The following is a 72,089-nucleotide window of genomic DNA, read 5'->3' as shown; positions in this document are numbered from 1 at the left end:
TAGTTGAATCTTGCATGTGTTACATTAGCCATCTTAACATGAACTAGGATCATGCATATGATTACTAACTAGTTTTTGTTTTGGCTCGGAGTACTCGGTAAGCATTTATGCTTTAGCATACCGCATGAGTGTGAGTGTTGCCATAACAGCATGATTACCATGAGGCTAGCTGCTTATCTGATATAACTGCTTGAATGCCTGTGGATGGAGGTTAAATTACCTAAATTGGAAAAATGCATTAAAACTGTGAGTTTTAAGCCCACCAGATAGTGGCAAAACCATCTTTTCTAAGAGCCCACTTGAGGGTGGCAAAATCTGTATTTTAGCCTACTTGTGAGTAGCAAACCATTTCCGAAACAAACATGAAATATTTTGTTCCAATTTAGGCGATTTGGTCTATTCTTGTCTGCTGTGCGCATAACATAGTAAATTTAGGCTAATAACCAGAATAAGAACGCATAACATTTTCAAAAAATGGATATCATGGTTAGTAGAGGCCGATCTTCGGATCGGACGACAGGGGGTGCTCATAGTTGACCTTCCCCAATCGTACCCAAGTTCTCGAGCCGAGGCAACTTTGGTGATGACGGACACGTGGCCTTTGGCACCGAATCAGGGTTTCCTAAATTCTCCCAAAATAAAATATTTAGGTGGCGACTTTGTATCTGGCAAAGCAGTCCATGTTTGGCACTTCTTTCAAAAACCTGTTTTCTCAAAATGATTTGCCAGATTTGGACTCTTTGGTTCAGATTAAGAACCGTGACACAAATTGAGTCCGAACTGCCGCACGAGGGCCTCACGCGGGCGCGTCTACAGTTTCTAGCGACTCTGCTGGGGAGTTTAGAGAGCTTAACTTGAACTCATGATATCCTGTTTTGATTTCATTTATGTGTCTTTTTGCATTACATGTGCATTGGTGCGCCTAGGACACCGTGTTTACCATCTGCCATTCCTGAACGGTTTGCCCGAGGCTTGACTTTGTCAAAGCATGCCATAAGACTGACCGGTTGTGGGCTATGACAGTATGGGAACACAAACCCTGGTTTTACCGGGGCACCCTTTTCGACCATTCGACCTAGTGCATATCGAAATCCATAGTGACCATTCCAAATTAGGGCAGGTTGCTTACCCGATGTTAGGTTGTTCGAAAACTGCTGCGTGCATAGTGAAAACGTAGCTCCTGACAAAATAGGACAGGGAAACCCTACCCCAACATAGGGGTGTTTTGGCTCTCACTTATCTGCTATGTGCTTCAGAGTGTATCTCTATAGGAACGTACATATCAGTTTGCAAGATTAAGTATTAGGCCTGAGGGCACCAGTATCAGTGTTGTTGAGAAATCAGTTATCTGCGGGTATAAAGTTCAGTTTTGGGAACGGTGATTTGAGAACAATGATCGGTATCGAGGAACAGTGTGTTCGGCTTACCAACTGTGTGTTATAAATACCCAATTGTGCGTTGCGTGTGTTTATTTTATGCCGTTATGCTGTCCGATTATCTGGTTATTTATTGCTTTATTTATCTTTTTGCTAGGTAGTTTAGCACAATTGCTTCCAACCCAGTAGATATTCCCCAAGCACTCTGGACTAGAGGTCGTCGACTCCATCGATCTGAGGATCTGTTAGGCGGACAACCAGTGTACCATTCTTTACCCCCGGTTACTAAACGGAGGGCAGTTAGGCCAAGGGCATCAGTTTAGCAGTCAGTTTAGAGGGCCTTATCTACCCCACCAGAGTACAGTAGGGATCAGGGTTCTGTTTCATCCACAGAGAGGGAACATATACCGATAATTCAGTCAGAACAGAACAGTATGGCTAGTTTAGAGGAGATGGTGCGCCAACTCCAAGAAAGCATGAAAGTGATGCAGCAGGATGCTGTCCGACAGGCAGAGTTCGCCAAACAGCAGGCCACGGTTATGAATGAACAAGCAGAGTTAATCGTGAGGTTACAACAGCAAACCAGAGCATCTGTTTCACAGCAAGTCCCTCCCCCACTAAGGGTTCCGATACCCGAAGAAACACCGAATGTCCGGAATGTCCAAGCGGATACAGACCTTCTAGCGGGGCCAGCTCCGCCCCCGATTCCACCACAACTATCCAAGGAGCCCACGCCTGTCAATATACCGGAGTCTCCTTTTGAGTTCGAAGTGGACCCCACAGCCTTAAAATTAAGCAAGTGGAAAAGATGTTTAAGAAGTCCCAGGGAGTCAAGACTATCCCTGACATCGAAGATGGATACACTGACACAGCTGTGACGCTGCCTAACAGATTCAAAATGCCGCACATTGATCGATTTGATGGGTCCGGGGACCCCATGGTGCACCTGAGGTTGTTTTCAAATATCCTAAGGCCAATGGGCCTCACTAGACTGCAAAAGCTGTCTCTATTTGGCCGGACCCTGTCGGGTGTAGCGGCCATATGGTATGCCAAATTGGAGGATGACGTCAAGAGAAGCTGGGACGAAATGGCTGAGGCCTTCATCTTGCAGTACTCATACAATACACAAATCGAGATTACGACCCGGGATCTCGAGACAACGAGGCAAGAACCTAAAGAGAGCTTCTCAGAATTCGTGACCAGATGGCGGGCTAAGGCTTCGATGATGACCTTAAGGGCCACGGACAAAGATCAGATTCAAATGATTGTGCGCAATCTTCAGCCCAAGTTAATGCAGAAGATGACCGTACTCCCCTTTCCTGCCTTTTCCGATTTACATGAAATGGGGGTATAGATTGAGGATGCACTGAAGCAAGGCTTAATTGATAATGACCAGGAGCAACCTCGCAGAACTTTCAATCGTAACACTAATGCAGGTCCGAGTGGCGCTACAACTACCAGGACCTCCGAAGTGAGTATGGTCACCACCAACCCTCCCCCAAGAACTATGGCGGCCGCACCATTCTCCGGTGCTTCCGGAAGCAACCCATAAACAGCCAAATACCCACCCAAAAACACAAGAACCTTCACTCCGCTTTATATGCCCTTGTCCAAAGCTTTGGGGGTTTTAATCAGAAAAGGGCATCTGAAGCCCCTAGAGCCGCGGTCCTTACCAGAAAGACTCCCCGCTACCCACAATCCAGCCAAATATTGTGCATTTCACCAACAGCACGGTCATGACACCGATCTGTGCTTCCGATTACGTCATGAGATTCAAGATCTCATCGATAACGGGGTGATTTTGCCTCCCGAGAAACCCAACGTTACTACAAACCCTCTCCCCACACATAACTAAGCTCCCCTCCCCCCCCAAAAGAGTCAACTTCATCCAAACTGGGGTCATGCCTTACGATCCTAACATCTATATCACTCCTTCCCACCTGCCTAAGCCGGAAGTGTTCCTTCCCGATTGCACTGATTTGTGCATGATGGACATCTCCATAACCCAACCTAAGCCAGCGGTGATGACTGTCGAGGACAGGAGAGAGAAGGTTCCAAAGGAGAAGGGGGTTGTTGAGCCAGAGTCTGTGGAATCTGGGAGTGGTGTTGAGAAAGCTTATAGTCCAGGTGACTACATTTTGTCAATAGGCCAGGATAGGCCAGATATGGAACTACCAACAGAGGGGGAGCTGTGTGTGATCCAAGGGGACAGTCTAGGATAGGGAACAGATGATTTAACGGCTGTGGAAGAGGACCTTGCCAAGCTCCAGATTTACAGTAACCAAGATCCAGGAGACTCAGCCGTCAACTGGTTCGATTTTGAGGAATCAACAGAGGCTACGAGACGGTTGGATGATCAACCAGATGTGGTAGAAGAGTTTCAGCCACAACAAGGCCTAGCAGGGGCAAGAATGTCAGTGACAGCCGGAAGGGTTGAAGAATAGAGTGCATCGCCGGAGAGCGCCGGTGTCAAGAATTTCACTCGGGATTGGAGCATTTCAAGTACGGGGATTATTGAACAGTTGGCTGCATTGACACAATCGGAACAGGAAAGATTCGAAGACTCCGAGAGAATCAGGAAGGCAAAAGCCCATGTGGGGACTGAGACTGCTGTGAGCACAGAAATGGAGAATGCCGCGAGCATAGGGATAGAAGGTACTGCGAGTATGAGAACAGTCATGCCAGAGCCGGATAGGTGCCTGTCGGCTGCAAATGGAATGTGGTAGGAGGACGATGATCTATGTCTTGCCCACACAGACGAAGATTGGGGGAGTAACCAACCAGATAATACCTGGTATATCGGTGAAATCGATCACATGACTAGGAGTGGACAGTATTTCAAGCCTTCACACCTAGATCAACTAGAGGCGTCTAGAAAAGATAGGGACGTAGAAAAGCAAAAAGAAAAGCAACTCGAGGATGAGGCCGTATTGAGACAATTGAAATAGATACATGCAGACATCTCCATCTGGGGGCTGCTTATGGCTTCTCGAGTACATAGACAGGCTGCCCTTTCAGCCATGGACAAGGCCAAACTCTCGATAGAGACTATGCTGGAGCAGTTGGTTGGATTGGTTTTTCCGGGCGGAGCTACCCCGATGCTGACATTTTCCGACAAGGAATTACCACCCGAGGGGGAAAACCATAACAAGCCACTCTACATCTCTATGGAGTGTAGGAATAAATGGATACCGGTGGTCCTTGTTGACACAGGGTCCGCCATCAACGTCTGCCCGGCAAGGACAGCCTACGCGATCGGTTTGAAAATCACGGACTTTGTGCCAACAGCCCAGGTGATTCGGGCGTATGACAACACAAGCCGGGAAGTAATGGGAACAGTTAAGATTCAAACAAAGGTTGGGCCGGGACAGCATGAGATAGATTTCCATGTCTTAGAGGTTCCTGCCACTTTCAATCTACTCTTGGGGCAGCCGTGGCTGCATCAAGTCAAGGCAGTCTCTTCTACCTTGCATCAAATGGTGAAATACCCCTATGGAAAGGGAGTAGCCATTGTTTTTGGGAATTCATCGATCCATCCACCACCGGAAGTATCTATGCCAGTTTTGGAAATTGAGCATGGCATGGAGGACGTGTTTATGTCAGGTTTCACCCTTGCTGAGGCTCGGGTTGTACAGGACATCATGGCAGCTAATGAAGGGATATATGTCAGTGCTCAAGCACTCTATCTCATGAACAAGCTCCAACACATCCCCGGGATGGGATTAGGAAAGAGCGGCCAGAAGGGCGTCGCAGCATTGGCCGAAGTGCCACATAACCCACATACCTTTGGCTTGGGTTATCTGCCCACTAAAGTGGATTGGGTGAGGAAAGGAAAGGAAATGGCCAGAAGAGCCAGAGCGAAACAGATGGGGAAGCCTTTTGACTTAATGCACCGGCCCATTCAGGGTACCCTAAACGGACGCTTCATCCGGGAGGGGGAGGACTTTCCGTTCTGTGGCTTCCCAGAGCCGTGGCTGAATGCAGGGAGGAAGCGCGTGCCGAGGTTTGAGATTTTCTTTGACCTGCAGTTACCTGGGGATAACATTGCCAAAGAGCAGACAGACCCATTAGCTGAGGCTGAGCAGAGTAAGGAAGTGCAGTCTGAGGACGCTGAAAATGAAATGGGGGTAGCGCTGGCATGTCTACTTTCAGATCCTCCGATCGAACAGAAGTGCTTGGGGGATAACTTCTCGGTATGCATGATCGGGAATGAAACGGCTGCGGGCCTACCGTCAACTATTTTGGATGCATCCATTGCACCCTCTCTCATTTGGCAATATGAAGAGGGATTTTTGTCCAGCAGCACCGGGTCAGGTAGTGAGCCGGAATCTGATTCCACCGAGTCTTGTGAGTCGGAATCAGGTTCCAGCTCGACTGAGTCTGAGTCCGGTATTCCTGGGGGTGATAACCCGGATGCCACAGTCCTGTCCAAGTCGTCTTTTTCTTTCTCCTTTGAGTCTGTTGTAACAAAAGAATCGGACAGTTTGGAAGTATTTAATGAGAATAATGTAGATGTGGTTTCCGAGTGCTTTTCTGTGCCTTTCATATATTGCTTAAATCAGGACTTTCAAAATTTTGACAAAAACAACGAGGAAGAAATTCCTCCGGTTTTGCAACGATTAATTGATCAAGAGCAGGAAAGATTTGTTAAACCCTTAATGGATGAAATCACTACTGTGAATGTTGGTACTGAGAAGGACCCGCAGCTGGTCCAGATCGGGTCCACGTTGTCTTCGGAGGAACGCGAGCGCTTAGTCGCTTTATTAAAAGATTTCAAAGACATTTTCGCGTGGTCCTACGAAGACATGCCTGGAATCGATCCTGAGATTGTACAGCACCGGATCCCTCTTGACCCCGAGGCCCGACCTGTCAAACAGAAACTCAGAAGGATTCGTCCGGACTGGGCCTTCAAAATTAAGGAAGAGGTCACCAAGCAAATCGATGCAGGCTTCCTGCTGGTATCCGAATACCCGACTTGGTTGGCCAACATTGTTTCGATACCGAAGAAAGATGGCAGGATCCGAGTATGTGTGGATTTCAGGGATTTGAACAGAGCTAGTCCAAAGGACGACTTCCCCTTGCCGCATATTGATGAGTTGGTGGATTTTACAGCGGGGCATGCTTTGCTTTCGTTTATGGATGGCTTCTCAGGTTACAATCAGATAGTAATGGCACCCGAAGACCGGGAGAAGACTACTTTCACCACCCCGTGGGGGATATACTGTTACAGAGTGATGCCGTTTGGGTTGAAGAATGCTGGAGCTACATATCAACGGGCCGCGACCACGATATTGCATGACATGATCCACAAAGAGGTGGAGGCGTACGTGGACGATATGATTGTCATGTCCAAAGAAAGGGAGGGCCACTACACCGCCTTGCAAAAGTTCTTTCAAAGGATCAAAGAATTCCGGTTGCGGCTGAATCCTCAGAAGTGTACGTTCGGTGTTACGGCAGGAAAAATGCTAGGGTTTCTGATTACATAAAGGGGCATCGAAGTCGACCCTTCCAAAATCAAGGCCATCCTAGAAATGCCACCACGAACGACTGAAAAGGAGGTGCGAGGCTTTCTGGGTAAAGTGCAATTCATAAGACGGTTTATCTCAAAATTAACCTTGACTTGTGAACCACTTTTTGGTCTCCTGAAGAAAGGAAGGAAATTCCAATGGGACGGCCGATGCCAAGCTGCTTTTGAACAGATCAAGGAATACTTACAGAACCCGCCTGTGTTGTCACCACCAGAGCCGGAGAAACCGTTGATATTATACCTTTCAGTGACCGAGACCACAATGGGCTGTATGCTCGCGCAAGAGTCAGAGGACAAGGTGGAGAGAGCCATCTCCTATCTGAGCAAGAAGATGCTAGAGTATGAGACTCGCTATACGCCGTTGGAAAAGGCTTGCTTAGCTTTGGTATGGGCTACCAGGAAGCTACGGCACTACCTGTTAGCTCACTCCGTAATGTTGGTTTCACGACTCGATCCCATCAAATATCTTTTCGAGAAACCAGCACTCACGGGTAGGCTAGCTCGTTGGTTGTTGTTGCTCTCCGAATTCGACTTGAAATATGTGACACGCAAGTCAGTCAAGGGAAGAGCAGTAGCAGAATTCTTAGCCGATCATCCAGTGGAAGAAGGTGAAGCAGTTGAATACTTATTTCCAGATGAAGCCATTTTGCACATCGACGACGAGTATTGGACGATGTACTTTGACGGGGCATCAAATCAGTACGGGTATGGGATAGGAGTGTTGCTAATAACACCCGACAATTCCCGTATCCCTCTAGCCTTCAAACTCCGGTTCAAAGTCTCGAGCAACGAAGCAGAATATGAGGCATGCACTGCCGGTCTAGAAGCAGGCCTGGAACTAGGAGCAAGACGGTTGGACGTCATCGGGGATTCAAACCTTGTTGTGTCTCAAGCAAAAGGAGACTAGAAGGTCAAAGAAGAAAAGATGATGATGTATCACCAGACCTTGGACTTGTTAATTCCTAGGTTTGAGAAGCTAAACTTTGCTTATCTTCCAAGAGAGAACAACAGATTCGCAGATTCTTTAGCAACTCTATCTTCCATGATAGACATCCTGTTTGGAATCCGGATGCGTCCAGTTGTCATTGACCAGAAATTTGCGCCAGCCTATGAGTCAATCGCTACTATAGAAGACGTAAACCCCTGGTATTACGACATTTGGAATTTCTTGGAGAAGGAAGCATACCCGCCAGGGGTAAATGCCAAGGATAAAAGGGCAATCAGAAGAATGGCCGTTCAGTTCATCATCTGTGGGGGTAAGCTGTATAAGAGAGGTCATTTGGGAACGCATAAGCTATGCGTTGAAACCGAGGAATCAAAGCGCCTGATGGAGGCCATCCATGGAGGAGAATGCGGTGCGCATATGAACGGAGTAATGCTAGCACGGAAGATCCTCAGACAGGGTTACTACTGGTCCACCATGGAGGAGGATTGTATCGGTTTTGTTCGGCGATGCCACAAGTGTCAGACCCATGGAAACCGCATGAACATCCCACCGTCGAAGCTGTACAACATGACTTCGCCATGGCCATTTTCAGTTTGGGGAATTGATGTGATTGGGGCTGTCACTCCGAAGGGGTCGAATGGGCATGAGTTCATCCTAGTCGCGATAGATTACTTTACAAAGTGGGCCGAGGCCCAATCATATGCGTGTTGAAGGCGTCGCACGTTGCAAAGTTTATCAGAAACAACATCATCTGCCGCTACGAGGTCCCAAACGAGATTATTTCGGATAACGGTTCCCACTTCAAGAAGGAAGTGATTGACTTGTTGGAGAAATACAACGTGGCTTTTCATAAGTCATCCACATACCGGCCGCAAACCAACGGAGCGGTCGAGGCCGCCAACAAGAATATCAAACACATACTGCAGAAGATGGTGGAAACCTACTGGGATTGGCCAGATAAGCTGCCATTTGCTCTGTGGGGCTACAGGACTTCAATTAGAACTTCTACCGGAGCGACTCCATATTCATTGGTTTATGGGATGGAGGCCGTTCTACCTATCGAGATTGAGGTTCCGTCATTGCGAGTATTGGTTGAGTGTCAAATAGCCGAAGCAGATTGGCAGCAGAGCAGATTTGAGGAACTCATGCTCTTTGATGAGAGAAGACTGAAAGCACTATGCCGTGTTCAAGGCTATCAGTGCAGAATTGCCCGGGCTTTCAACAAGAAAGTTAAGTCTAGGAATCTAAAGGAAGGAGATTTGGTGCTCCAGGACAACCGAGCTCCCATCCACGACCCAAGGGGCAAGTTCAGACCTAATTGGACTGGTCCCTACATCATCAGAGCTATCTGGTCAGGTGGAGCTGTGGTTCTGATGGACCTAGATGGCCTGGAATTTTCCCAACCGATCAACATGGACAAGTTGAAGAAATATTACCCCTGAGAGGCTCGCTAGGCCGAAAACCCGAAAGGGCGACCTAGGCAAAAGTTAGAGCACAAAAAAATTAGAAAATATAAAAACTGAGCTCGCAAGGTTGAAAACCCGCAAAGGGCGACCTTGGCAAAAGTTAGAGCGTAAAAGGAGAGTGAAAATACCCGGGTGAACCTAAGCCTGAACTACGAAAGGCTTGATTCCCATCTTTGGGATACGTAGGCAACTTCATCCTGAAGTTCAGCCATAAACTTTTCCCCGATCAACTTTGTCCATTTGATCATCTCAGTCATCTTTGTCTATCAGCATCCATTGGAATCTCCAGTGCAGTGCTATTCAGACTAGGGGCAACTTTCCATTGCCATGCAGTGCCGCAGTACTCTTCAGACTAAGGGCAACTTTTCAGTTGCAGGGATCTGGGGTTGTGCATCTCAGTGACAGATCTTAGGCGTGTCCAGTTCTGATCCATATCGAAAATGATTCTGAAAAGTTTTAATAAAAGTTGACTTTGTTCAAGTTAATCTTTTTACAACTAAGACCTTTTTTTTTGGACCAAAGCAGAAAATTTTCAGTGCCACAACCTTCAATTTCATTGATTTGAAAACAGAGTTCTCCTGCTCTTGCATACAATCGAAGTTGCTTTTTTTTACATTCATAAAGAAAACTTGAAAGTACTAATAAAGCAATAAATCCGGGGCATAGTCAAGTTAGGTGTTCCTGCTCCCCCTCCCAGAGCTGGTCGAAGCCTTTGATGCCAAGCTGGGCCCTTCCTGTGCCTCTTCATTGAGCCAATCCAAGCCCTCATCAGACAAAGTGCAACTGAAAGTAGGAGTAGGGGCCAGGAGTTCTCTTGCCCTCTACGCTCTGGCCTGCCGAGCAAGCTGTGCGCCTCGGGCTGGGAATGTAGCAGGATACTCTATCCCCTCTGGCGGGCAGGTCTGATCATGGCTAAATTGGCGTCGAATCCGGAATGCGAAGTAGAATACACAGTGAGTGAGACAAATCAATTGAATCCCAGTCTGCTGGGACATGTTGTAACTCATTGCCGGAAGGCTGAGCCAAGGGCACCGCCAAGCAATACGGTCTGCGGACAAGCGGCACATCCAAGCGAACCACCATCCCTCATCAAGGGCATTGACTAGACGGTGCCGGAAGAAGTAGCCGCGAGTTGAATATGCTGGGCAAGAGTCCACAACCTGCAGTTTGTCCATCAACCATACCTGGGAAGGGATGAAAAATGAGAGAATAAAGAATAGAGAAATGTACGATGAGAGAAAAGTGAGAATAGGGTTTTTGTGAGAAAAACTGAGCTTGAGGGCCGAGTGATGTGAGCGATACATATGTGAGATTGGGTGGGAAACATTACAGTAGTAGTAGTGGACTCCCTGCTAATCTGGTCGTCTCATGACGATAAAAGGCGTCTAAGCCCATCAACGTCTCAGCCAGAGTCATGGCAATACAGCTCTTGCCCTCCTTCAAGCCTTGGGCAACCTCGGTCAGCCGGACACTAGACCCTCTGGAGCCTGAGACAAGTAGAAAATGAGATAGCATGCACAAACAGAGGGCGTGTCGCCGGAAGCCTTGCCAATGATGGTTGTTGCGATCACCGCATTAGAAAACCAATCGATCAAACTCGGAATATCCAGCATCCCGTCACAAATCAGAGACCGAGCGTCATGCATAATGAGTCCACACATTTGCCCCAAGGATTGGGCATGGCCAAAATTAAGTTGGGGCAGGAGCTCCTCGTCGCGCTCGGACTCCATTAAGGCTCGGAAATCTTCAAAGGTAGGACATATCTCTTGCCCAGCAAAGCTAAAGAGATGCGTCACCGGATTCCAAAACCTCACTGCGGCATGGAGAAACGGAAGGTGCAACGGGGTACGACCCAGAGTGAATAGTGCATTTATGTCGAAACCTCGAAAATTCAACTTTTCTGAGCCATCCAAGCTAGCAATCCAAGCTGTGAGATTTTGAGCAAGAAACTCTTCCATTAGAACAAATCAGTGTGGAGTTAAGAAAAACTACGAAGCTGAGGTCTTTTGTAGGAGATAAGGTTGGGTGGAGGACAGGTGTCAACATTCTGGTGATTCCTTCATTCATGGTCGGCCGACCAAATATTGTGCCGCCCGGCCATCACTTTTTGCCAACCGAACAAATTCCTGGCCGATGGCCATTTCTTGTGGCCGATGGCCTCTACCCCTGGCCAATGGTCTTCTTCCTTGTTCCCTGAGCTGTTTATGCTAGGGATTGGGGAACTCCACCACCTCCAATCCCCCCCGGTGATCGATTCTTGCGGAGTCACACCTGTCTGCTTATCGAGTTGTATTTCACTCTCTTTAAGTCTTTGGTTTGTTTATCGAGTTGTACTCACACTTGATTGGTTATATCATGCCTTTGTTTTGCTTATCGAGTTGTGAGTCGGTTCACTACCTGATTATTACGATGCAAGTACTCAATGTTCAAAACAGGTTCAATTTCGTTCACATTGTGGTGTGATACCTTGCGATGCGATGCATAGAAAATTTACAAATGCAACATCTTTTGAACAAAATGGTCGTTTCATTCCCATCACGTGTTTTGCAAAATATGTAATTTTGAGAATGAATAAAACCTGCCCGAGGCAGTGCAATGTGCTTAAACTACCAGCAAAAAGGAAAGTAAAGCACAGAATGGCAGGGTAGCAAAGTGTCGGAATTGATACCAGTAAAACTCCCATTATGGTCGACGCACCTTCCGCACCTTTGTTCGGGTCAACTACATGGTTTGGCACCTTCATCACTCGAGACAATGCGGGAAAGCACACTTTTGAAACGTGAACCTTCGAGTTGACCTCAGGCCACAACTTCTACGAGCGATGCTCGATACGTACGAAGAACGTCCCTTCCCGTATCCTTTTCATGTCTTGTGGATTCCACAAATCGTTTCAATTATGCTGTGTTACAGTACTTTACATTCCAGCATCATGAATAACATGTTTTTACTTACATGTGTACATTCAACTCTTCTCATACACACTACTTGCGTAGACCGCATGTTTGTAATCAATTTCATTACTTGCGTAGACCGCATGTTTTGTTTGCGTAGACCGCATGTTTATAATTAATTACGCTACTTGCGTAGACTGCATGTTTGTAATCAATTTCATTACTTGCGTAGACCGCATGTTTTGCTTGCGTAGACCGCATGTTTTGCTTGCGTAGACCGCATGTTTGTAATCAAATTCATTACTTGCGTAGACCGCATGTTTATAATTAATTACGCTACTTGCCCAGACCGCATGTTTGTAATCAATTTCATTACTTGCGTAGACCGTTTGTTTTGCTTGTGTAAACCGCATGTTTGTAATCATACTTATTACTTGCGTAGACCGCATGTTCTGCTTGCATGGACCGCATCCTTATGTTCAAATTCATTACTTGCGTAGACCGCATGCGTAGACCGCACGTTTGAAACCAATTTCATTGCTTGCGTAGACCACATGCTTATGATCAATTTCATTGCCTGCGTAGACCGCGTGCTCCACTTACATGTCCGTGCCTTCACATCATTGTTATGCTTCCCACTTGCTTTGCGTTGTCACTCATTTTCAAGTACATTAATGTGCATGTTGTTAATCACATTATATCTGTTAAGTTTGCTTTCTTTTCAGGCACGATATTGTACGTATGGTTCATTCGAAGCTGGTGCGACCAGACGAACCGCGTAGGTATTGTATCCTCTGCGTGAGACGTATAGAGAATTACATAATTCTCTTACATCCTTTCTGCATCGTAGTGTAGTTTGGTGTATACTAGTTTAAAACTGTCGCATGTTATGCTTCGTTACAGCTTTCTTTGCATGACCATAAGTTATGTTCGGCTTTGTGCATTGTCATGCATTTTGCCCCTGCCTTCAAGCACATATCCTGCTTGTCTTGCATGTCTGTCTAAGTCTTCGGCCTTGTCAAAAATGGGTCGTCTCTGGGCTTTGACATTCACTCTCATCATTGTTATGACTTTCGAGTTCTGTCAAAGAGGGGCAACTGTAGACACTCCATTTTTGACCGTCCTCAAGACTTGGACGTCACCGTTGGAACACTCGGTGATCATCCGTGCTTGCGTTCATCTCGAGTTCACGGAGGTCTCGGCTGCGCGCCTCGCCTCAAGATCTCGCGACTCGACTTTTCGGTGTCTGGTTTTGCACCAAACACTTGTGTTTTTGCCTTGAAAGGCAGGGAATGGCTTGTTGGCCATTCCCACACCCCACAGGCTGTCCCCTCACATCACCGCCCGTTTATTGGTGCCATCGGCAGTGGTTTCTTAAAACCAATGGCCGGTCGGCACTATATTTTGCCGACCGGCACTTTGTTTTGGCCGGTGACCTTTTTTTTGCTGGCCGGTGTGACCCTTTTGCACCCTTCAGACTTGGTGCATGCCAGCTGTGCCAGCTGGAAAGCACCAACACTCCTCCTCGTGCATGAAGTGGCTATTTTGAGCCTTTGCACCCCTTTTCCTTCTAGAAGGTTGAACCCTTTGGCCAAGCTTCTTGAGGAAGCTTGGCCAGCTGTCCTAGCTTCCTCAAGAAGCCTTGACTCCTTTGCCCCCTTTGCCCCTTTCACTTAGCTTCTTTGAGAAGCTTAAACCATTTCCCTTTGCCTATATAAGGACCCCTCTTCTCCCATTGTCAAACGTTGGAGTTTTGAACATAAAAACCAGAGCTTATATACATATACATCTGATATACACACACTCTCTCTCTCTCTATATATTTCCCTCTCTCTCCTCCCTTGTGTGCGTTTTCTTGGCCTAAAAGTGCATTTTGACCTTACTTTTGCACTAATACACACACCATTACACCTTGCTCCGAGATTGAGAGGTATTGAGGGTTGTTTTTTGAGATTTTGGACTGATTTTGCTCAGTAGAGTGTGGCTGGACCAACTGTTCTTGAAGTGTTCTTCAAGGGTAAGACTTTCACTTTATTATCCCCCATCTTGCATTGGTTCTTGACCTATCTTGCATGCTGATTCAAGCTTTGAGTATATCATAAAAAAGTCTTACATTTTCTTTCTTAAGAACTTTGATTAAGGGTGTTTTGGGGTTTGGGGTCGAACTCACCCTCTTAGGCCTTGTTTGGCCCTTTTGGTGCTTCCATTGTTAGGCTTTGTTTGCTTGAGTGTTTGGTTCTTTTCACCACTGAAATCCAGTAGATTTTCAGTGGTAAAGAAGAGGGTTTAAGGTCTTGCATAGGGGAGGGACACCCCTCTCCCTTGGTCTCTCTCTTGTTTGCATATTTGGCTCAATGTGGTAGCATGCATGTCTAATCTTGTTTAGCTTCACTTCAGAGCTTATTTGGTGTTTATACAACATGTTTTACCTCTGTCTCATGTGGGTTTGTTGGTCTCTTTCATGCATATTATACTTGCTTTACATCTCCTCAAGGTTGCCTAGAGGTATGCCATACATTAAGGCCATGATTCTCGCATGATCTAGCCTAATATTATGAAGGTATTAGCATCATTTTGCCATGTTCAAGGTCTGTTGGCCACTGTTTCAGTCATGCTTGCCTTGTTTGGTGTCACCTCTTTGCATTTTGGCTTGAGAGCCTTAAGGGTATGGGTCATGAACATGCATTGATTAGGCTATTTCGGTGATTTGGAATCACTTAGCATATCATTTCAGTCCCTAAACCATGCTTGTATACTTGCATTCATCGCTCCTCTCATGCTTTGAAGTTGTACCCTCTTATGCCTTGAAACGTGCATTGTGTATGCCTAGGTGTTTGTTTCATTTGGGATGCCATATGTGTGGGTTTTGGAGCTCTTTTTGCATGCTAAAATTCTGTTTTTTGGTTGTATAGTTCATGCCATGTTTGTTTGGGTTAGTGGTGGTAGAATGCCCCTTGTTATGCCTTAGCTTTGGCCCCCCTTTTGGCTTGCATGTTTGTAGTGCATTTTGTCCATCACTTGAGGTACTTTTAGCCACTGTTTTTGGGGGTGTTTGAGGCCTCCCATTTTAGTCTAAGTCCCTTCTTGGACATGGTTGTATGTTTGACTTGTTGCCTCAAATTGCATGTGTGCATTGTACCATATTAGCATTACGTGATGAGTTGCATTGTAGCATTGCATATTAGGAACATTGTATGCTTGCCATGATATGTTGCATTACATTTGGCATGCCTTGCTTTTTTTGTGATATGTAGCATTTTTCGAGCCATGTTTGCATAACATGCATTGCATTGCTTGGTTTGGGGTGTCAAACCAAGTGTGAGGGTTAAGAAGTGTTCATACTCCGAGTGATGTAACACGCCTTAACTCTCAGTCACCGAGACTCTTGACCTTGACATGATAGGGTCTTGGTCTTCATTCGTGTGTTGCATGCATTTTCATTGAATCGCAACCTTGGCTCCTTAGGCCATCATGCATCAAAACGCATGATTGATGGCCCGAGGGTCGAGGGTCATGCTCCTTTGAGTCCCTTGCATGATAGGGAGTGTGCCCGTGCATACATTTGTTTGAAATTCCATGCCATACACTATCTGTCCTTGTTGCTGTCAAAAACCAGTTTCTGCAGGGAGTTTTTGCCGACCAGCACTGTAGAGTGCCGACCGGCCATGGATTGGTGGCCGATAATATGAAACCCCAGCCGATGGATAAGTCCCATGGCTGGTGGGTATTCACTTCAGCCGATGGTGTCCTACAGGGTTCAGGGAACCTGTCCCAGGATTTTGGCAGTTTTCAGAGAAGCATGGCAGTGTAAACAGAGGCAGCAGTGGTATGGTACAGGCTTTCGGGGCAAGATAAATCCGAGCATGCATCATTCACGCATCCCGAGGCGGGGGCTGCGGCCATCTTCTCTTTGCATTTAATTTTTTAATTAGATTAGAAATTTTGTAATAATTAATTTAGTATTATTTATTCGGACTGTAATATTTATTTGGACCCTCCGAGTGAGGGCAATTGTGTAATAAGTCTGCGTGAGTGTGTGTATGTCTTCCAACCACACGTCTTTCTTCCCTTTTATTTACCCGCTTATGATGGTAGACTAGGGCATATTTAAATTAGCATACCTTATGCTATGCATGCGTGCATTCATACATTTGTCTTGCATGCACCGGGCTCGGCGCATCATTCTAACTGCATTTGTATTTCAATTCCAAATTGAATACGTGTTAGTTGTAGCATTTCACATGTCATTGTAGATTAGCCGAGCCTATCTTAGTTGCTTCTTGCATGTGTTACATTAGCCATCTTAACATGAACTAGGATCATGCATATGATTACTAACTAGTTTTTGTTTTGGCTCGGAGTACTCGGTAAGCATTTATGCTTTAGCATACCGCATGCGTGTAAGTGTTGCCATAACAGCATGATTACCATGAGGCTAGCTGCTTATGTGATATAACTGCTTGAATGCCTGTGGATGGAGGTTGAATTACCTAAATTGGAAAAATGCATTAAAACTGTGAGTTTTAAGCCCACCAGATAGTGGCAAAACCATCTTTTCTAAGAGCCCACTTGAGGGTGGCAAAATCTGCATTTTAGCCTACTTGTGAGTAGCAAACCATTTCCGAAACAAACATGAAATGTTTTGTTCCAATTTAGGCGATTTGGTCTATACTTGTCTGCTGTGCTCATAACATAGTAAATTTAGGCTAATAACCGGAATAAGAACGCATAACGTTTTCAAAAATTGGATATCATGGTTAGTAGATGCCGATCTTTGGATCGGGCGAGAGGGGGTGCTCATAGCTGACCTTCTCCAATCGTACCCAAGTTCCCGAGCCGAGGCAACTTTGGTGATGACGGACACGTGGCCTTTGGCACCGAGTCAGGGTTTCCTAAATTCTCCCAAAATAAAATATTTAGGTGGCGACTCTGTATCTGGCAAAGCAGTCCATGTTTGGCACTTCTTTCAAAAACCTGTTTTCTCAAAATGATTTGCCAGATTTGAACTCTTTGGTTCAGATTAAGAACTGTGACACAAATTGAGTCCGAACTGCGAGGGCCTCACGCGGGCGCGTCTATAGTGTGCTTCGAATCCGGGGCGGTTATTCTTTTGTTTTGTCGAGAATGTCATCTTTGTATCCGGTAGATGTTAGTAAACATCTTGAGAAGCTTTGATTTGGAATATGATTCTCCTTGTGTTACTATATGTGAAGTATTACATGATAAAGCAAGTTTGAGGGACCAAACTTATTTAAGGGGGGAAGAGTGTAATAACCCAACCCTCTCATGTGTTTCCGATATATTTTCAGTCCCTCATTATGCGTATTTATATGCTTATTATGAAATGTCACGTGGAATTAAGTTTAAGTAAGTGAACCTTATGACTATGGATTCATATATGTTGAATAAGGAGACACGTGGGTTCGTTTTTGACATTTTTATTGGTATGTTTGGAACCTCCTCATTTTATTTTGGGGTGTTGCTTGAGGTGGTAATATGATGGTAAAGTAAGATTGGACAAAAAACTTTAATTCGAATAGTTCGTCTACGATCAGCCGGCACTCTTTTGCCTTTTTCTTTTTCCATACTTTGAATTTGGATGTGTGGTTAGAACCATTGGAAAGCTTATCTCCGGGGCTTCAATTTGACCACAAGAATGACCTAAAACGGAGTCCGGATGAGAGAGTTATACCCGTTTGAAGTTTTTACATCTGTGCTGGAAGCAGAGCCGCACGTGCGGGCTGTGCGGGACAGCAGCTCAAAAACGAGATTTTTGGCCCATTTCTTACATTTTCTTTTCCTCTCTTCTTCTCCCCTCTTCCATGTCTGAAACCCTAGCTCCCAAAACCTTGATTTCCTCCACTTTTATCAACAAATCCACCATGGATCGTGCATCAAGGATGGAGAACAAGAAAGGGTCAACATTTCCAACCGATTGAAATTCGAATTTTTTGGAGGATTCTTCTCAATCTTTGCTCCTTTTTTTGATTCTTGAGGTAGGGGCCTTATTCCCTTTCAATATTTGCATTCATGGATGGAATTATGGAATTTTGTGTATATACAAACAAACTCTATAGTTTTGAGCATATTATGTCCAACTTAAGAATTGAGGGTTTAGAGTTGGAGATGTTGGAAGTTAAGTTGGTGGGTTAAAATGATGGATTGTGACTCCTAGATGTATAATCATTGGGAAAATTGGAATAAAAAGTAATGGGTTAATAAGTTTGAATTTGTCTTGAAATTTCAATATTTTCTTGAAACCCTAGGTTGATTAATGATGATAACTAATGATTTGGCCCAAATTGAAAGTAGAATAATGAAATTGAGATATTAAATTAGATATGTACAAGTTTAATTGGAATTTGGAAATGTTTGAAAATTATGTTTAAAATTTGCGAATGAACTTTGTTATAAACGTTGTAATTCATGCTTTAATGTAAAGGAAAACTTGGAGAAATAATTTATTAAGGATATGGATGACATGAACTCGGTTGTGGAATGTTGAAATGGGATTCAGGGATTTAGTTTGAATTATGTTGAATTGCAAATTGATGTGTAATTGGTATAAAGAGAATTAAACAAGTTAAGAACGGAATAATTATATGTGACCCGATTTCTATGTGTATTATGAATTGTGTAGGGTCAGCTACAGGGGCGGACCAAGCATCTGAACACTGTGAGTAGTAGTACGCTAGTCGTACATTCAATGATCGTTAATGACTCTTATTGTTAACATTCTATTTCTTGCAAGTATGTTGATTGGAAAATCTAAAGGCATTATTGCGCAATACATTTTATTATTGTTGACAAAGAATACTAACATTATGTGCAAGATATCTATAGTGATTCATGACGAACCAAGGGAATGTATAAGCACTATGGAATCATGGTATTCACGTATCTCCGAAATCATTCAATTTGTAAATGTGCTTATCTCTCATTAGTAATTATCAGGAACGTCTTGTTAAACTTAAGTTAATTATGTTAACTCATGTGAATGATGTAACGGCTACCAGTAGTACTCTGCTAAGTACAAGTCAAATATGGTAACATATATGAACGAGCAAACAAAGGTGTATGCTTCTATATGCTATTAATAGATCAAGTGAACTACGCTATTTCTTAACGAATAATTAGCTAAGACCACAGATTGTTTTATACGTTAATACCTGCTAAGTATTATGATAAACAACAGATTGATTTACGGATGGCTCAACCCAAAGACAGAATTCAATATCGATGACCTTGTCAGGTAGCCCACATTATGATGTAACCTGTTCTGTCTTTGCTAAGTGTACTGTAATGACATGATATAACAAGAAATGTTCTATGTTCTAATATGTTACGTTTTGGAAGTAAAGAACAGTTGGCCGTATATGTAAAGTATTCATGACATCCGTAGCACACGACCCTTACCCGGGGGTAATAATACCGTGTTTTCAAGTATGTTACAAGTTCAAGTATGTTACAAGTATACGCATCTTACAAGTTCAAGTACATACAAGTTTACGTATGTTATAAGTTTAAGTTTGTTACAAGTTTACGTATGTTATAAGTTTAAGTCTGTTACAAGTTTAAGTCTGTTACAAGTTCACGTATGTTATAAGTTCAAGGATATTACAAGTTCTTAGTACCGAGGAACAAGAATGATTTATATTGACTTGTTAGCACTATTGAAGTGCCAGGTATAATTAAGTTTGAATTCTGATTTTTGTTTATGAATTAAGCATAATGCATATGTATGAATTTGTTTCCGTTTATGATATGACATGATATGTATGGTTAGTCTGTAAAACCTGTTAATTACTGGTATGGAACAAAGTGCTACTTGGAACTAAGTGCTACCTTGTGAGTCACCTCTAGAGTTCATGTGAGCCACCTCTTAAGTCCATACATATATGAATGAGGCTTATAGCCAATCTGGCCCTATGGCCATTCTATATGATCTATGAGGCCAGAGGCCATTCTATATTTTCGGTATGGAACAAAGTGTTGTACGGAACTAAGTGCTGCAATGCGAATCACCTCTAGAATCCGTACGAGCCACCTCTTGAGTCCATACATATGTGCAAGTTATGAGGCCTATGGCCATTTCGGAAAAGTTATTATAATATGAAACAAAGTGCTACACGAAACTAAGTGATACGATGTGAGTCACCTCTAGAGTCCGTGTGAGACACCTCTTGAATTCATATACATATCTTCAAGGGCTTTATGCCATATGATCAAGGGCTTCATGCCATATGTTCAAAGGCTTCATGCCATATGTACAAGGGTTATATGCCAACATGTTTAAAACGTTAATGCTAATATGTTCAAGGGCTATCGCCACTTTGTTCAAGGGCTTAAAGCCATTATGTTCCAAGATATTATGTTTCAAGTCAATATGTTTCAAGACTGGGCCTTAGGCCGTTCAAGAATTAATACAGAATCAATTAACCTTATGCCTCATTATTTATGTATGCATTGATATGTATTATAATTCAACTTGAGCATCGAATCGTTTATGTGCTATTATTCACTGAGCTTCGCTCACTTTATATTATGTCCGTTCTGTAGGTAATCACTTTGGGAGTCCGTCTTAACCCTTGAAGCTCACCCTTCAGTTGTCAACCTCAGTATGCCTAGGCTCCCAGACCAAGTCTATGCATTTATGTCAAGTTTTGTTAAGATTTTGGCTTGCACTTTAATTATTTACCTAAGGTTAAAATGTATGTATATGACCCCTTTCTATACCAATGTTTGTTTATGCGGTCATGTATGTGTATGAGTATGTCTAAAAATAAATGACTGTCACGAATGTGATCCTGGCATGTTAGGTTTAGCTCAATGGATGCTTTTCTGTGTTATTTTATTATATTAAATGCTTCCGTTCAGACCACATATGATATGTGTATCAAGTTAAGTGTTCGTTTTTGTATGGGTCATGCCCGAACTTTTAGGGACGAGTTTGGGGTGTGACAGAAAGAATAATACAAATCAAATAATTAACTAACTAGCAAGCTAACCAATTATTACACAACACTTAACAAATTAAACAAATTAATTAAGCCACGAAAGCACTAAAGAGGCCTCGGGAAGAGGGACGAATGCGTGCACGCTCGGCTCCGCTCGGAAATCCATCGCCATACTCATGCTGCCTCTGTTTACATAGCTCTGCACCACTGAACACTACACAAGTCTCAAAGTTGCTTCTAAACTACTCCCTGGGGGTTGTGAGAGGTCACCGACCAAGAGGTGAGGCCACCAGCCATGAGGAACTGATCATCGACCATTTGTAAGGCTCTCGGCCAAACATACATAGCCGATCGGCATTGAATATGGTCGGTCGACCATCTATTCCGGCAGAATGCTGTTTTGCTGCAGCAGAGGACAAACAGAGCATGGTAATGCATTTTCAAAGCAATTTATGCACCACCACCCTCCTCAGCATTTTTGAGACTTAGAGGAGCATGGTTCTCGACCCTCGGGCCATCGATCACGCATTTCAATGCATGATGGCCAAAGGTGTCGAGTGGGCAATTTGATATCAAATGAAATGCACATAAACACAAAAGGGGGCCCTAACCTCGATCATGGTTGATCAAGAGGCAAGGGATGCAAATATGCAAGCAAAACTAATGCAACATGATCATGGCGAAGGTAACAAGCATGCCAAATGCAATGCAACCTAGACAAGCATGCAAGATGCAACATGGATGTTCAAGCATGCAAGGCGAACATGTGACAACATGTGAGGATAGGCAAGCATGTAGCAACATGTTAGGCAACTTAACAAGAGATGCATACCAAATGCAATACCACTTAAACATACAACATGTTAATAGGCCAAGTATGCAATAACATGTTATGGATTAAGTACACAACGAGGCACAATTAAACTAGCATGCTACAACATGCAATTTACCAAATATGCAACAAGTATGTGACAACATACAAGGCAAGCATGCAACAACATGCGGGGATGGTCTTAAACCAAAATGGGCAGCTCTCGAATAGGCCCAAATCAGTGGCCAAAATGCTAAGGACATGAGGGCAAATGCACATACACACATGCATGCGAAATGGTCGAATACTCAAGCATGAAAGGGCAACTTTTAAGAACACTTAAAAGGAATGGAAAGCGTACAAATATGACAACATTATATGCCCTGAAATGAGGCTAGGAGTGATGTCAAGTCACATAAACGAGTCAAGCATGGCATGCTTAAGACTGGAGCCTAAGACTAGTCAAAGGACTTGAACCAAAGCTACACAAAACAAAGAGCACATGGCAAGTATGACCCAAAACAGTCCTAAATCAAGCTAAAGTGAGTCTAAAACATGCAATGACCAAAGCCAAAACAAGCTAAAACAAAGGGGCAAAATCACGAGGCATGCAAGGCCATCAAAGAGGTCATACACTACACCTAATACAACCAAACATGGCACGATTTAAGCGACCCAAAATAGAGTTAGGACATGTCAAAATGAGCCCAAAAACCCACTTAGATGGCATCCCAATGACCTAAGCATAATAGCATACACAATGAGACATTCATGAGGCATAAAACACAAACCCTTTAAGACAATAAAGGAGTGATAAGTGCAAGTATTCAAGCATGAAATATGGACTGAAGTAACATTCTAAGTGATGCCAAACCACTTAAATGATCCAAATACTGCATGCTAGCAACTTGGACACTCAAAGGTAACAAGCTAGATTGCATGGTGGCTATACAAAACAATGCAAGCATAACCAAAACAATGAAAAATAGAGCCTAAGCATGCTACAAAAAGGCTAAAAGCTTCATGGAGTTGAGCCAAATCATGCTAAAAACACATGTTACAACATGATGCATGTTAAGGCCAAATCATGGGATTACAAGACAAGTGTAGGAAGCATACATGGCATGTCTAAACCAACTAAAAGCAGAGGTGTATCATGGAAAAACAAAGCCTAATACAAACTGAAATGGATCTAAAACAAACTAAACACACATGCTACCACATAAGACACTTATGCAAGCATTAATGACGACAAGGAGAGGGGATGACCCTCTCCTTTTTAGGACCTCAAAACCACCTCTCCACCACTGAAAATCCTCTTGATTTTACTGGTAGAGAGGTCATGCAAAGAGCAAAACAATGGCCAAAAGGTATGGCCTAAAACATGGCCTAACAAGGCCTTGGAGGGGGGGAACAACCCCAAACCTCAAAGTGACCTTAAACAAAGTTCTAAAGCACACAAAATCAGAACTTTTATCAGTTATAGTCGAAGCTTAAAACAACATGCAAGAATGGATAAAAGCCTAAGCAAGAAAGGGGTAACTAAAGTAAGGATACTCACCCTTGTAAACCTTCTTTAGAAACAAAGCTCCAGCACCTTTCTTTGGTCAAAACTAGTCTAAGAACCCTAAGAACAACCTTCTAAGGCCTTAACAACCCAAGGATGGTGGAATTCTAGGTGTTCTAGTGCAAAAGTAAGAAAAAACTCACTTTAGGTCACAAAACAAGGCCAAACTAAGTAAAATAGATACAACACTATATTTATCCTGTCAAGAACCAATTTTTTGAACCTTGGAGGAGGGAGGAGGGGCTCTCTCTTTATAGAGGCTCAATTTCTAAAGCTTCTAAGAGAAGCTAAACAAGAGGCAAATCCCTCCATACACGTGTATAGAGGGGGTTAATTGTAGGTGCCAGCTGTGCTAGCTGCCACAAAATATCTGGATAAAGCAGATGAACAGGGTTCGGCCAGCAATAATGGCCGATCGACCAAAGCAATGGCCGGTCGACTAAATATAGTGCCGATCGGCCAACACTCTTGACCGATGGGAATAAAAGGGGGCCGATGGCTTCAAGCCTCGGCCGGTGGGGTGTAGGGATGGTTGACAAGCCACCCTATTCCCCCAGAAGCAAAACACAAGTGTTTGGTGTACAACCAAGCACAAAACAGGCAAGTCAAGAGGTCTTGAGGCAAGGCGAGCAACCGAAACCTCCGAGAACTCAAGACGAACACTAACATGGATGATCATCGAGTGTTCAAACGATGATGCCCAAGTCTTGAGGACGGTCAAAAATGGGGTGTCTACACATGTCCATGAAGTGAACCAAAAGTGTTTTGGAGATTGGCACAATTTTCAGAAGTCTAAAACAGCGCAAATAGAGGCAACATGAGGCATGGTAATAGATTTCCGAGCGAGGCGATCGAGCATGCATCTTCAAACTCTTAGAACTGAGCCGAGGCTTTGTAATTTGTAATTAGCTTTACTTGATTAATTAGCTTTTGAATTTGTAATTAAACTAGCTAATTTGTTAATTAGTTAACGTGTTGTAATAATTAGTCTAATTAGGTTATTAGATTAGTTAGACTAGCTTTATTTTTTTTCTGACCATCTGTTGAGAGGACGAATTTTGTAATAAGTGTGCGTGAGTGTGTGAATGTCTTCCAACCCGACGTCTTTCTCCCTTTTCCTTAACCACTTACGATGGTTAGTTCTAGGTCATATTTTGATTAGCATCCTTATGCTTGCATGTTTGCATTCATCCATCTGTCTTCCATGCACCGGGCTCGGCGCATCACACAAACCACATTTTATTTCAATACATTTACTTGAATACGTGTTCAACAGCATGTTATCAAGTTGCATTTCATATGCCATCTTAGAATAGCCGAGCCTATTTTTAGTTACATTTTGCATGTGTTGCATTAGCCATTTTTTTTAACAAAAACTAGGATCATGCATGATTTCTAACTAGTTGTTGTTTTGGCTCGGAGTACACTCTAAGTGTTTATGTTTTAGCATCTTGCATGCGTGTAAGTGTTGCCATGTTTAGCATGCTTGCCATGAGGCTAACTGCTTAAGTGATTAACTGCATGAATGTCGATGGATGAAAGTTGGATTGCTTGAATTGGAACAATTCATCGAAATGCGAGTTTTAAGCCCACTTTGCGAAGTGGCAAAATCTTGTTTTCTAAGCCCACTTGAGGGTGGCAAAATCCACATCTTAGCCTACTTGCGAGTAGCACCCTCAAACCATTTTCAAACAAACAAACATGAAGTGTTTTGTTCCAACTTAGGCGATCTAGTCTATACTTGTATGATGTGCGCATCACATAGTAATTCCAGGTTAATAACTGGAATAAGAATACATGTGTTTTCAAAAATAAAATATCATGTTAGTGAAGGCTGATCTTTGATCAGGCGAGAGGGGGTGCTCATTGCATGACCTTCCCCTCTCGTACCCAAGTTCCCGAGCCGAGGCAACTTTGGTGATGATGGACACGTGACCTTAGGCACAAGTCAGGGTTTCCTAAATTTCCCCAAAATAAAATATTTATGTGGTGACTCTGTATCTGGCAAAGCAGTCCATGTTTGACACTTCTTTATTAAATTAGTTTTCCAAAACGATTTGTCGGATTTGGACTCTTTGGTGATTTATCAATCTTGTATTGCACTTTGCAAGATTAGATTCAGAACCGTGACATTGAGTCCGAACTGTAGTAGCTAAAGAACAAAGGCACCGTTTGTTTGGGGTTATAGGAAGAGGATTGGGACTACTAATACCTTCTTTGTTTTGAGAGATGGCCTTGGGACTAGTAATACCTTGGTCTTACTAATACCCTTGGAAGGGGGATTCATAGTGAGGAGGTAGAGATGGTATTAGAAAAATAGTGAGGGGATTAGAAATTTTTTTATTTTTTATATATTGAGAATTTTTTTTAAAAATATTAATGTTTAATTTTTATATTTTTTTATTATTTTTATTATTTTATATAAAAATAATTTAACAATTTCTCACTATTAATCCCCTTACTAACAATTCCCTCACTATTCATCCCCTCACTATCAATCCCCTCCATTCTATCTCTGAAAACAAACAGGGCCAAAACGATTTCGCGCCTTCGTGCGCGGAGCTGGGACGCTCGGGCGGTCTACAGCAATTCGTATGAATAAACAAGAATCACACTGTATGTAAGCATATATTTCACATGTTTGTCCTTGTTCTGCATTTATTTCCAAAACGGCCTCGGGCCCAATAATATACAAAACGGCCTCAGGCCTAATACCATACAAAATGGCCTCAGGCCCAACTTATTAATAGAACGGCCTCAGGCCCAACATACCAACAGAACGACCTTGGGTTCATAAGAATACCATTGCTCAATATCATACTCAAGTTTTCTAATTATTCATCATATGGAGATATAACCCATTCCCGAGTAACAGTATGCTAACGATAACTATAACTATCGGAAGTGAATGAAACATATCACTACATTACTATTACTCACAGTGCTGTGGGAGAGCAATATTCCTTTCCTTTACGTGACCCACACAAAACATGCAACTCATAAATTAGTCTCTTTTCTTTAGTCTTTCCCTTTTTAGTCATTATCTGATCATTCAACCTTCATTTAATTACAAGCATTTTAAAAGCTTCAAACACATATTTTAGCAATCCCAGAGGGTTACACCGAAGAAAAGAAGAACACATAATTTTTACCCTTGGGCCGCACGTGGGAAAGTCCTTCGCGTCATGTACGGAAAGGTGGGCCGCACGTGCGCCCCGCACGTGCATTTAATTCAGAATCTCAACTTCACCCTCCCCTACTTCCCACACGTGCAGCTGTGAGCCCCGCACATGCGGTGGTGCTTCCGGCACGTGCAGCCATGAGCCCCGCATGTGCGGTCGCAACCTCTATTTTGAGCAATTCGAACTAAAGCAAAAATCCAACAAGGAAACCATATCACAAGGAGAAAAATAGGGAAATCAACTCAATAATTTAACATAACATCCCCATAACATGAATCACAAGTTATAATACCACAATAAACATGAATTACAAGCTTAATTAGATCATAACCCTTTCTAGATTCACATACACAATTCAATTCTCTTATGTTTCTAGCTTTATTTGTCTAAGCAAACATATATTTAGCCATCTAGTTACATAGGTAAGTTTCAACATGCAAAACTAGAGAATAAGATGCAATTATCCAATTAACCATTTACCATACACTTGACTTTAATTATAAACCCTAGTTTTCATAAATGTAAAAGAAATTCCAACCCAAATCATGTAGAGAGGTTATTTCTAGTAGGTTATTCCTACCCTTAGTCCAAATCTCTACAACTCTTCTCAATTTCTTCAATCTTCTCCTTGTTGAAGTCTCTTCTCTTTCTCTCTAGCACTCTCTCCTTCTCAGGAGATATCTCTTTTGTGATACAAAAAGTGACCAAATTAAGTATTGAAGAGAGCTATTTAAGAGTTGACCACAAATTAATTAATTTAATCATTACGAATCAAATTTTTATAAAAATTGATATTATGATCTAAAAATGATGCCCTTCACAATTATAAGGTCAATTTCGGGTTATCGAGCTTCTAAGGTTCCCAATTACTAATCCAAGTGTCACAATTGTAACAGATTTTTCACACAATTGACAGATATAACTCCATAGCCATAAAATTCACCCAATTAAACTTAATTTTACATGGACTTTCATATTAAGCATATAATTACACACATAATTAGAGACTGAAAACATACCAGAAAGCATATAAGTGGGTCAGGTTATTACATGATCTAATCTCGAAATCAGGATTATAGAGTGAGCTAACAAGTAGTGCCTCAACTTCCTGGCAGCCCACACCAAGGCTAGGCAAGCTTTCTCTAAGGGAATGTACCAGGTCTCGTAATCCATAATTTTCTTACTCAAGAAATAGATGGCTTTCTCCACCCTATCTTTAGATTTCTAAGCGAGCATGCATCCCATGGTCATATATGTCACTGACAAGTATCGAATCAAAGGTTTTCCCGGCTCCGGTGGCGACAACACATGCGGATTCTGGAGGTACTACTTAACTTGTACAAACACAAACTGACATCAATCATCCCATCAGAATTTCTTTCCTTTCCTCAGGACACCAAATAGTGGTTCTTAAGTCAAGGTTAATTTGGAAATAAATCGTCTTATGAATTGCACTTTACCCAGAAAGCCACGCGCCTCCTTTTTGGTTCTTGGTGGTGGCATTTCTAAGATGGCCTTGATTTTGGAAGGATCTACTTCAATTCTCCTTTGTGTGACCAGAAAACACAGCATTTTTCCTGCCATTATGCCAAAGGTGCATTTTTCGAGTTCAACCTCAATTTGTATTCTCTGATTCGTTGAAAGAATTTCTCTAGCGTGGTGTAGTGGCCTTCTGTGGAGTCGCCTTTTTTCGCGCCCCCCGCCTTTCAAAAAGGGTTTGAAAAGAAGGCCTCACAATTCGGACTCCCGTGGTTCTGAATCCAATCTCACAAGTGCAATGGGAAACTGATAAACACCAAAGAGTCTAAATTTGGCAAATTGTTTTGGAAAATCGATTTTAAATCAAATAATGTCAAAATTGGATTGTTTTTCCATATACAAAGTCGCCACCTAAATATTTTATTTTTGGGAAAATTTAGGTAACCCTGACTTGTGCCAAAGTCTACGTGTCTGGAACTTAGGTATGAGCGGGGAAGGTCTTGAAATGTGCACCCCCGCTCGCCCGATCAAAGATCGGCCTTTACTAGTCATGATATGATGTTTTATAAACATTATGTGTTCTTAGTCCGATTATTAAGCTAACTTTACTATGTGATGCACACAAGCAACTATAGACTAGTTTGCTAAATTTGGAACAATTCAACTCATGTTGTTTGCGAAAATGGTTTGAATTTGCCACCTCTGGTGGGCTTAAAGATGCGGATTTTCCACCAAACAAAGTGGGCTTAAAACATGATTTGCCACTCAACAAAATGGGCTTGAAACACACATTTGTTGAATTGTTCCAATTCAAACAACAAACCTTCATCCATAGGCATTCATGCAGTTTAGCATTTATGCAAATAGCCTCATGGCAAGCATACGAAACATGGAAACATGGCAATCACACTCATGCAAGTATGCAAAAGCATAAAAACTTACCGAGTACTCCAAGCCAAAACAAAAACTAGTTAGAAAGATGCATGATCCTAACTATACATGATGCCAAATGCAACACATGATATATGTAATTAATAGGCACGACACCTAATATGGCATATGGATCGATTTGATAACATGCGATTAAACACGTATTCAAATAAGATATTGAAATGATAATACAGTTTGAATGATGCGCCGACTCTCGGTGCGTTCAATACAAGATGACTGGATGCAAGCATGCGATATGCTAATCGAAATATGGTCCCTAATCTAACCATCAAAAGCGACTAAAAAAAGGAGAAAGACATGGGGTTGGAAGACATACAGACACGCACGCACACTTATTACAACATTACGCCCTCACGAAGGAGGGTCCAAATGAATAAAAGCTAACCTACTAGCTACGCTAATTAGGCTAACTAATTTTTACAAAACTCGAAACTAATTAACTGCAACACGAATTAATCAACAAATTAACTAGAAAAGTTAATGAAACAGCCTCGGGAAATGTAGGATGCATGCATGCTCGATTTTTCTACTTGAAAAACCACTGTTTTGTTGCTGTGAGCCTCCATTTGCACATTTGAACACCAAAATTTTGTTAACTTTCAGAATACATCTGCTCCACCTCTGGAACACACTGTACAAAAATCACTGATGGCCAACAAGGGGGACAAGGGGCCGATCGGCTACCATTAGTGGCCGGTAGGCCACTGGTGGTGGTGGTTGGCCACTGCTGGTTCACACTGGCATGCTGCAATAGAGAGCAAAACAGAGCGAAATAGTGAATTCTCACAGGTTGTTTGTACTATTTACCCTCCTCCTCACCACACAGGCCCAAAGGGGAGAAACTCTTGGCACTCAAACCGTCAATCAAGAAATTTCCATGCGTGATGGCTAAGGAACCAAGTTTCTATAAGTTCAATAAATGCACAAACAAGACCAAAATGACCACCACCCTATCATGCATGATCAAGGGCAATGGTGACCTAGGAAAATGACACATTTCATCACTTTGAGTATGAAATGTCCCATATTCCTTGTGTTCAAACTAACGTCCAGTTTGAACACATGCAATGCAAACACAAAGAATGCCTATCTTGCCTATTTTACTTGTCCAATTTTGTGTACTCATTTTAATTACCAAAGCATTCTCCAATCCATTAAGTCCATTAGTGAGTTCCCTCTAATGCAAAGATGACTCAAACAGCAAGTTGCTTTGGGCATGAAAGAGGCATTACACTATTGGTAATGAACCCCCTAAGGGATTAAACCATTAGGTGCAACACCTCCATTTCACACTTAGGCAAACAAGAGGTTTAAAGCCACTTTCAAAGAAAATAAAAGAGTAAAGAATCGAGGGAGATGGCAGAGATTATAGTGTTGAAATAAAGTGTAAAACAACACTAAAACATGCTCATAACTCAAAACAATGATGATTAATGCATTAAAATATCAAGCTAGTGAAGGAGATTACACTGCAACTACGTAATACGAGGCTCAAATGAATTAACCAGCCCAAAATAGAGACAAAATAGGTCAAAATAGAGCTTAAAACATACTGGACTTAAGCCACCAAAAGCTAACATAATAAGCTAACATGTGAGGCTAAGTAGGCATGCAAACAAAACATAAGGAGGGGAGGCTAACCCCTCAAATTTTGGACTTCAAAACAAGGTTTTTACCACTGAAAAACCTCTGAAATTTTGTGGATAAAAGGCCCAAAAAAATTGATTTGAAAGTGATGAAAAATGGTACAAAAGCTCAACAAACAGAGGAGCAAGAAAGTTGGACTGCCCCCTAACTCAAAATGACCTCACACCAACACTTTTAAACCATAAAAACAAAGTTTTTGACAGTTCAAAATCAGTCCAAAAATAGTTTGAAAAGATGGCAAAACAAGTGTACAAAATAAGCTTAAAGGACAAGTGTTATACCTCTTGCAGAAAACGACAGTTCTAGGCACAAATGAGGCACTACATCAAGCGAAGACCACCTTCTAGAGCTCAAAGAGGGTCCCAAGTAACCTCATCCCAAAGATGAGCAACTTTCGTTAAGGGTTGATAGGCAAACTAGAAGTATATCTTCACTTATATGCATAAAAGTTTAAGAGAGAGAGAAATCTAGAGAGAGAGAGGATTGTAGAGAGAGGGGCTCCCAAATTTTTTTCAACCTTGGAATATGAGAGATAGGTCATCTATATATAGAAATATATGAGCCTTGGTCAAAAATATCTTAAAATGGATAGCTAGAACTTTGTGCAAATAGTTGGAGGAAAATATCTGCACAAAAACTGACTTTTTTGCACCAGTGGCCGACGACCACAATTTATGACTGAAAAAATGCACCCATAGACGACACATGGCCAACAAAGCTCAATCATGGCTAACACGTGGTAGACAAAGCCCATCCATGGTCGGAAAACTCCACCGGTGGCCGGCCAGAAAAATCTGCTCTCCAGGTCCAACTTCAAATGGGCATATCTCCTTCGTCTGGACTCCTTTGCAAGTAATTCTCGAGTCTAGATTGAATCCCTAGAAGTCTTACTTCCAATGGTGGCAGCCTCACATCAAAATTCCAAGTGTACAAAAAGATATGCTGATTTTGGTGAAGACTGCTCAATTTCGATCCTAACCGGATTCATGCCTAACTTCTCCTCAACTAGTTTTCTTTCCTCTCCTCCACTTTTCTTCAACTCCAAATCTCTAAACAAGATTTTTTATATATTTTCTCAAAGTGTTCACCTCTCTTTCATTTATTTCCACTTTTTCCTTGCTCGGTTTACCGAAAAGCGCAATATTTAATGAAATGCGAGCCTCAGAACATCGTAGAAATTGTTTTCAAAAATATTTTGAAAGAGAGGGTTTTAAGGTCTAAAATCATTTTGCTCAAAATAGTTTTGGCCCAAAATGGGGTGTAAGGTTGAGATTTGATGCTTTCCTTGCCAAAGAAATAAAACCTTTGCATAGCATAACTTTCATCCTCGAGTAATCAATCAATAGCGCCCAAGTCTGAAAGGCGGTAAAAAATGGGGTGACTACAGTTGCCCCTCTTTGACAGAGCTCAAAGTCATGAAATAACGTGAGTGAAGGTCAAAGCCCGAAGATGACCAATCTTGACAAGGCCGTAAGACTTGGGCAAACAAACAAAATGCAAATGCAATTGATTGAACCCAAAAGTTGCCTGCGTATCCCTTTCTAAGGAATCAAACCAACGTAGTTCAGGGGCGGGATGCAAAATGAAACACAATTTAACAAAAAAATGTGAAGGATATGCAGTTTAATACAATGATGCAAATGATATACAATGTAATTGAATCATCAAACCACAAGCAATGCAAAACCACACAAATACCATAAAAGGATGAAGATGCAACATCAAACTATGTTTAACAAAGAAATGGTGCCGGAACCCTCAAACCACAATTCTCTTAGTGGAATAGCCATGTGCACATGCAGAACTATGTGTTTCGCGGAAAGAATACAAGTAATTAGGTGGTATGATATAAGTGAGAAATGATCTGCTGAGGAAACATCGTGATCCCAAATGCTAAATGCAACAAGACAAAGTACAATGCGATGGATGCAATGGATACAGTGAATAAAGAGACGCAAGCCAAACTACATTTTACTTAGAAAAGGTATGACACAAAACAAACCACGTCTAACACAGGAAAGGTGCCGAAACCCTCAGACCACAATTCTCGTAGTGGAATAGGCGCGCACACATGCAGAGCTATGTTTTAACAGGAAAAGTATAGGCACATGCCAGATTAAGCTTAACATGGAAAGGATGCATGCGATAAAATGGTATGATGTAATGGATGTAACAGATAGTGTAGCAGATGCAAAGGGTGACATACTGCAACCATGCTGGAATTATGAGAGGAGGAAGAATAAATTCCAAACACGCCGAAATCGTGTGAGGAAAAGAACACCCTAACCATATTGAAATCATGAGAAGAGGTCCAAAAACAACTACTCATGGGCGCGCTGCACGCAACTTGAGATAAATTCCAAACACGCTGAAATCGTGAAAAAAGATCCAAAAACAACCACTCAGTGGTGCGTTCCACGCAACTTGAGATAAATTCCAAACACGCTGAAATCGTGTGAGCAAAAGAACACTCTAACCACGCAGAAATCGTAAGAAGAGGTTTGAAAATAACTACTCAGGGGCGCGTTCCACGCAACTTGAGATAAATTCCAAACATGCTGAAATCGTGTGAGGAAAAGAACACTCTAACCATGCTGAAATCGTGAGAAGAGGTCCAAAGAAAAGCCATCAGGAGCACGTTCCACGCATACTGAGATAAATTCCAAACACGCTGAAATCGTGTGAGAAAAGGGACACTCTAACCACGCTGAAATCGTGAAAAGAGGTCCAAAGAAAAGCTATCAAGAGCGCATTCCACACATCCTGAGATAAATTCCAAACACTCTGAAATCGTGTGAGGAAAGGGACACTCTAACCACATCGAAATCGTGAGAAGAGGTCCAAAGAAAAGCTGTTAGGAGCGCATTCCACGCATCTTGAGATAAGTCCCAGGGGACAATGATCCTAAACGCTGCTCAGCGTAAAAGGACAAATGATACAGGATAACAAGATGCAAATAAATGCAATAAGTGCGATGATATGATACTTGTTACAAGCAATGTAGTGCATGATGTTTAGGGAAATGCAGTAAACAAACAAAGTGGTGCTTTAGCAAGCACCTTATGGGGTAAGTGGCAATGAACCGCTCTACTCTAACAGGGATCCCCCCCTTGTGTTTTTCGAACTCTTACCTTCAACTCTCAGTTCAAAGGTCCTGAAATGCTGACACGAGGTAGCATCTGCACGTAAAAGTGATGGATGCCGCTCGCCCAATCGGGGCAGGTCCTGAAATGAGCACCCCCGCTCGCCCAATCAAAGATCGGCCTTTACTAATCATGATATGATATTTTATAAACATTATGTGTTGTTATTTCAGTAGTTAAGTTAACTTTACTATGTGACGCACACAAGCAAGTATAGACTAGTTTGCTAAATTTGGAACAATTCAACTCATGTTTGTTTGTGAAAATGGTTTGAATTTGCCACCTAAAGTGGGCTTAAAGATGCGGATTTTCCACCAAACAAAGTGGACTTAAAACATGATTTGCCACTCAACAAAGTGGGCTTAAAACACACATTTTTTGAATTGTTCCAATTCAAACAACAAACCTTCATCCACAGGCAATCATGCAGGTTAGCATTTAAGCAAATAACCTCATGGCAAGCATGCGAAACATGGAAACATGGCAATCACACTCATGCAAGTAAACAAAAGCATAACAACTTACTGAGTACTCCAAGCCAAAACAAAAGCTAGTTAGAAAAATGCATGATCCTAACTATACACGATGCCAAATGCAATACATGCAATATGCAATTAATAGGCTCGACACCTAATATGGCATATGGATCGATTTGATAACATGCAATTAAACACGTATTCAAATAAGATATTAAAATGACAATGCAGTTTGAGTGATGCGGCGAGCCTCAGTGCGTTCAATACAAGATGAATGGATGCAAGCATGCGATATGCTAATCGAAATATGATCCCTAATCTAACCATCAAAAGCGATTAAATAAAAGGGAGAAAGACGTCAGGTTGGAAGACATACACACATGCACGCACACTTATTACAACAATACGCCCTCGCGAAGGAGGGTCCGAATGAATAAAAGCTAACCTACTAGCTATGCTACTTAAGCTAACTAATTATTACAAAACTCAAAACTAATTAACTACAACACGAATTAATCAACAAATTAATTAGACAAGTTAATTAAACGGCCTCGGGAAACAAGGAATGCATGCATGCTCGATTTCTCTACCCAAAAAGCCACTATTTTGCTGCTGTGAGCCTCTATTTGCACATTTGAACACCAAAAATTCTGCTAACTTTCAGAATACCTCTGCTCCACCTCAAGAACACACTGTACAAAAATCACTGATGGCTGACAAGGGGCCGGTCAGCTACCAATGGTGGCCGGTCAGCTACCAATGGTGGCCGGTCGGCTACCATTGGTGGCCGATCGGCCACTGGTGGTGGCTATCGGCCATTGATGGTTCACACTTGCATGTTGCAACATTGAGCAAAACAGAACAAAACAGTGTATTCTCACAGGTTGTTTGTACTGTTTACCCTCCTTATCATCACACAAGCTCAAATGAGAGAAACTCTTGGCCCTCAAACTACCAATCAAGCAATTTCCATGCATGATGGCTAAGGGACCAAGTTTGTATAAGTTCAATAAATGCACAAACAAGACCAAAATAACCCCCACCCTATCATGCATGATCAAGGGCAATGGTGACCTAGGAAAATGACACATTTCATCACTTTGAGTATGAAATGTCCCATATTCCTTGTGTTCAAATTAACGTCCGATTTGAACACATGAAATGCAAACACAAAGAATACTTGTCTTGCCTCTTTTACTTGTCCAATTTTATTTACTCATTTTAATTACCAAAGCCATTCTTTAATCCATTAGGTCCATTAGTGAGTGTCCTCTAATGGAAAGATGACTCAACCAACAAGTTACTTTGGGCAAGAAAAAGGCAGTACACTGTTGGTAATGAACCCTCTAAGGGATTTAACCATTAGGTGCAACACCTCTATTTCACACTTAGGCAAACAAGAGGTTTAAAGCCACTTTCAAAGCAATTAAAAGAGTGAAAACTGGAGGGAGATCGCAGAGATTATAGTGCTAAAATGAAGTGTAAAACAATACTAAAACATGCTATTAACTCAAAACAATGATGATTAACGCATTAAAACATCAAGCTAGTGAAGGAGATTACACTACAACTACGCAATACAAGGCTCAAATGAATTAACCAGCCCAAAACAGAGCCACAACAGGTCAAAACAGAGCTTAAAACATGCTGGACTTAAGCCACAAAAAGCTAAAATAATAAGCTAACGTGTGAGGCTAACTTGGCATGCAAACAAGACACAAGGTGGGGAGGCTAACCCTTCAATTTTGGAATTCAAAACAAGGTTTTTATCATTGAAAAACCTCTAAAATTCAGTGGCTAAAAGGCCAAAAAATGTGATTTGAAATTGATGAAAAATGGTACAAAAGCTCAACAAACAAAGGAGCAAGAAGGGTGGACCACCCCCTAACTCAATATGACCTCAAACCAACACTTTTAAACCATCAAAATAGAGCTTTTGACAGCTCAAAATCAGTCCAAAAACAGTTTGAAAATATGGCAAAACAAGTGTACAAAATAAGCTTAAAGGACAAGTGTTATATCTCTTGAAGCAAAGGACAATTCTTGGCACAAATGAGGCACTAAATCAAGCCGAGACCACCTTCTAGAGCTCAAAGAGGGTCCCAAGTAACCTCAGCCCAAAGATGAGCAGCTTTGGTTAAGGGTTGATAGGCAAACTAGATGTATATCTCTACTTGAATGCACAAAATTTCAAGGGAGAGAGAAATCTTGAGAGAGAGAATTGTAGAGAGTGGCTCTCAAAATTTTTTCAACCATGAAATATGAGAGATAGGTCATTTATATATAGAAATATATGAGCCTTGGTCGAAAATATCTCAAAATGGACAGCAGGAACTTTGTGCAAACAGCTAGAGGAAAATATCTGCACAAAAACTGACTTTTTTGCACCAGTGGCCGACCAGCCATCACTGGTGGCCGACGGCCACCATTGATGGCTGAAAATATGCTCCCCTAGATGACACATGGATGAAAGAGCTCAATCATGCCGACACATGGTCGACAAAGCCCATCCATGGCCGGAAAACTTCACCAGTGGCCGGCCAGAAAAATCTACTCTCCAGGTCCAATTTCAAATGGGCATATCTCCTTCGTTCGGACTCCTTTGCAGGTAATTCTTGAGTCTAAATTGAAGCCCTGGAAGTCTTATTTCCGATGGTGGCAGTCTCACATCAAAATTCCAACTGTGCAAAAAGATATGCTTGTTTTAGTGAAGACTGCTCAGTTTCATTCCTAACCGGATTCATGCCTAACTTCTCCTCAGCTAGTTTTCTTTCCTATCCTCCATTTTTCCTCAACTCCAAACCTCTAGAAAAGATGTTTCAAAGTGTTTTTCAAAGAGTTCATCTCTCTTTCATTTATTTCCACTTTGTCCTTTCTCAGTTTACCGAAAAGCACAATATTTAACAAAATACGAGCCTCGGAACATCATTGAAACTTTTTTCAAAAATATTTTGAAAGAGATGGTTTTAAGGTATGAAATCATTTTGGTCAAAAAGGTTTTGATCCAAAATGGGGTGTAAGGTTGGGATTTGACACTCTCCTTGCCAAAGAAATCAGACCTTTGCATAGCATAACTTTCATCCTCGAGTAATCAATCAACGGTGCCCAAGTCTGAGGGGTAGTGAAAAATGGGGTGTCTGCACCTTGTCATTCTTTGAGCTTGACAATCATGTCGTCCACATACACCTCAACCTCTCTATGGATCATGTCACGCAGAATGGTGGTCGCAACCCTTTGATAGGCAACTCCAACATTTTTCAACCCAAACAATATAACCCAGTAGTAGTAGGTACCCCACAGAATGGTGAATGTGGTCTTCTATCTGTCTTCGGGTGCCACCAAAATCTGGTTGGACCCGGAGAACGCATCCATAAATGATAGTAATGCATGGCTCGCAGTGAAATCCACTAACTCATCAATATCTGGCAGAGGAAAGTCATCTTTCAAACTGGCTCTGTTCAAGTCTCGGAAGTCTACACACACCAGAATTCTTCCATCCTTCTTCAGCACTGGGACGATGTTGGCCAACCAAGTCGGGTACTCATATACTAACAAGAAACCTTCCTTGATCTGCTTGGTGACCTCTTTCTTGATTTTTAGTGCCCAATCCTGACGAATTCAATGTAGCTTCTGCTTGACTGGTCGAGCCTCGGGGTCAAAAGGGTTCCGATGTTGTATAATCTCAGGATCGATTCCAGGCATGTCTTTGTAGGACCACACAAAAACATCTTTGAAATTTTTAAATAAAGTGATAAAAAGGTCGAAGACAACGTGGACCCGATCTAGACCTGGCGCGGATCCTTTTCTTCTCCTTCGTTTTCATTGAAATTTTGAAAATTTTGATCAATACAATAAACCAACGGCACAAAAAAGTACATGGAATTTGTAAAATTTTCATTGAAAAGGTCCAGATCTTTGGTTACAAAATCAAAAGAAAAGCAGAATGAAGACCTAGACAGGACTTTGGTATCTGGGTTACCACCCCCAGAAATACAAAACCCAGACTCAGAAGAACTTGAATCTGATCCCAACCCCACGGACTTAGTGGAATCAGATTCTAGCTCATCACTTTATTTAGAACTGTATAGATAGCCTTCCTCCAGCTGCCAGGTAAGAGATACTGCCCCTGATACATCCATTATGCCACTGGTTGGGTTCACATCCAGTTCTTCCCCGATCATGGAGACAATAAATTTATCTCCTAAGTTCTCTAGGTTGGCGACAGGATCTGTTAGGAGACTAGCCAGCGTTGTCTCTACTTCAGGTATGCTGTCATCTAAGTCACCTTCTGTGCTCTGTTCAGCTTTGATGTTTAGTTCAGCCCTTTCCTCATCATCATTGTCCTGCAGCGGATGGCCAAAGAAGATCTCGAACCCGAGGACAAGCTACTCTGAGGAATTTACCCAAGGCTCGGGAAAGCCACAAAAAGGGAAATCCTCTCATTCTTGAAGAAAACGGCCATTCAGTGTCCCCTGGATTGGCCTGTGGATGAATTCATAATGTTTTTTTGGCTTGCTTGGCCTTTGCCAGATACAGAATCGCCACCTAAATATTTTTTAAGAGATTTAGGAAACACATGACTCGTGTCAAAGGCCACGTGTCCGTTATCACCGAGATTGCCTCGGCTCGAGAACTTTGGTACGAGAGGGGAATGTCATGAATTGAGCACCCCACTAGCCCGATCAAATATTAGCCTCTACTAATCATGATGTGGATCTTATTTACAATATATGCTCTTGTACCGATTAAAAGACTAGGATTACTATGTGACGCGCACACAAGCATAAACTAATTTGCAAAAATTGCAACGCTTTGATTCGTGTTTGTTTTGAAATTTGTTTTGAATATGTACCACTTGAAAAAGTGATTGCATATGAACATTACTCAAATTATTCCAATTCAAGCAATTAGCCTTCATCCATAGGCATTTAAGCAAGTATATCAATAAAGCACTTAGCCTCATGGTAAGCATACTACTCATAGCAATAATCACACACATGCGATATGCTAAAGCAAAAAATGCTCACCTAGTAATCTGAGGCGAGCCCAAAGAAACAAAAGAGTTAGAAAACATGCATGCTCCTAACTAATGCAACACATGCAATGATGCAACTAATAGGCTCAGCTACTAATTATAACATGTGAATCAATTTGATGGCATGCATTTAAACACGTATTCAACGAAGTAATAAACGACAATACTTGTTAGAATGATGAACCAAGCCTTGATACATCCAAGAGAAGTGGATGCAAACATGGGAAATGCTAAATGAAACATGATGTTGTAAACTATCCATCGTAAGGGGATAAATAAACGGGAGAAAGGCGTGGGGTTGGAAGACATACACATTATTACAAGTTTGGCCCTCGCACAAGAAGGTCCAAATGAATGCCCTATCTAAGCTACTTACTAATTATTACAAACCAAAAGAATAAATTAGCTAATCTACTTGACTAATTATTACAACAACGAATTAACTAACTATATATTTTAGCTAATTAAATAATTACAACTAACTAACTAATTAGTTACAAGTCCACTATTTACATCATTTCATGGATCCCGGCTCATACATGGATGTAGATTTCCATCCGATAATGCTCTATGTTTTACTACTGGAATACCTCTATTGCACAGTTAAAAAAATTGCACATGTTTTCCATCTCAGCCTCTGCTTTGCTCTGTTGGAAAAGGGACACTGCCTGCCTAGAAAAAGTGGCCGCAACCCAGAAGTAATGGCCGGCTGGTCACAAATAGTGGGTTGTTGTCTAGTAAAAGTGGTCTGCCGACCACTAATGTTGTTTATTTCCTACAGCAACAAAGGACAAACAGAGCACAAACCAGAGTATTCTCATGGGATGTTTGTCCACCATGCCTCTCCTTATCAGCAAACATGTCAAATGAGGGGTAGGCTTGATTTGCAAGTCATCAATTGACGCAATTTCATTGCATGATGACTTATGAATCAAGGGGCACAATTTAAATCAATGCATAACAAAAGACCAACAAAGCCTCCTTCATATCATGGATTGATCAAGGGAAGTGGTTGACCTTGGAAACTTGAACCATTTCATCACTAACGAGTATGAAATGACTCAAGTCACCATGTGTTCAATTATCGTCCGATTGAACACCAAATTACCTTATTATCTTGTTCCGTTTTAGTTCAAGTTTTTTTCCTTCATTTTAATTACCTTCCATTCCTTAGTCAATTGTGTCCAATAATGAGCTTTAAGTCCACTAATGGAGACAAGTACCAAATCAAATGTTGTTTTAGGCATGAGAGAGATGTCATACCATTGGTAATGAACCCCCAAAGGGATTAAATCATTAGGCACAACAACCTCAATCTCAAGCTTAAACAAACAATCGGTTTAAAACCACCCTCAAAGCAAAGGAAAAACTAAGAAATGAGGGAGGTTGTAGAGATACTTAGAGGTGAACACAAGTATTGAAAGCAAGAAATAAAGGCTATTAACTCAAATAGGTTGGTGGCTAAGGCCTGTACCACCAAGCCTATGAGGACCACTACACTACAAGCATACTATACAAAGCATGAATGAAGCTAACTCATAAAAACAATCCTAAAATAGTCCAAAAAATGCTGGAATTAAGACAAAAACAACTACAACAACTAGCTTAAATATTGAGGAATTGAAACTAACATATAAGCACAAGGAGGGGAGGCTAACCCTTCCACTTTTGGGATTTCAAAACATGATTTTAACCTCTGAAAACCAGCGGTGAAAAGCTCAAAAAAAGTTGATGAAAAGGTGGGAAACACAAGGGAAAAGGCCTTAGAAGCAAGGTTCAAAGAAGGGTTGTCAACCCCTCCACCTTTAATGGCCTTAAACCACAAGTTTCAGCCCAAAAACACAGGGTATAAATAATCCAAAAATAGAAAGAAAAGATAGAAAACAAGCACTGTAAAGATGGTACAAAAGCACTAGAAGGTATACCTCTTGACGAGAAATGATCCCTTGAGTTACAAACCACTAATTTCACACTCTCAAGTGCCTCAAGAGCTAAAATTCAAGCCCAAATCACCTTAGCAAGGTATCTCTAGGTTTGGTTTAGAGTGTTTGAGCAAAGGCTATGTAAGTTGCAAGAGAGAGAGAGAGAGAGAGAGAGAGAGAGAGAGAGAGAGAATTGTAGAGAGAGAATTTTCCTAAATTTTGCTCTTCCAAAAATATTTTCTCACTTTTAAATTTTTCCAGCCTTCAAACCAAGAGGGGAGGTCATCTATATATAGAAAACCATGTGGCTATCTCGAAAATATCTGTATACATAAAGCTGGAATGGTGCATGCACATAGGGGGACAATTGGTAGAAAATATCTATTTTTTTGCACTAGTGGCCGGTAGGCCACTAATAATGGACGACCAGCCACTATTAGGCCACATTAGTAGGCGGCATGACACACTAGTGGGTCTACAATTCCCTAGATGCACAGGCCTAAAAAAAACACTATTTTGATACAAAACAAGGCACAAAGTTTGTAGGTTCAACACTGAGGTTTCCTGTAATGACCCCAAAATGCGTATAAGAAATCATCTTTATTTCCCTATGAAATGATGTGGTTTAATTTAATTATATCTATTAGAATTGAAGCATTATCAGTTGAGTTACGGACTTAAAATGGGAATTACCGACCTTTATGGGTTCAAAAAATCAAAATTGAGTACTTGGATATGTTAATGGGAATTTTTGGAATTATTTGGGAAAATTAATTTGAAATTTAATTTGTCTGATTCGTTAATGGACGTTTGGGTGATTAACTTTATACTGCAAATTAAAGGCCTTAAAGACTTCAGATACCGGAACAGGGGACATATTTATGATCAGCATAATTTTTAGAGTTATCTGGGAAGTTTAATTGAAATGTGATTTTGTGCGATTCGTAAGGGCGTGTTTGGCCCTTCCTATTTGTGGGAAGCTTTTATATATGCATATATGCCTTATGAGTTGTTAAACTCATCTATTTTGAACCAAACAAAAAAATAAAAATATCTAGAGAAAGGGGAAGGAGAACCGTGAGAGAGAGAGAGGGAGAGAGAGAAGAGGCAAAGCTTCTCCCTAAGAAATTCAACATCCATGGAAGATTGAAGATGGTTGAAGAAGATAGAAGAGAGAGGAAAGATCAACCAAAAGCTTGGGAAAAATTGAAGAGACTAAGGGATGAACAAAGGTTTGGGTAAGGTATGCGGCTCTAATTACTAACCTTGTATAGAATCCATCTACTACTTGAAATCATGGATTGATATAGAAGATGTGAGCTTTGAACCCATGAACCTTGATTTTCTAAGAATTCCTTGATTGAAGTAAAATCATTGAATTTGTTTATTGTGAGATTATGGTGTTTGATGAAGAATAATAATGTGAAATTGGTCATGTATTAAAGGGTTTTGGGCTTTGATTTACCTGTAATTAAGGTTTGATTTTTGGAAATGAGAAGTCCCACAATTTCAGCCATTTTCGGACTGCTGCTGTCCAGGGCCGCACGTGCGGCACTGTTCACCCGCACGTGCGGAGACAGCTCTACCCAGCCAACTTTGAATAGGTATATCTTTTGCATCCGGACTCCGTTTTGAGTGATTCTTGAGCCTAAAATCAAGCCCCGGAAGTCTAGTTTCCAATGGAGCTAGTCTCACTCCCAAATTATAAATACAGAAAAAGTTATACCCAAATTAGTGACGACTGTTCACGTTATGTCAATTAGTTATGTACCATTTCTTCACCTAAACCAATTCCTATCGATTTCTCCTGTTTTATAAGACATGGATTACAACATATTAAAGAATAATGAGCTTGGTACCACCATGACTAATTGATTGAACGATCAAAGAGAATAAGTAAAGGATCGAGTATAACCTCATATTATGTGTTGTACACTGTAATTGTAGGTCGAGACGAGGACATTGTACCATTACCACCGGGAACCGATCACTGTGAGTAGTAGTACAAAAATGTACATTTTTTTTCTACCATTGACAATTATTGTCACTAATGCTCTGTTCTTTGTAAGTATTATACGAACATTTATGACAATTGGAAAGCAATGTGAACTTATATGAACGCTGAAAGATTCGCGTACGTCGGTATGATTTCGGAATCCTTATGTTCTGTTAATGACGAATAACAGCCCTTTGTTATTTATTAGCATACTATGTTATTTCTTAAAGAATAAGTGGAACTTATGCTCATCCTTGAAGAATGATATTTATGTGAATCTAAGATTATGTTACGAAGGGACCCAAGAACGTTTAGAATCTATGATATGAAAGTATAGGTTTACCATCAGTATGCAACCCACATAAGAATATGAATTATTCTATTTTGTTAAGTGCATGATAATGACATGATATAACAAGAAATGTTCTGGTTTCTATTAACTTAATGATTATTCATATATGTAGAAGTATTCACATCATCTTTAGCACAAGGCCCCTACCCATGGGTAATAATACTGTGGTTCAAATAATTAAGTTACAAGTTTATGTATGTTCTAAGTTTAAGCCTGTTATAAGTTTACGTGTGCTATAAGTCAAGAATGTTACAAACTCAAGAATGTTACAAGTTTATATATGTGACAAGTTCAAGTATGTACAAGTTTAAGTAAGGTTACAAGTACAAGTATATACAAGTTTAAATATGTTACAAGTTTTCAAGTTTAAGTATGTTATAAGTTCAAGTATGTTACAAGTAGACGCATGTTATAAGTTCAAGTATATTACAAGTAGACGCATGTTACAAGTTCATGTATGTTATAAATTCAAGTATGTTACCAGTGTACGCATGTTATAAGCTCAAGTATGTTACAAGTTTAAGTACGTTACAAGCTTAAGTATGTTACAAGTTTAAGTGCGTTACAAGCTTAAGTATTTTACAAGTTTAAGTACGACACAAGCTTAAGTATGCTACAAGATACGTTACAAGCTTACCTATGTACAAGTTCAAGTGTACTATAAGTTCACAATATTGAGGAATTTCTTTATGGAACTAACAAGAATGCTTTTTATTGATTTGCCAGCGCTATTAAAAGGCTAAGTATAAGTAAGTATGAATTCTGATTTCTGTTAATGATTCAAGCATAATGAATATGTATGAATTTATTTTCGTTTAAGGTATGACATTACATGTGTGGTTTGGTCAGTAAGACCTAATGATTATTGGTATGGAACAAAGTGCTACTTGGAACTAAGTGCTACATTGTGAGCCACCGTTAGAGTCCATGTGAGACACCTCTTGAGTCCATACATATGTGAAAGTTATGAGGCTTATAGCCATCCGTATAAGTTGTTATGCAATGAAACAAAGTGCTACACGGAACTAAGTGCTACATTGTGAGTTACCTCTAGAGTCCGTGTGAGACACCTCTTGGGTTCATATATGCATGTCCAAGGGCTTCATGCCAACTTTTCAAGGGCTTCATGCCAACTTTACAAGGGCTTTATGCCATATGTTTCAAGGGCCTTAGTGCCATATGTTACAAGGGCTTTATGCCATATGTTTCAAGGGCCTTAGTGCCACAGGTTTCAAGGGCTTATAGCCACCATGTTTCAAGGGCCTTGTGCCACCATGTTTCAAGGACTTATAGCCACCATGTTTATGTTGCAAGATTGAACTTAAGGCCGTTATGTACGTAGCACAGAATCAGACTAACTATGTGAACTCTACATCTTTATATGCATTGCTATGTGTTATGTTTCATTTTAAGCATCGTTTAATTTATGTATTACTATTCACTGAGCTTGGCTCACTCTGTCTAATGTCTGTTTCTGTAGGTAACCAACCAAGTGGTCAGTCCTAGTCATGACACCTATTTTCTTTTGTCAACCTTCGTGGGTTCAGGCACTGCACGAAGCCATTTATTTTTGTAAAGTCTATTGAAATGTTGGCTTAATTTTGATTACCCATTTAAAGTTAAAGAGGTAGAACTTCAATGATTTTTATATAAGCCCAATGATGGGGCTGGGTCTGTACATATGGTTGTTTATCACCGATGCTACAACATATGGTTTGGAGCTTTATCTATTTTCCATGATGAATGTGATGTATAAGAGGTCCTGGCATGTAGATGTAGCTCAATGGAATTTATATGTATAGTTATTTTCCTACTTTATGCTTCCGATGAGGCCCCATATGTTATTTACTACAGGTTAAGTGTTCGTTTTCAAACGGGTCATGCCCAAACTTTTTTGGGCGGGTTTGGGGCGTGACATTTCCTGCTGAGGAAGTCAAGCATTTGACAAGCTTACACATTCATCATTGTGTGATCAATCAGTGCCACCCAAGTCTTGAGGGTCGTAAAAAAGGGGGTTTCTACATCTATCATGAAACTGATCAAGGGAAGAGTAGATTCGGTTCGCAAATCATCAATTGTTACAAAGTTGTTGCATGATGATCTATGAACCGATAGGACAAAAGATCAATAAATAAAGATAAAAGACCAACAGAACCATTCCCTTATCATGGAGTTACCTCAAGGGAAGTGGTAGACATTGCTTCTTGAATCATTAACATCACTAAAAAGTATGTAATGATTCGAGATGCAATAGGTTCAATATAACGTCTGATTGAACCCCAACTCAATTTTATTATCTTTTGCCTCTTTTAGTCCAATTTTATTAGCCTCTTTTACATTACCTTCCATTCCTTATTCATTTTTGTCCAAAAGTGATCACTATGTCCACTACGTGCAAAAAAGAAATAATAAAGAGAAGTGTCAAACAAAAGTTGTACTTAGCATGAGAGAGATGTAAATCCTTGGTAATGAACCTCCGAAGAGATTATACCATTAAACTTGGAAAGGACGGAGGTTGCAGATATTATTAGGCAAAGATGATTACAAGTGTGAGACTCTTCACATGAAAAAAAAAAAAAGAATAAAAAGCTATCAACTCAAATGAATTGGTGTCTATGGCCTAAACCCCCAAATCCATGAGTACTTACAACAACACACGCATAATATTTAAAGCATTAATTAAATAAACAATTAAAACAACCGTAAAATAACAAAAACAGTGCTGGAATCATGTTGAAAAGTTAGAAAAAGTAAACCAAAAGAAGAAGGGAATAAAGCTAGTAAGCAAGTCTTAGGAAGGGTGGCTAACCCCTCTGCTTTTTGGACCTTAAAATCACATGTTTCAACTTTTGAAAACTCTGAAAATCAATAGCGAAAAGTAAAGAAACAAATAGAAAACACAAGGATATGAGGTACGGAATAAGGTTCAAGAAAGGGTGTTTAACCCCTCCACTTTTGATAACTTTTATATCACAAGTTTCAACCCACAAAACCAGTCCAAAACAGTGTGAAAAAAAGCAAGAAAACTGTAGGAAAGAGTAGTGCAAAGATGGCAAAAGTTATACCTTTTGAAGAGAGGATGTTATTTGGTTCACAAACCACAAGGTGATCACCCTCAAGAGCTGTAATTTAGGCTCAATAATCTCAGCAAGACACCTCAAAATTTTGTTTTAGGAAGTGTATGTAGAGTGTATGTATATTGCAAGATAGAGAGGGAGAGTGTTTCGCACGTTTTAGGCACTTGGCAAATTTTTCTAACCTAAAACCATGAGGGATCGTCATCTATTTATAGAAAAATAGTTTCCCCTATTGGAAATATCTGTATTGAGCCAGTTGGTGCAAGGCATGCACATGAGGGGGATAGGTGGCAGCAAAATGTCTGCTGGCCACTGGACATTGCCGACGATGAAGAGGGATGGTCAGCCAATAAAAAGTAGCCTGCCGGCCACTTTTTGGCCAGTAGGCCTCAAAGTGGTCAAGCTAGAAAAGAAAATTAGGTTTTAGTTCAAAGGGGGTACAAGGTTTGGGCTCTGAAGTTTGAAAACCAAAGCCTTTTGCTGAGGAAATTGAATGATTTGGACAATGTAACCATTCATCATTGAGTGTTCACCATGAGGCACCCAAGTCTTAAAGGTTGTCAAAAATTGGGTGTCTACAGTTGCCCCTCTTTGATAGAGCTCAAAGTCATAAAATGACGTGAGTGAATGTCAAAGTCTAAAGACGACCCATTTTGACAAAGCCGTAAGACTTGGGCAAGCAATCAAAATGTAAATGCAATTTGGTTGAACTCAAAAGTTGTTGTAACAACCCGACCCTCTTATATGCTTTCCATTTTTAGTTACATGAATAATTACAAGTTTAATGTGGAATTCCATGTAGAATTGTGCTTACATGCGTGAATTATTTAATTATGATGTTATATCTGTTGGTTATTGGAAAAATCTGTTGGAATTGAGACATTTGGATTGGGAATCGAAAGCCTTAGAGGTGCGGTAACCCGAAATTGACGTTATAATTATGATCAACATGATTTTTAGGACATAATATCAAGTTTTGTAAAAATTTGATTCGTAATAAATTAATTGAAAAGATTTAGCCTTAATACTCTTAAGACTTGTACCTTGATAGATATAAGGGTCTTATAAGAGCCTTAGATGACTTGATATCAAACAAAATAATATCTCCTGAGAGAGAGAGAGAGGGAGAGAGAGAGTGCTAGAGAAGAAGAGAAAGATGAGAAGGCTTCAACAAGAGTAGAGATTAAAGAAATTGAGATGAGTTTTAAAGATTAGAGTTCAAGGTCTGTATCATTTAACTAGAACATCCTAATCTCTCCCTCTATTTGATTTGAGAAGGGAAGCTTCCCATTCATGTAAGTAGGGCTACAACAAGAGCTCGCTTATGGTAATTGGTTGTTTTGATGGTTAATCTTTGTGCTTAAGATAGTTTTAAGTCATGTATCTTTAGCTTTACATATTTGAGCTTACCTATACATCTTTTTCTTTATGGAGAAATGTTGTGATCAACTAAGCATGGTAGAAATATAAAGAAATTGGGATGTAAATATAAAGTTAAAGGGAAAATGGACTCATTATGCATGTGATTCATGTTCATTGTGATGTTATACCAAGATATTATGCTAATTTTTCCCTATCTTGTACCTTGGAATGGGTTTGGATAGTTGAGTTTTTGTTTAAATTTCGGATTGCCAAAACAGGGTATATGATCGCACGTACGAGGCCCATGGCCACACGTACGGGAGACCCAGTCGCATGTGCAGAAAACAGGGATGAAGGATTAGACTACAGTGCAATAAAAGCACGTGCGGCGCACCTGTCCGCACGTGCGGTGGGGACTCCTGCACGTGCGGTCCAAGCTTGAAAATTCTATAATTTTCTTTCACTCTTTTCAATCTTCTGAATGCGTTATTATGTCCTTTTGATATTCCTGTGATGCATTTAATTACATGGAGATTAACGAATCGATTCATTGAAAAACAAGGAAAAATTAAGGAAAGTGATGTACTTACGGGTTATTTGCTATGTGCAGGGCACATGCAGAAGGGGACCATTGTTCATCCTCATCATAGTGAGTAATAGTAATGAAATGATATGTTTTATTCATATATAGTACTCATCTATTTTATGCGGTACCTATTCTACTTGGCTAGTGAATGACATATGTTATATAAGTTAGGTTTGATAAAATAAGTGGAAGAATTGTCTGTTATTATTGGGCCTGAGGCCGTTCTGTTATTATTAGGCCCGAGGCCGTTTTGTTAATCAACCGTTTGGTCAATTAAAGGGAGCATACATGAAACATGCACATGATTTACATTTTGTGAGTTACATGCCTGTTACATGTCTAGTTCGTTATTATTATTCACTGAGTTTGTCTCATTTCGTATTCGTGCATGTTTTGTAGGTGGTCAACCTAGAGGCTAGCCTTGGTCAACTCCAGGAGTCTTTTGTTGTACTACTCCGTCAAACCTCCCAAGTTAAACCCCTTTTGCTTTATGGTTTTTTCGGGGGTTCTGTATATATATACCATTTCACTATGAATGTATATGCAAATATTGGAACGATGTACCTTTGTTAGAATGACTTGTTGTGGGTTTGTCGCTTAATAAATTATATACGTAAATTAACTAAATGTATAAGATATGTGTACTCAGATCCTGACATCTAGACACCACTCAATAGAAGTTTCATCTTTAGTGTTCTGTTTGCTTCCGTTTTAGGCCCCACTATTATATAGGTAATTATGACTATTTTTGCTTGGTTTTGAGACTTTTGGAAGTCGGTAATGACCAAACCCTAGCGGCAGGTTTGGGTCGTGATAGTTGCCTATGTATCCCTTTGCAGGGAATCAAACTAGCCTAGTTCATGGGCAAGATACAAATGATATGCGCAAAGAATATACTTGGAAATTGGACTTATATGCTTCACGAAGCTGGTGACTTTGAAAATCCATGATCATGCAAGACAATGCAACGAGCAATAAATGAAGACAACAACATATGAATGAAACAAGCCTCAAGCTTAAATCAAAAGAAATTCTATCGTGCTCCATATGGAAAGGAGGATAGACAACACTTTCAAACACGTTTCACGTGAAAGCAGGAAATGTGGTGCAACTAATAAGCATATTTCTCTGTATTTCATATAGAGAGATGGAAGGTTGTAACCAGGGAAAGCAACGTCCCAACGCATTTCATGGAAAAGGACGAGAGGGTGGTGTAACCAACAGGCATATCTCAACATATTTCATACGGAAACAGGAAATGTTTTAACTAGGAAACAAGGGTGGTGTTACCAACAGACATATCTCACCATATTTCATACAGAGAGAGGGAATGTTTTAACCGGTTAACAAAGGTGTGTAGACACCCCATTTTTGACTGTCCTCAAGACTTGGACGTCATCGTTTAAACACTCGATGATCATCCTTGTTCGCGTTCGTCTTGAGTTCTCGGAGGTTTCGGTCGCGCGCCTTGCCTCAAGACCTCTCGACTTGTTTGTTTTGTGCTTGGTTATATACCAAACACTTGTGTTTTTGCTTCTGAGGGCAGGGAATGGCCTTTTGGCCATCCCCACACCTCACCGGCCTTGGCTTGAGGCCACCAGCCTAGTTTTCTTGCTACCGGCCAAATATTTTGGTCGGCCGGCATTATTTTTGGTCGGCCGGCCATTTTTGTTGGTCAATCGGCCATATTTTTCAGCCGACCCCTGCTCATCTGCTTTTGCAGATATTTTTATGCCAGCTGTCACAGCTGGCATCCACTTTACACCCCCTCCATACGCGTGTATGGGGAGAGTTGCCTCTTGTTTAGCTTCTCTTGGAAGACTTAGAAATTGGATTTCTATAAGAGGGGAGGTCTTCCTCCCTTCTCAGAGGTTCTGGAATTTAGGGTTAGAGTTGATATATCTCTATCTCTCTCTCTCTATATATATATATATTTGTGTGTGTTTTGGTGACCAAAAGTGTGTTTTGTTCATATTTTTGCACTAAGGCACCTATGGGTACACCATCCTTGAGGTACAGAGGTCTCAAGAGGTTGTTTTTGAAGTTTTCAGGGTGGTTTTGGTCAGAGAGAGGTGCTGGTTTTGTGTTCTTGGAAGTGTTCTTCAAGGGTGAGTACTTTTACTTTTTATTCCCTATTTTTGCACAAGCTCTTAGCCTATCTTGCTTATTGTTTTCATCTTTGACCATAACTGATAAAAGTTCTTTTTTTACTTGCTTTTGAACTTTGTTTAAGGTCACTTTGAGGTTTGGGGTTGTCTCCCCTTTCCAAGGCCCTGTTAGGGCTTGTTTTAGGCAATCCATTTTGGCCCTTGCTTTGGTCTTTAGATGACCTGTCTACCACTGAAATCTAGAGGATTTTCAGTGGTGGAGAGTTGGTTTTGAGGTCCTAAATGGGAGAGGGTTGTCCCCTCTCCTTGTCGTCTTTAATGCTTGCACAAATGGCTTGTGTTGTAGCTTGTATGCCTAGCTTGCTTTAGCTTCATTTCAGTAGGTATTAGGTTTTTTTTTGCCATGTTATACCTCTATTTCAATTTGGTTTAGACATGCCATGCATGCTTTGTATACTTGTCTTGTAATTCCATGAAATTGCCCTAATATGCTGTGTGCTTTGAGCTTTGTTTCTAGCATGATTTTGGCTTGACTCCATGAAGATTTTATGCATGTTTTGGCATGCTTTAGGTCTGATTTTGGTTGTTTGGGTCATCCATGATTGGCTTTGTATAGCTGCCATGCAATCTAGCTTGTATGCTTTGAGTGTTGGCTCATCTACCATGCTCTATTTGTATCATTTTAGTGGTTTGACATCACTCATAGTGTCATTTCAGTCCATATAGCATGCTTGAATAATTGCATTTATAACTCCTTTAATGCTTTAAAGAGTTAGTGTTGTATGCCTCATGAATGCGTCATTGTGTATGCCATCATGCTTAGGTTGTTGGGATGACATCTAAGTGCGTTTTTGGGCTCATTTTGATGTGTCATATCTCTGTTTTTGGTTGCCTAAATCCTTCCATGTTTGGTTGTATTAGGTGTAGTGTAATGCCTCTTTTATGGCCTTGTATGCCTCATGCCTTGCCCCTTTGTTCTAGCTTGTTTTGGCTTTGGTCATCGCATGTTTTAGGCTTACTTTGCCATGATTTAGGACTTTTTTGGGTCATACTTGCCATATGCTCTTTGTTTTGTGTAGCTTTGGTTCAAGTCCCTTGCCTAGTTTTAAGCATTAAGCCTTAATCTTGCATGCTTGGCTTATTCATGTGATTTGGCATCACTCTTAGCACCATTTCAGAACATGAATTGTCGTCACATTTGCATGCTTTTCTTTCCTTTTAAATGTGCTTAAAAGTTTCCCCTTAATGCTTAAGTGCTAGGCCAATTATACATGCATGTTTGTATGTGAATTTGTCCCTTATCCCTTAGCATTTTGGCCGCTGATTTGGACCTATTTGAGAGCTGTCCATATTGGTTGTCGCATGTTGTCACATGCATGTCTTGCATGTTGTCGCATGTTTGCTCCATTTTGCCTTTTGTTGCATGCCATGTATGGTTGCATTGTTTAGGTCATAAGCTTATTAACATGTGGTAGCTTGTTAGTTCAAATGTACCTTGTTGTATACTTGGCCCATGGCATGTTGTTGCATGTTTAAGTTGTGATGGATTTGGCATGCATTCTTCCTTTTGTTTTGGTTGCTTAGCATGTTGTCCGTGTTGCATCTTACATGCTTGCATGCTTGAGTTGCATTTTGCATGCTTGTTAGCTTGCATCTTGTCATATGCTTGATATGTTGTCACATATTATCACATGCTTGTTAGATGTTTGAATTAGTTGCATGCTTGTTCACATGTTCATGTTGCATGCTTAGTTTGCATGTTTAGGTTGCATATCCTTGCATGCATCTCTTGCCTCTTGAATCAATTATGATAGGGGCTGGAGGCCTCTTATTTGTTTTGTGTGCATTACATTTGATATTGAAGTTGGTTGCACACTTGACTTCTTGGGCCATCATGCATTGAAATGCGTGATTGATGGCCCGAGGGTCGAGAACCATGCTCCTCTAGGACTCAAACATGTTGAGGAGGGTGGTGGTGCATAAATTTCTTAGAAAATGCATTGACATGTCTTGTCTGTCCTCTGTTGCAGCAAACCAGTCTTCTGCAGGAAGAAATGGCCGGCCAGTAATTTTCAGTGCCGGCCGACTATCAAAACCCAGCCGGTGGTATAATTTTTGGTCGATGACCAATTCTCCATGGTCGGTGGTATTTCCCCTTGGTTGGTGACCTCCCACAGTGCTCAGGGACTAGTCCAGAAGTAACGTTGAGACTTGTGCAGTCCTCAGAGGTGCAGAGCAGTGTAAACAGAGGCGACATGTGACATGGCGATGGATTTTCGAGCGGAGCCGAGTGTGCATGCATTCGTCCCTCTTCCCGAGGCTGGTTTACGACTTTCAATAATTTACTTAATTTGTTTAATTAATTAAGGGTCTGTAATATTTAATTAGCCTGTTAGTTAATTAATTTGTATTATCCCTTCGGACCCTCCGAGAGAGGGTAATTTTGTAATAAGCGTACGTGTGTGTGATGCATGTCTACCAACCACCATTTCTTTCTCCCGTTTACTTAACCGCTTATGCTGGTTAGTTTTAGAGCATGTTTCGATTAGCATCGTTATGCTATGCATGTTTGCATCATTCATCTGTATTGCATGCACCAGGCTCAGCGCATCATACTAACTACATAGTATTTCAAATTCTAAGTTGAATACGTGTATCGAGTTGTTGCATTTCACATGCCATCCTTAGATTAGCCGAGCCTATTCTAGTGACATTTCGTATGCGATGCATTAGCCATTTTAACATGGACTTGGATCATACATTGATTGCTAACATGTTCCTTGTTTTGGCTCGAAGTACACTGTGAGTATTTATGCTTTAGCATCTTGCATGTGTGTAAGTGTTAACACGAAAGCATGCTTGCCATGAGGCTAATTGCTTAGTTGATTTACTGCCTGAATGCCTGTGGGTGAAGGTTGGGTTGTTTGAATTGGAATAATTCGTCGAAACCCGTGTTTTAGCCTACTTGCGAGTAGCAAACCTCAAACCATTTTCCAAACAAAACGGATATGCGATGCTTTTTTCCAAATTAGGCGATCCAGTCTATACTTGTATGTCGTGCGCATTATATAGTAAATTCTATCTAATTAACTGGAATAAGAACACATATGTCTTCAAAACAAAATATTATTCTTAGTACAGACCGATCTTCGGATCGGGCGAACGGGGGTGCTCATAGCTGACCTTCCCCAATCGTACCCAAGTTCCCAAGCTGAAGAAACTTTGGTGATGACGGGCACGTGGCCTTAGGCACGAGTCAGGGTTTCCTAAATTCCCCACAAAATAAAATATTTAGGTGGCGACTCTGTATCTGGCAAAGTAGTCCATGTTTGGCACTTCTTTCTAAAAATCTATTTTCAAAACGATTTGCCGGATTTGGACTCTTTGGTGATTTATCAGTCTTGCATTGTACATTGTGAGATCAGATTCAGAACTATGATAATTTGGGAGTCCGAACTGTAGTGAGCCCAAATGAACAGAACGTAATTCCCTCCCGGGACGTTCGGGGACGTCAACAGTTTCTGGCGACTCTGCTGGAGAGTTAGAGAACTTTACTCGAACTCATGATATCTTGTTTTTACTACACTTATGTGTTTCTTTGCATTGCATTTGCATTGGTGCGCCTAGGACACCGTATTTTCCGTCTGCTATTCCTGAACGGTTTTGCCGGAGGCTCGCTCTGAGAAGCGTGCCATAAGGCTGACCCGTTACGGGCTCTGTCACGATGGGAACACAAGCCCCAGTTTTAACTGGGGCACCCTTTTTGACCGTTCGATCGAGTGCATATTCGGAACCATAGTGACTATTCCAAACTAGGACAGGTTGCTTACCCGATGATAGGTTGTTTGAAACCGCTGTATGCGTAGTGAAACCCTGGTTGTTGACGAAACTAGGACAGGGAAACCCTACCCCAACATAGGGGTGTTTTGGCTCTTACTTGCTTGTTATGTGGTTTTTGAGTTGACCTCTACAGGAATGCACATATCTGTTTGCAAGTCGGGGCATCAGGCCTGCGGGCATCAGTGTCAATGTTTTGAGAATCAGTAGTATCTACGGGTATTAGATTCAGTTTTGGGGCAGTAGTTTTGAAGAACAGTGATCAGTAATCGACTACCGTTATTCAGTTGTGCTTGCGATTGTTTGGGTAAAATTGGGCTGAGACGCTGCCTGTTTTCTCTTTCAGGAGGGGGGGAGTTTCAGAGATCTGAGTTCAGAATAGCCAGTGTTCTCCTTCACCGAAGCAAGGCAGATATCTGATCAATCACGTCACCAGTCAAATGACCTCCGTTCAGTTCAGCGGATTTATGATGTCACATAATTCAGTGGAAGTCGTGGTTATGGCAGCCGCACTAAACTAAGGGATCATCTTATAGGGTGAGACCGATGTTGAGATATCACACCCGCCCAGGTCACCTACTGCGCGCCCGATCAGGGAACCCCAGTTGTTTCAAGCTCGTGACCCCACCACGTTTGAATTAATGGGAATGATTGGCGACCTCCAGAGATCCGTGGCAAATTTAGCTTATGGAATGTCTGCCCTGCCGCCAACTGCATCGTATCTTGGGAATTTCATGCCGCAGCAGCCCCCGCTACTGGGGCAAATTGTAATTGAGCTCAGCCAGCCTAAAGCTGTCTCAAACTCCGGCAATGACGTATCAACGACAACGGGGCTTCACACTGAAGCAACAACCCAAACCTCCCACCAAGCTGAGGCTAGTGGAAAAAACATGACAAAGGCAGATGTAGATCCCTATGCGCAACTCCAGCAAGCTGTTGAGGCTTTGAAAGCCGTGGGGTTGAACAAGCAACAAGTACTCGCAGTTGTGGCTAAGACTGTGGATGACATCTTCCCCACTCAGGCCGAGAGCAGTTCACGCCAAAGGGAAAATCGAGATAGGGACCGTCGTACCAGAACCATTCCTTTCAACCCTAACCCTGCACTTGGAAAAGATCAGAGAGCCAAGGCAGCACCTGCCGATCCTTTTGCTAGTGCGTCCAGCAAAGGTCCACTAACATCGAAGTATCTGCCCCGAGGGCGCAGGGCTTTTCATGCCCTTTACATGCCTTTGTCCAAGGCGCTTCAAATCCTTGCTGAAAAGGGACATCTTAAACGCCTTAAGCCTCGGCCTCTCCCTGCTCATCTTCCACTGGGTCATGATGCTACCCAGTACTGTGCGTACCATCAACAGGCTGGTCACACCACCGATAATTGCTTTCGTCTTTGCCACGAAGTGCAAAACTTGATCGATAATGAGGTCATCCTCCCACCCAGCTCAGCAAAGTCTGTCACCACTGAGTTTCTGGACTTCGAAGATAATGCAAGTATGTGATCAGGGGTTGGCCCACCTGCGGGCGGTGCTCGGTTCACTTCAGATGTGGCGTGTGGCGCGCACTGTTTTGGACATTTGCGAATGCTAACTTTTGTAGTTTCTGACTCAGATGTTGAGTTAGTTTCGGGGTTTTATTTTGAGTCTGTCTCATTGTTTTGAGTCAGTCATTTTGATTAATGGTCTGTCTTGTTGTATCGAGTCAATCCTGTTGTACAGAAGTCAGGTGATTCCGGGAATGTTACCCCGGGCATCACTATTTTGTTTTGCGTTTATCTTTTTGCTTTATTTTTTAGTCTGTTTTTGCCATGAAGCCAGTTACATCAGACGATCTAAATGAAACAGCAGTGCTTTTCGTGTTTTGTGCCTATTTCTGCTTTGAGCCAATTATGCTAAAAGATTTGAATGGAACGGCAGTGCTCGTCACCTGCTCTTCTGTGCCTTGAAATTGTTGCATTGACCTAGGTTTTTCAAAACGTTTTTCGAACGCTGCGGTGAAAACGAAGAGGAAGGAATTCCTCGGGATTTGTAAAATTTGATCAAATTGAGAGAAAGAGAGGCATGCTAAGCCCTTAATGAATGGAATCATGTTTGTTGGTATGAGTACTGAGAAGGACCCTGGCTTGATCCAGATTGGTTCTGTATTGTCTTCAGTGTGAGTGATTCGTCGCTTTCTTAAAAGTTTTCAAAAAATGTTTTGTGCAGTCTCGCAAAGACTTGTGTGGAATCGCTCTTGAGATTGTGCAACCTTGGATCGCTCTCAGCCTCGAGACTCGACCCTTTTGCTTTCAAAACCTTGAACTTGCATCCAGAATGTTCAAATGGTCAATCACGATGTGAGGCTCGTATGGCCAGATCAGAAGCACCTATCAAACAAAAGGCAAAAGACGTCAGATATTGCACTCGAAGATTCCAAGACGAAGATCGGCAAGAATGCCAAATCCCAGAAGGGAGGAAAGAAGAAAGTACTACCGGAGAACAACTGAGTTCCTATCAACAGCACTAGGGGCAAATTCAGCCCCCATTGGATGGACTCCGACATTATCAGTAAACAGCAGCCATTCTTTTGGATTCAGATGGCCTCGAGATCTCAAAACCATTTGACATGGACAAAGCTACACTTTTACCCTTGAGAGGCCCGCTGGGCCGAAAACCCGGAAGGGCGACCCAGGCAAAAGTTAGAGCAAGAAAAAGGAGAAAAAGAAAAAAAAATGCAAAAAAAGGAGAAGAAGAAAAAGAAAAGAAATGAAGAAAAAGAAATAAAAAGAATTGAAAAGAAAAGAAGAACAAAGCTCGCAAGGTTGAAAACCCAGAAAGGGCGGCCTTGGCAAAAGTTAGAGCGCAAAAGGAGAGGTTAATACCCGAGTGTCCCTTACCCCGAACTACGTAAGGCTTGATTCCCATCTTTGGGATACGTAGGCAACTTCATCCTGAAGTCCAGCCACAAACACTTCCAAATTGATTATGTCCATGTAATGGTTTTGATCACCTTTGCCTTATCTGTATCCAAGAGTTTGGTTGTGTTCGTTACTCTGAGGACTGACTACAGTGCGCCGCGATGCCATTCAGACAAGGGGCAACTTTCCGTTGCCATTCAATGTGCTGCGGTGTCATTCAAACAAGGGGCAACTTTCCGTCGCCATACAATGCGCCGCGATGCCATTCAGACAAGGGGCAACTTTTCGTTGCCATTCAATGCGCTGCGGTGTCATTCAAACAAGGGGCAACTTTCCGTTGCCATTCAGTGTGCCGCGATGCTGTTCAGAGAAGGGGCAATTTTCCATTGCTTTCGATTCGAGGTTGTACATCTCAAAAGTAGGTTCCGTGCTCGTAGAGCAATGGCCATTTGAAAAAATAGTTTTTGAGAATTTTTACTGAGGTTGACTAATTGTCTCAAAAATTATTCCATTTTTCCAAAACCGGACCATTTTCTTGGACCCAAAAAAGGAAAATTTTCAGTGCTCACAACCTAACTTGCATGATTTTAAGCCAGAAAGTTGAACGAGCATGTTAATCAAACTTTTATATTGGTCAAAATTATTTTAAGCAAAAACAAAAAAGGGTCAAAATGATGAACTAGGGGCACAATTGAATCTGGCTTCCTGTATTTTCCCTGTTATCCATGCGTTTGCCAGAAAGGCACACAGCTGAAGCTAATAACAAAGGGCCGAAAGCTCTCAGTATCCTCCGAGCAACGAGGTATTAAGCCAAGTGCGAAGCACGAACTCGAGTGGATCAAGTTACTCCATTCCCTCTTCCGGTGCTTTGACTAAATGACACCGGGGGGGATAGCCGCGAGCTAATAGTGTTGGGCATGAACCCACAACCATTTGTTTATCTATCAAACCACCCAGGGGAGGGATAAAAAAATGAGAGATTGAAGAATAGAGAGATGTGCGCTGAGAGAAAAAGTGAGGAAAAGGGCTTTTTCAGAGAAAAAAGAGCCTGTGGGCCGAGTGATGTGAGAATCACTAATGAGAAAGGGTGGGAAACAATACCCGGAGAAACTGGCCTCTCGCTTTTGTTAAACGTCCGAATGTCGTGTCTTTTGTTTGTCTCGGTTCATGTCATGAGTCGTTTCAAGTGTCTATGTTTTTAGGTTGTATACGTTTTGTTTTCTGTTGTTGAGTCCTTTTTCGCTGTGTTCAGTAGTAGGCTCAATACCCCGATTGAGAATTCATTTCTCGATTTTTAAAATGAATTATTTTGTGGTCAGAGCGCTGTGTCATTCTTCACATTTGTTCTTCCACATTTGGAGCATCTGAGTATGTTTCAACTTCTGCCAATCCCATCTTTGCATCCCGTCTGTTCGGGTCGAACTGTTTGTTCAGAATTAGCTGTATGCCGAATAAACCGAATGCTGTGTTATGGGCTGTGAGTTCAGAATGAGCAATATTTAGAATGGGCTGTGTATTCAGAATCAGCAGTGTCCTGCATGGACCATATGACCAAAATGAATAGAGTACTGTGTTGCGAGCGGTGTGTTCAAAACGAACACTCTATATGTTGAACATATTGAGAACTCATGATTAGTTCCATTTCTAGTGCCTTCCGGTGTTGATTTTGCAGAGTCACACCCGTACTACTTCAATTTGCTTATCGAGTTGTTGCTCATTTGCTTATCGAGTTGTCGCTCATTTGCTTATCGAGTTGTTACTCATTTTGCTTATTGAGTTGTTGCTCATTTGCTTATCGAGTTGTTGCTTATTTTGTCGCTCATTTGTCTATCGAGTTGTTGCTCACTTGATTACCAAGTTGTCACAATTTTATTTATCGAGTTGTTGCTCTTTGTTTATCGAGTTGTAAAATTGTCAAGGTTTTATGGTTTCTTATTGAGTTAAGTTGCTACGTTGGTCTACCTGACCTGGTGATACATGCATGTTCAATTTCCAAATTCAACTACATTGTTTTGTAATATGATCCAGTGCGATGTGTGAAATATGCGATGCAACACTTTCTTTTTAGGAAAAAGTTTGTTTCATTCCATCATCTTTTCAAGTACATAGTTTTGAAAAAACAAAACTTGTCTGCGATAGTACAATGTGCTCAATCTACCAGCAAAAAGAAAAGCAAAAAAAGAAAAGCAGCAAAAGTCTAGATCAACTGGTCTCAGGCATGAGAGTCTGTCCTCGTTCTCTTCCTGGACGAAGGTCCAGGAGCATCATCGCCGACTCCACCATCTAAGCTCGAGCCCGAATCATCTTCAGTCTCATCCTCTGATGACTCTGCCTCTGTCTCCGTCTCGGACTCATCATCGTTCGGAATTGGTGCCCGTGAGCTGCTCCCAACATGATTGCGCCCCGCTTTGGTGCGGGGGTGTACTACGGTCCCTCGCCCTGCACTCCCTCCTCCTCGGGTAGATATAGATGGTCCTGCTAGAGCACCCCCTGCAGCCGACATCTGGAATAGGGGCTGAAATGGACAAATGGTAAATGCATCAGCAAAGTAGAGTATGAATATAGAATGCAGTGTACAAGTGCGGTGTATGAATGCTGTCAATAGTATATCAGTGTAGAATGCTGTGTTTGAATGCTATGAGCAGTGTATCAGTGCAGAATGTCGTGTATGAATGCTATGAGCAGTGCGTCAGTATAGAGTACAGTGACTGAGCGCAGTGTATGAATGCCGTGAGCAATGCTATGAACAGTATGCGGGTTGCAATGTATCAACACCGTGAAGGTTGTGTATCAAGTTCTGTGTTGATAATGTGATGCGTCAGATTATGTAGGGTTTGAGATTGTAGTCGAAAGAACTTACCGGGATACTATAAATAGCTAGCAGGTCGAGGCTCCGCTGTAACATCCCCATCACGGAGGCGGTCAACTCCAAAGACTGGCGAGTGTACCCGGCAGAGGTCTGCAAGAGTGTTAGAAACATAAGTATTCTGCGGAACATCAAGAGAAATGAAGTCAAATGACTGTGCAGGATGCAAAATGCAGTAATACATACCGGAGGCAAGCCGTAGAATCCAACTAGCTCGTGATCAGGCGAAGGGGGAGCAATGGGGATCTGGTAAGTCTCTCCACCCTGCCCTTGGCAGGTCATAATCGTAGGTAAAGTTGGCCACTCACCTATCTGCTCTCTCTGAGATCCGCTCCTGTCGCGAGCCCAAGCCGCCCTCCATACTCCCACTCCGACCGCTGGTGCCGCAGGCCTCTCCTTCTCAGCTCGGCGAGGACCGGTCAGAGGTGGCATCAGATAGGCCTGGATATACTCGGTGTAGTCGCCCTCGCCTCTGAATCCCGTGGAGTCCCAGCCGATCGTGTAGTCTATCATCTCCTCCAGAGTATACATCTCTGTCTGCCTCATGGTCGTAGGAGGCAGCTCCGAAACTGTCTGCTCTGGCACGCCTAAGGTCTGTAGCAAGAAGCGCTTGCCCAAGTACCAGGCGAGGTCGACGGGGCCCTCCAATAGAACTCTGAATCGGGCCGTATCTCGGGCACCAGCATACCGGTCCCAAATTGCATCAGGTAATGGAGCCCAAGGCTGCCAGGTAATCTACAAATAAAACGCAGTTTGTTACCTATTGATATTGAGAGTGCAATGTAAAGCAAAGCTTAAATGAATTGTGATGTTCGGCATACCTCGACTGTGGTGATGGTATCGAAGTAGCGGCGGAAGAAAATGAGGGACTCCCATGGTCTCCGCTCGCACCTCATGTCGAAGCGATGAGAGAACGGGACACCAAGCGGAATCTCCTCGTCTAGCGTTGGGGCAAGTCTCGGGAAGTAGGCAGACACCCACAACTGTACAGTGTGACAAAACAGATATGAGCATGCTTATCAGATAAAGTAGTATATAGATAAAGCAGTATGCAGATAAAGTAGAAAGTGGTATGTGCAGTGTATTGTGCAGAGTGTACAGTGTGTGCAGTGTACAGATAATGTGAAATAGAACTAAGAAAACAGAAAAGGAAATATGTACCTCCCAAGCTCGCCAGTAGCCTCTGAGCAACTATCTGCTGAGGCGGGAGGACGAACTCATGTAGCCATAGAGAGTGGCTAAGCCTGCACCACCCCAGTCATAGCGACGGATCTGTGTCACATCCACCAGTGCGCTCAGCAAGTAGAGGGCCATGGTGTTCGCCCGATCGGCGAAAAGTGTCGTCCCTAGCAGGAACATGATAAAACTGCGAGCGTACTGCTCCTCCTCCTCTTGGGTAGTAGGTGCCTGGATCTGAAAATGGTCCTCGAACCATGAGTATCGCACGAACCTTGCCCGAGCGAGAGGTGGCTGAGCGCCGAGCAGGTACATCTAAGCGGCGTCCAACTCGTCCATGTCAGTATCGAAGGGGATTGGATCACCTCCCACTCCGATGCCTGTGAGCATGGAGAAGTCGAAGGGAGTCATCGTCATCGTCATCTCCCCGGTGGCAGAAAGGTGGAAAGAGTCGGTGGTGTCCCACCACCTCTCCACCAGAGCAGCAAGGAGAGGCCTACTTGCAGTGAGGCGCGAGAGTCCCATGCAAAAAGTCCCAAAGCCAGCTCGGTCAACAATGCGACGAACCGCATCGGGCAACTCCATGTGCCATGCCCTGGCGGCAACATTCCCATACCCCCGGAAGGCATGGGAATCCCCCTGTGGTCAAAACAAACATTTACGAATCAGTGTTACAAATACAGCGTTGAAAGCACTCAGAATTGATGAAAATACAGCATTTGTGCGCGTGTTCAGATTCAAACAGATATCGGGTGTAGGTGTGCTCGCAGTGAACTACAGCATGTGATGTATCAGTGTTTTTGAGTGTTTCAGTGGAAAATACAGCGTGTGTGTGCGTGTTCAGATTCAAACAGATATCAAGTGCAGTTGTGCTCGCAGTGAACTGCAGCATGTGATGTATCAGTGTGTTTTGAGTGGTTCAGTGAAAATACAGTGTGTGTGCACGTGTTCAGATTCAAACAGATATAAGGTGCGGGTGTGCTCGCAGTGAACTATAGTATGCGATGTATCGGTATATTCGGGCCAAACATTTAAAGAACAGAATCAACTATTGCAGTTGTGTATTCTACTTTGCAGAAAATGAAATCGGGAAGAGTGTACCTCAGAAGCGCCATAGGACAGATGCGACTCTAGCTTGCGCAGCAGAAGCTCCGGTGGCGCACCTCGTGTGTGGCTCTGGAAGTGGCGAAGGCTGTCAGGAGGAAGCACGTGTATCGCCGGCCTATAGATCGCCGGATCGAACGGCCGGATGTGAAGAGGCAGGAGCTCAGCCTCAGGGTCCACGTCTAACTCTGGGGGAGCCCCACCGCCTGGAATGTCATCCGCCATCTCAAGGATAGTGTGAAACTGGCTGAAAGTGTGAAAATCGGGCAAAAATGTGAAAAGTCAACTCTAAGGTCAACCCTGAGAGGGTGAAAAATGGGCGAAAAGGTCAGAATGTGGAAAAGACACAAAGATTGAGGAAAACTTAGGGAAAACAAGCCCCAAGTGGTGGAAACCAAGAAAAAGTCACCGAAACAGAGATTTGTTCGGTTCAAAATGTGCGAAACGGGGAGGTTTTCGCGAATCGAACGAGGCAAAGGGCTCTAAAACCAAGGCAAAAACAAGGATCGAGGGTTGGAAAATAACCTAGAGAGAGAGGGAAGAAGTTTTCGAGCTTGGGCAAGTGAGAAATATAGGGCTTGAAGCCCTATATTTAAAGACCCGTAGCCAAAGGACAAAACTGCCTCGATACAGGCATTTTTGGCCGGTCGGCCAAAAAGTTGGCCGATGGCCTTATTTTGTGGCTGGTGGATGGCCGGTGGACTCTCCCGGTGGCCGGTGAACCCCCTACACCCTTGTTTGGTTAATTGATGTGGTTTGGAACCTTAATTTATCAAGGTAGTACAAGGAAATGCACTTTCGAACCTTGATCGCCCTTCGTGTTGACCTCGAGCCGTGTTTCCCATATGCGATGCTCAATACGCGCAAGGTGTATCCTTTCCGTATCCTTTGGTATCTTGCGAGATTCAATAACTGCTTTAAATGCGTTGCATTACATATGTTGCCTCGTTTATGATAAACATGCATAGGTTGTATCGTTATGTACAACTACATGCGTTGTAACACGCACAGTTTGCATTGTTATGCACTGTTCATTTGCATTGTCATGCATTCCAACAAAACGTGCGTTGTCACGCATTTGAATTCATTTGCATTGTCATGCATTTCAAACAAAACGTGCATTGTCACGCATTTGAGTTCATTTGCATTGTCATGCATTTCAAAAAAAAAAAAAAAAACGTGCATTGTCACGCATTTAAGGTCATTTGCATTGTCATGCATTTCAAGACATGTGCGTTGTCACGCATTTTGTATTCATTTGCATTGTCGTGCATCCCAATAGTATGCATTGTCATGCATTTCAATAAGTCATGCATTTTCATGCATTTCAATTACACGCATTGTCATGCATCTTTCATCTACATTTCGGTTCATGCATTGTCATGCATTCTGGTTCATGCATTGTCATGCGTGTCTCATTTTGCATTGTCATGCATTTCAATTCCATGCATTATCATGCGTTCTCGTTCATGCATTGTCATGCGTATCTCACTTTGCATTGTCATGCATTTCCTTACTTTGCACTGTCATGCATTTCTCTCATCGTGCATTGTTATGCACACCGCACTTGCATTGTCATGCATTTCCTTATCATGCATTGTCATGCATCTCCTTACTTTGCATTGTTATGCATTTCGGTACATGCATTGTCATGCATTCCCTTATCGCGCATTGTCATGTGTTTCAGTACATGCATTGTCATGCATTTCCTCTCATGCATTGTCATGCATTTCAATTACATGCATTGTCATGCATTTCAATTACATGCATTGTCATGCGTGTCTCATTTCGCATTGTCATGCGTGTCTCATTTTGCATTGTCATGCACGTTTCCTATCACGCATTGTCATGTGCACCTCATTTGCATTTTTATGCATTTCAATTACACGCATTGTCATGCATTTAAATTACCTGCGTTGTCATGCGTGTCTCATTTTGCATTGTCATGCATTTCAATTCCATGCATTGTCATGCGTTCTCGTTCATGCATTGTCATGCGTGTCTCCCTTTTCATTGTCATGCATTTCCTTATTTTGCATTGTCATGCATTTCAGTACATACATTGTCATGCATTTCTCTCATCATGCATTGTTATGCACACCGCACTTGCATTGTCATGCATTTCCTAATCATGTATTGTCATGCATCTCCTTACTTTGCATTGTTATGCATTTCGGTACATGCATTGTCATGCATCCCCTTATCATGCATTGTCATGAATTTTGGTACATGCATTGTCATGCATTCCCTTATCATGCAATGTCATGTATTTCAGTATATGCATTGTCATGCATTTTCCTACCTCGCATTGTCATACACGTTTCATTTGCATTGTTCCTGTTATACACATTGCATGTGTTTCCGCGCGTGCTTTACTTACATGTGTATATTTAGCTTTCTTTACACATTGCATGCATTTCCGCGCGTACTTTACTTATATGTGTTTATGCATCCCCCTTAGGTGGTTACACATTGTATGCGTTTTCGTGTGTACTTTACTTCTATGTGTTCATACCTTGTTTGCTTTACACATTGCATGCGTTTCCGCGTGTGCTTTACTTACATGTGTTCATGCATATTTTCATGAGGTTAAGCATTGCTTGCATTAGCACGCATGCTTTACTTACATATGTTCACTCCTGCCATACACATTGCATGCGTTGTCGCGTTATGCTTTACTTATATGTGTTCAAGTTCCTATACACATTGCATGCGTTGTCGCGTTATGCTTTACTTATATGTGTTCAAGTTCCTATACACATTGCATGCGTTGTCGCGTTGTGCTTTACTTATATGTGTTGAAGTTCCTTGCACATTGCATGCGTTGTCGCGTTCTGCTTTACTTATATGTGTTCAAGTTCCTATACACATTGCATGCGTTGTCGCTTTATGCTTTACTTATATTTGTTCAAGTTCCTATACACAATGCATGCGTTGTCGCATTATGCTTTACTTATGTGTTCAAGTTCCTTTATTTTCACACATTGTACTTGTTGTCACATGTGCTTTACTTACATGTGTACATTTCATTCCTGCCATACGCATTGCGTACGTTTCCACGTATGCTTTACTTACTTGTGTACATTTCAAGTTCCTTATCATACACATTGCGTACGTTGCCACGTATGCTTTACTTACATGTGTACATTTCAAGTCCCTCATTATACACATTGCTCACGTTGTCGCGTGTGCTTTACTTATATGTGTTCAAGCTTATTTATTTTCACACGTTGTGCATGTTGTCGCATGTGCTTTACTTACATGTGTACATTTTATTCTTCGCTTTTACACATTGTACATGTTGTCGCATGTGCTTTATTTACATGTGTATACGCTTCCTCACCTCCACACATTGTACACATTGTCACACGTACTTTACTTATATGTGTTTGTGCCTTCATAACATTGTTATGCTTATTTCAAATTGTATTGTTATGCACACACTTGGGTTGCGTTGTTATGCACCCCTCTCACCCGCATTGTCATGCACCCCTTCGCTTGCGTTGTCACGCACCTTTCAATCGCATTGTTATGCATGTTTCTAACAATGTTGTACCTGTAAGTTTTCTTTCTCTTGCAGGCACGATATTCTATGTACGGTTCATGTGAAGCTGGCACGACCAAACGAACCGCACAGGTATTGTATTCTCCGCGTCAAACGTAGCGAGAATTACATAATTCTCTTACATCCTTTCTGCATTGTAATGTAGTTTGGTTTTTGGCTTGCTTAAAACTGTTGCATTTATTGTATATATTTGCTTCATTACAGCTTTCTTTACATGATCATAAGTTATGTTCGGCACCATGCATTGTTCTTGTATTTTACGCCTGCCTTCTGGTACATATCTTGCTATCTTGCATGCTTGTCTAAGTCTTCGGCCTTGTTAAAAATCGGTCATCTCTGGGCTTTGACATTCACTCCCATCATTGTTATGACTTTCGAGTTCTGTCAAAGAGGGGCAACTGTAGACACCCCATTTTTGACCGTCCTCAAGACTTGGACGTCATCGTTTGAACACTCGATGATCATCCTTGTTCGTGTTCGTCTTGAGTTCTCGGAGGTTTCGGTCATGCGCCTTGCCTCAAGACCTCTCGACTTGTTTGTTTTGTGCTTGGTTGTATACCAAACACTTGTGTTTTTGCTTCTGAGGGCAGGGAATGGCGTTTTGGCCATCCCCACACCTCACCGGCCTTGGCTTGAGGCCACCGGCCTAGTTTTCTTGCTACCGGCCAAATATTTTGGTCGGTCGACATTATTCTTGGTTGGCCGACCATTTTTGTTGGTCAATCGGCCATATTCTCCAACCGACCCCTGTTCATCTGCTTTTGCAGATATTTTAAAGCAGTTGTGACAGCTGGCATCCACTTTACACCCCCCTCCATACACGTGTATGGAGGGATTTGCCTCTTGTTTAGCTTCTCTTAGAAGCCTTAGAAATTGGATTTCTATAAGACGGGAGGCCCTCCACCCATCTTAGAGGTTCTGCAAAATAGGGTTAGAGTTGATATATCTCTATCTCTCTATATCTCTCTCTATATTTGTGTGTGTTTTGGTGACCAAAAGTGTGTTTTGTTCATATTTTTGCACTAACGCACCTAGTGGTACACCATCCTTGAGGTACAGAGGTCTCAAGAGGTTATTTTTGAAGTTTTTGGGGTGGTTTTGATCAGAGAGAGGTACTGGTTTTGTGTTCTGGGAAGTGTTCTTCAAGGGTGAGCACTTTTACTTTATATTTCCCATTTTTGCACAAGCTCTTAGCCTATCTTGCTTATTGTTTTAAGCTTCGACCATAACTGATAAAAATTCTATTTTTACTTGCTTTTGAACTTTGTTTAAGGTCACTTTGAGGTTTGGGGATGTCTCTCCCCTCCAAGGCCTTATTAGGCCTTGTTTTAGGCCATCCATTTTGGCCCTTGCTTTGGTCGTTACATGACCTCTCTACCACTGAAATCTAGAGGATTTTCAGTGGTGGAGAGGTGGTTTTGAGGTCCTAAATGGGAGAGGGTTCTCCCCTCTCCTTGTTGTCTTTGATGCTTGCACAAATGGCTTGTGTTGTAGCTTGTATGCCTAGCTTGCTTTCACTTCATTTCAGTAGGTATTAGGTTTTGTTTTGCCATGTTATACCTCTGTTTGAAGTTGGTTTAGACATGCCATGCATGCTTTGTATACTTGTCTTGTAATTCCATGAAAATGCCCTAATATGCTGTGTGCTTTGAGCTTTGTTTCTAGCATGATTTCGGCTTGACTCCATGAAGATTTTAAGCATGTTTTGGCGTGATTTAGGTCTGATTTTGGTTGTTTGGGTCATCCATGATTGGCTTTGTATAGCTACCATGCAATCTAGCTTGTATGCTTTCAGTGTTGGCTCCACTACCATGCTCTATTTGTATCATTTCAGTGGTTTGGCATCACTCATAGTGTCATTTCAGTCCATATAGCATGCTTGAATACTTGCATTTATAACTCCTTTAATGCTTTAAAGAGTTAGTGTTGTATGCCTTATGAATGCGTCATTGTGTATGCCATCATGCTTAGGTTGTTGGGATGACATCTGAGCGGGTTTTTGGGCTCATTTTGATGTGTCATATCTCTATTTTTGGTTGCCTAAATCGTGTCATGTTTGGCTGTATTAGGTGTAGTATAATGCCTCTTTTATGGCCTTGTATGCCTCATGCCTTGCCCCTTTGTTCTAGCTTGTTTTGGCTTTGGTCATCGCATGTTTTAGGCTTACTTTGCCATGATTTAGGACTGTTTTGGGTCATACTTGCCATATGCTCTTTGTTTTGTGTAGCTTTGGTTCAAGTCCCTTGCCTAGTTTTAAGCTTTAAGCCTTAATCTTGCATGCTTGGCTTATTCATGTGATTTGGCATCACTCTTAGCACCATTTCAGAGCGTGAATTGTTGTCACATTTGCATGCTTTTCTTTCCGTTTAAATGCGCTTAAAAGTTGCCCCTTAATGCTTAAGTGTTAGGCCAATTATACATGCATGTTTGTATATGACTTTGTCCCTTATCCCTTAGCATTTTGGCCGCTGATTTGGACCTATTTGAGAGCTGTCCATATTGGTTTAAGACCATCATCGCATGTTGTTGCATGCATGTCTTGCATGTTGTCGCATGCTTGCTCCATTTTGCCTTTTGTTGCATGCCATGTATGGTTGCATTGTTTCGGTCATAAGCTTATTGACATGTTGTAGCATGTTAGTTCAAATGTACCTTGTTGTATACTTGGCCCGTGGCATGTTGTTGCATGTTTAAGTTGTGATGCATTTGGCATGCATTCTTCCTTTTGTTTTGGTTGCTTAACATGTTGTCCGTGTTGCATCTTAGATGCTTGCATGCTTGAGTTGCATTTGGCATGCTTGTTAGCTTGCATCTTGTCATTTGCTTGATATGTTGTCACATATTATCGCATGCTTGTTACATGTTTGAATTAGTTGCATGCTTGTTCACATGTTCATGTTGCATGCTTAGTTTGCATGTTTAGGTTGCATATCATTGCATGCATCTCTTTCCTCTTTAATCAATTATGATAGGGGTTGGAGGCCTCTTATTTGTTTTGTGTACATTTCATTTGATAGTGAAGTTGCACACTTGACTTCTTGGGCCATCATGCATTGAAATGTGTGATTGATGGCCCGAGGGTCGAGAACCATGCTCCTCTAAGTCTGAAACATGCTGAGGAGGGTGGTGGTGCATAAATTGCTTTGAAAATGCATTGCCATGTCTTGTCTGTCCTCTGTTGCAGCAAACCAATCTTCTGCAGGAAGAAATGGCCGGCCGGCAATTTTCAGTGCCAGCCGACTATCAAAACCCAGCCGGTGGTATAATTTTTGGTCAATGACCAGTTCTCCATGGCCGGTGGTATTTCCCCTTGGCTGGTGACCTCCCACAGTGCTCAGGGAGTAGTCCAGAAGTAACCTTGAGACTTGTGCAGTCCTCAGAGGTGCAGAGCAGTGTAAACAGAGGCAATATGTGACATGGCGGTGGATTTCCGAGCGGAGCCGAGCGTGCATACATTCGTCCCTCTTCCCGAGGCTGTTTTACTGCTTTCAGTAATTTACTTAATTTGTTTAATTAATTAAGGGTCTATAATATTTCATTAGCTTGTTAGTTAATTAATTTATATTATCCATTCGGACCCTCCGAGAGAGGGCAATTTTGTAATAAGCGTGCGTGTGTGTGATGCATGTCTTCCAACCACCATTTCTTTCTCCCTTTTACTTAACCGCTTATGATGGTTAGTTTTAGGGCATGTTTCAATTAGCATCGTTATGCTATGCATGTTTGCATCATTCATCTGTATTGCATGCACCATGCTCGGCGCATCATACTAACTACATTGTATTTCAAATTCCAAGTTGAATACGTGTATCGAGTTGTTGCATTTCACATGCCATCCTTAGATTAGCCGAGCCTATTCTAGTGACATTTTGTATGCGATGCATTAGCCATTTTAACATGGACTTTGATCATACATTGATTGCTAACATGTTCCTTGTTTTGGCTCGGAGTACACTGTGAGTATTTATGCTTTAGCATCTTGCATGTGTGTAAGTGTTAACATGAAAGCATGCTTGCCATGAGGCTAATTGCTTAGTTGATTTACTGCCTGAATGCCTATGGGTGAAGGTTGGGTTGTTTGAATTGGAATAATTTGTCGAAACCCGTGTTTTAGCCTACTTGCGAGTAGCAAACCTCAAACCATTTTCCAAACAAAACGGATATGCGATGCTTTGTTCCAAATTAGGCAATCTAGTCTATACTTGTGTGTCGTGCGCATTACATAGTAAATTCTAGCTAATTAACTGGAATAAGAACACATGTTTTCAAAAGAAAATATCATGCTTAGTACAGGCCGATCTTCGGATTGGGCGAGCGGGGGTGCTCATAGCTGACCTTCCCCAATCATACCCAAGTTCCCAAGCCGAGGAAACTTTGGTGATGACGGACACGTGGCCTTAGGCACGGGTGAAGGTTTCCTAAATTCCCCACAAAATAAAATATTGAGGTGGCGACTCTGTATCTGGCAAAACAGTCCATGTTTGGCACTTCTTTCTAAAAATCTGTTTTCAAAACGATTTGTTGGATTTGGACTCTTTGGTAATGTATCAATCTTGCATTGCACATTGTGAGATTAGATTCAGAATCGTGACAATTTGAGAGTCTGAACTGTAGTGAGCCCAAATGAACAAAACGGGATTCCCTCCCGGGACGTTCGGGGACGTCTACAAGGTGGTTAACCAACAGGTGTATCTCACCGTATTTCATACGGAGAGAGGGAAGGTTTTAACCGAAGGGTAACAGGAATGGTGGTGTAACCAATAGGCGTATCTCTTTGTATTTCATACAGAGAGAAGAAAGGTTGTAACCGAAGAGGACGGCAAAAATGGTGTATCCAACAGGTGCATCTTTTTGTATTTCATACAGAGAGAGGGAAGGTTTTAACTGGGGAAAATGATGCAAGCCAATCTATGTTTCACGCAAAGAGGAGGTGAGACAAAAGATACAAGCCAAACTACGCCTCGTGTAGAAAGGGAAAGGGGTACAAGCCAAATCACACTCGTATAACAAAGGTGATAAAATGGTGTAGACATCCCATTTTTCACCGTCCTCAAGACTTGGACGTCACCGCTTGAACACTCGGTGATCATCCATGTTTGTGTTCGTCTTGAGTTCCCGGAGGTCTCGGTTGCGCGCCTTGCCTCAGGATCTCTCGACTCGACTGTGTTGTGTCTGGTTTTGCACCAAACACTTGTGTTTTGCCTTGGAGGGGCAGGGAATGCCTTGTGAGGCATCCCCACACATCACCGGCCATGGCTTGAGGCCACCGGCCAGTGATTTTATGCCATCCGCAATGTATATTGCCGGTCGGCACTCTTTGTTGCCGGTCAGCCATTTATTTTGCCAAAATGGCAATTTTGAATGGCCGATCACTGTTCATCTACTTTTAGTAAATATTTTGTGCCAGCTGTGATAGCTGGCACCCACTCTGTTCCCATCCATACACGTGTATGGAGGGATTTTCCTCTTGGATTGCTTGTTTTGGAAGCCTTACAAGAGGGAGTTGCCTATAAGAAGAGGGCTCCTCTCTTGGCATTAGGGTTAGAAAAAATTGTTAGAGAAGCCCTGGTTCTAGGTTTAGGGTTTTGTATCTATCCTATATCTATATCTCTCCTTCTCTTGTATTGTGTGCGTTTAAGCCTTAGTTTTGTACACAAACACCTACTATTACACCTTCCCTTGGCTATTGAGGTTCTAGGGGATTGTTTTCAGAGTTTTGAAGCTGGTTTGGACCTAAGGAGACAACTGGTCCACCATTTGTGAAGAGGGTCTACAAGGGTAAGACTTTTGTCCCTCT

The 72,089-nt window shown here is 41.9% G+C and overlaps 1 long non-coding RNA gene across 1 annotated transcript; it reads left to right on the top strand.

Annotated features, from left to right (window-relative positions):
- The first annotated feature begins 41,972 nt into the window (after positions 1 to 41,972).
- On the top strand, positions 41,973 to 45,544 carry LOC145792240 (uncharacterized). Its single transcript, XR_014331625.1, has 2 exons — positions 41,973 to 42,619; positions 43,324 to 45,544. It is a non-coding gene; the product is annotated as an uncharacterized LOC145792240 (long non-coding RNA).
- The last annotated feature ends 26,545 nt before the right edge of the window (positions 45,545 to 72,089 follow it).

This window comes from Camellia sinensis, chromosome 6, assembly GCF_055761805.1.
Source record: "Camellia sinensis isolate YWXY chromosome 6, ASM5576180v1, whole genome shotgun sequence".
NCBI classification, from domain to species: domain Eukaryota; kingdom Viridiplantae; phylum Streptophyta; class Magnoliopsida; order Ericales; family Theaceae; genus Camellia; species Camellia sinensis.
This window is presented reverse-complemented; position numbering and strand designations above follow the sequence as displayed.